This window comes from Lepidochelys kempii, chromosome 9 (genome assembly GCF_965140285.1).
Source record: "Lepidochelys kempii isolate rLepKem1 chromosome 9, rLepKem1.hap1, whole genome shotgun sequence".
Lineage (NCBI taxonomy): Eukaryota > Metazoa > Chordata > Testudines > Cheloniidae > Lepidochelys > Lepidochelys kempii.
This window is the reverse complement of record NC_136388.1, coordinates 61,431,042-61,491,989: the sequence shown is the minus strand read 5'-3', so window position 1 is coordinate 61,491,989 and position 60,948 is coordinate 61,431,042. Positions and strand designations below refer to the sequence as shown.

General features: G+C 51.4%; 3 protein-coding genes across 4 annotated transcripts; all 3 read right to left on the bottom strand.

Annotated features, from left to right (window-relative positions):
- Positions 1-4,667: 4,667 nt before the first annotated feature.
- Positions 4,668-17,804, bottom strand: SLC25A14 (solute carrier family 25 member 14). Of its 2 annotated transcripts, XM_073360661.2 has the most exons (9): positions 17,415-17,797; positions 16,079-16,226; positions 14,906-15,000; positions 13,231-13,316; positions 12,316-12,411; positions 9,692-9,816; positions 8,446-8,581; positions 7,791-7,871; positions 4,668-6,271 (listed from the first exon to the last, which is right to left on the bottom strand). In XM_073360661.2, the coding sequence occupies exons 1-9, from the start codon at positions 17,476-17,478 to the stop codon at positions 6,230-6,232; spliced, it is 873 nt and encodes a 290-aa protein (XP_073216762.1). In that variant the 5' UTR covers positions 17,479-17,797; the 3' UTR covers positions 4,668-6,229. The 2 variants fall into 2 exon arrangements, with proteins under 2 accessions (XP_073216762.1, XP_073216761.2); XM_073360660.2 differs by lacking the exons at positions 4,668-6,271; positions 7,791-7,871 and having other exon boundaries at positions 7,878-8,581; positions 17,415-17,804.
- Positions 17,805-25,618: 7,814 nt separating this feature from the next.
- Positions 25,619-37,499, bottom strand: RBMX2 (RNA binding motif protein X-linked 2). The gene is made up of 6 exons (XM_073360659.2): positions 37,380-37,499; positions 36,683-36,798; positions 32,956-33,007; positions 32,553-32,682; positions 30,102-30,282; positions 25,619-27,189 (listed from the first exon to the last, which is right to left on the bottom strand). The coding sequence occupies exons 1-6, from the start codon at positions 37,382-37,384 to the stop codon at positions 26,729-26,731; spliced, it is 945 nt and encodes a 314-aa protein (XP_073216760.2). The 5' UTR covers positions 37,385-37,499; the 3' UTR covers positions 25,619-26,728.
- A 10,733-nt stretch (positions 37,500-48,232) lies between these two features.
- On the bottom strand, positions 48,233-54,464 carry RAB33A (RAB33A, member RAS oncogene family). The gene is made up of 2 exons (XM_073360658.1): positions 54,058-54,464; positions 48,233-48,807 (listed from the first exon to the last, which is right to left on the bottom strand). The coding sequence occupies exons 1-2, from the start codon at positions 54,373-54,375 to the stop codon at positions 48,352-48,354; spliced, it is 774 nt and encodes a 257-aa protein (XP_073216759.1). The 5' UTR covers positions 54,376-54,464; the 3' UTR covers positions 48,233-48,351.
- Positions 54,465-60,948: the final 6,484 nt, after the last annotated feature.

Sequence of the window (60,948 nt, the reverse complement as noted above, 5' to 3'; positions counted from 1 at the left end):
TTACATACAGTGCAACTCCCCCACCTTTTCTGCCCTGCCTGTCCTTCCTGAACAGTTTATAACCATCCATGACAGTACTCCAGTCATGTGAGTTATCCCACCAAGTCTCTGTTATTCCAATCACGTCATAATTCCTTGACATCACCAGGACCTCCAGTTCTCCCTGCTTGTTTCCAAGGCTTTGTGCATGGGAAACATGGCAATTAGGGGGAATGCAAGGGTGGAATACTGGGGGTGAAGGTGGGGTGAGTAGCAGGGGGACTGGGAGAGAATGGGACAGAAGTACCTCTCGGCCTCAAATTCCCCCTTCCCAGGTGTGTGCCCAGAGCTGGGTGGGGAGGGATGTCTTGCCCCTGTAGAGGCCTCTCTCCCTTATGTGAGCTGGGATATACAGACCTTGATCCTCTGGGGTGTCAGAGCACCTTTTGCCACCCCATGTTTGCCAGGATCTGGGGGTCCATACCAATCTACAGGGGTTGGACGCCCCTCTCTCTTGTAAGACAGATTCGGGGCGGGAGGACTGACTCTTTTTTGAGGCCCCCTCCCTGCCCCCATGTGAGCCAGGATCTGGGCAAGTCCTGCCCCTTTGGGTGGGGAGCTGAGAACAGACACACTTCATGCATATCAGTAGGCTGTAAAGCACTCTGGAGCCAGAAGGGAACACACTGAGATCAATGGAGCAGCTCACACATCTCAGAGCTATTATTTCATCTCCCTGGGGTGTTCTCATTCAGCTGAGACCCTCACATTGAAATGGGTGGGCCACTTCCCACCCCTCAGCCTCCGATGCTGCAGATGGAAGCGTTTCCCTCCATTGTCCCTCTGTCTCAGTTTAAAGCAGAGGTGGGCAAGCTACGGCCCGAGGGCCACATTCGGATTGCGGGACCCTCCTGCCTGGCCCCTGAGCTCCTGGACGGAGAGACTTGTCCCCCGCCCCGCCCCCTCTGTTCCCCCTCCCCCACAGCCACGCCGCCATGCAGGCAACGGGGCTGTGCGCTCCTGCCGCTTTGAGCCACATGGTAAGGGGGTGGCAGCGCGCATGCGGCAGTGGGGGAGTTGGGTACAGGGTCCCAGGGAGCACTCAGGGGACAGGGAGCAGGGGGAGGTTACGGGCGGGTGGTCCCGGGGCGCAGTCATGGGACGGGGGGGTTGGATGGGGCGGAGGTTCTGGGGCGGTCAGGGGTCGGGGAGCAGGGGGGGTTGGATAGGGTGTGGGAGTCCTGGGGGCCCTGTTGGGGAGGTTGATAGGGGCCGGGGTCAGTCAGGGGACAGGGAGCAGGGAGGGTCCCAAGGGGAGAGGTTTGGGGCGGGGTGTCCTGGCAGGGGGCAGTCAGGGGACAAGGAGCAGGGGGGGTTGGATGGTTTCAGGGGCTCTGAGGGGGGCAGTCAGGGGGCAGGAAGTGGGAGAGGGCAGATAGGGGGCAGGGGCCAGGCTGTTTGGGGGGCACAGCCTTCCCTACCTGACCCTCCATACCCCATTTTGCACCCCAATGTGGCCCTCTGGACAAAAAGTTTGCCCACCCGTGATTTAAAGGATGCTTGCAAGTGCTTGAAACGCCTCCTGCTTCCACAGATTTTCTTGAATCCTGTTGTGCCTTGCAAAGAGTGCAGAGTACAGTTAGTGACTCAAATTTGGGGTCATTTGAGCCACAGGTTCCTAAGATATAAGTCCTGAAAACACAGCCATTTTTCAAAACGTTGCTAGGTGTATGTTTTGATTTCTGTGTGTGGAATGAGAGCTTAACCTATTGCTGTAATGGAAGTCAAAGGGGGCTCAATTTTCACCACAGGTGGTGCCTGGCACCTCCTAAGGCTTTGAGGGACCCAAACCCTGAAGGACATTTAACTTGTAGTCTGGAAGGATTACAGCGCATATGCACCATTAGAGAAAAAAAACATAACAGGGTTTCTATGCAGCCTGTTTAGTGACAGGGAACGTGCTGACGCCAATGCCCCAGGAAACACTAGAAGCTGCTGCTTCTAGTCGGAGCCTTTGTCCACTTGTGCAGTAAAGATACAATACCTCACGCTAGGAGTTGTGTTTAATGTCTTAATTTCATGGGGAGATTTCCTGTGGACACAGCAGAATCAGCAGCAGCTGGTCTAATATTTGGCAGAGGGAGTGAGAAGGAGCCAGAGGCCTGCGTGTTCCATATCTCAGGTGATTTATCTCACTGGCGCTGCCATAAACTCCACCCTCAAACCCTTGTGAAACTCGAGCAGCAACACCATGTCTTGCTGTAATGCAGCTGTCCTTCACAGATGAATTAGGGTGTGGGTGGCAGCAATGGCAACAGAAATGTTGGTGAACTGGGAGGTAGGGAGGTGTGGGCTGCTGTGGTCCCAGCTAATATGGGGGAGTTGGCTGTCTGGGTATGCAAATAGCTGGCTATGTGATGTACAAATGCCTAAATGACTAACTCCTATCACCAACATATATTTTCCTGATTAAAAAAAGAACCTAGGCAATTCAATGGCAAATTGCTCCATTAACTCAGAGTTATGGCAGCTCGGTGGTAGTTGTCCCCTTGCACAATGTTGAGTAAAGCAAAAAACAAACTTCTGAAACCAGAAATGCAGTTTAGGTTGCCCATGCAACCTTAATAGACATGTTGCAGCACTGCTGAAAGAGAGTTAATACACACACTTTTATTCTGCCAACCCCACAGTGACTGAAATGTACAAGCTCTTCGCCTCCTTTCCCAACCCTGTCACTCTCATGCACAGGATTCCATCTAACACTATTAAAAGACCAAAAAAAAAAGAAGAAGAAAAAAAGGCAAGGGTGTCCACACCACCTTCCCTCTATTCCCCAGGAGATGGTAGTAGCCAGTGGAAATTATTTGGATACACTGCCTATGCAATCAGAGCGTTAGGTGGACCTATACTATACGGTGGTTGGGGATGCTTCCTAAAGGTATGTTTGGGATTTGAGGACGCGTGTGGATTACTTTGAGGTTGTGGCAGAGCTGTGATTATGAGATGTGCTTTTCACTCTCTGATGTGTGTGACAAGGGGAATTGTTGTATGCGTACCTTCAGGGTGCAGCATCTACCAGATCTTTGCAGGACTGGGTACATTTTACAGTTAGCAGGGCACAACGGTTTATGGGCCGATGTGGTCTTTAACTCTATGCAGCTATGAAAGAGAAGCAAAAAAGTGATGTAGGCCCAACTTTTTCCCCTTTGAGCATCACCTTTACAATTCAGTTTAAATCTGAATGAGCCAGTAGAAGTCACAAGCTTGGGGGTCTTAGGATAGGTCTATACTGGAATCAGAAACAACAGCATTGCTGCAGCTGGCCTGCGTCAACTGACACAGGCTCATGGGGCAGAGCTAAAAATTGCTGTGTAGATTTTGGGGCTCAGGCTAGAAACTGAGCTCTGGGAGCCAGCAAGAGGTCCCAGAGGTCTGTCTCCAACCCAAGCCCAAATGTCTACACAGCAATTTTACTGCCCCACAGCCCTAGCCCCACAAGCCTGAGTCAGCTGAACGAGGCGTTTAATTGCTGTATAGACAGACAGTGAATCCCGTGCAAGTGGCCGCAGTATGCAAATAAAAGAGACAGCTTTCATGGGGAAATGCTGCAGGCTTGGCTTTCCTCCCCCACAGCATAAAGATTTGACAGCCAACTCCTACCCTCACTGATGCCTGTGCAGACCTGTTGTCCTTGAGGGGTATGCAACTGACCACGACTTATTGAACCAGGCTCTGAGGGCCTTCAAGGAATTAGAACATCTTACTTTTGACACCACGAGCAGATCCACCGATACACACACAATATCTGCTTAAGGAGGGAGAACTATTTTCAGTGATGAACCACACTTTGCAGCTACCAGAACTAGGAAGCAATGATCAAATTTGCTACAAGAATATGTACAGCTCTCCTAGATTTATCCAGGTTTACTGAACCACAGGGAGTGAAAATCCCATGTCCTTTCAATATTCCCGATCTGCCCCAGCCCGGATGTTTTGAGCATGGAGATCTTCCACATTATTCTGCTCTCCTTTGTCTCAAGTGCTTTCTTGCCAGTATTTCAGAATGACTCGGTGTTAAAGGCAGCACAATATAGCACAGTGGTGCCCAAACTTTTCCAGTTATCTCCCCCCCACACACACCCTCCTCCCCATTACTGCACAGTTGACTCAGCAGAGAAACTCAGGATGATAGCAGAACTGGGGATGGAGAGGAGCTGGGGCTAGAGGGGGAGCTGCAGCTGGGATAAGAGCTGGTCTGGGGGGCAGAGCGGCGCTCCAGCCCCATGCCCAGGGTGGGATGGCCCAGGCCCCACCACAGCCCCCCCCCCCCCCCAATGTTCCTCCATGCTCCCTTAGGGAGGCACACCTCACAATTTAGGGACCACTTATCAAGTAGGTAAAGCAGCAGACAGGGAGTCAGGAGTCTCAGGTTCCATGCCTGACATTCCTAGAGTCATACTGTATGTGTCTGGGCAAAACTCCAGGCATTCTGGGCCTGTTTCCCAAGTTAAAGGGGGGCTAGGGCCCTTCACCAGAAGGTGCTATAAAAAGTGCAACGTATATTCTAAGAAAATCGGACATTGCAGCTGCACTAAATGGTTGCTCCTTTTCCTCTCCAGGGGCAGAGACAGGCCATCTGCTGTGGGAATCACACCCACACAAAAGCAACAGACAAACCCAGACAACCCTGTCAATAAATAGTTTAATGAGGTTACAGGTCTGCAGGAAAACATGGCCGCCTCCACTCCAGCTCCATCTTCTGTCCCGCCCATCAGGCAGGGTGCAGCAATGCGCACAAGCCCAACCAACACATACCACACCTGTACTGCAAGGCCACCGCACCACACTGGTCTTCACAGAAGACACCGCTTCATGCCCAGACACTGGTACAGTCAGGGGCGGCAGGTTTGTATAATTTCTGGTGGTGCCCAGAACCCGCCCCTGCCCAAACTCCACCCCCCACCTGCCCAAGGCTCTGGGAGGGAGTTTGGGTGGGAGGAGGTCTGGGGTGCAGGCCCTAGGCTGGGGCAGGGGACTGGGATGCAGGCTCTGGGAGGGAGTGCAGAGGTAGGGGGTGCAGGGGTGAGGGCCGTGGGAGGGGCTCAGGGTGAGAGTAGGAGTGTGGGGGGTGAGGGCTCTGTCTGGGGCTGGGGGTTTGGGGTGTTAGAGAGGCTCAGGGCTGGGGCAGAGGGTTGGTGTGCAGGGGGATGAGGGCTCTGACTGGGACTGGGGATAAGGTGTTTGGGGTGTTGGAGGGGCTCAGGGCTAGGGTAGAGGGTTGAGGGTGTGTGGGGGGTTGAAAGCTCTGGCTGGGGGTTTGGGCTCTGGGGTGGGGCAGGGCTAGGGATGAGTCTGGGGTGCAGGCAGGCTGCTCCGGGACAGGGGCCAGAGAGGAGGACTCCCCCCAGCCCTTTCCCTGCCAGCAGCAGCGAGCTCTGGGGGAGGAGCCCCCCTTTCCCACCCCTCGAGCAGCACACTCACCCCCACCACTGTCACTGCACATGCTCCTAGGGCTCCTCTCAGGTCCAGAAATCTCCCTTGCCTCCCCCATGGTGGGTGCTGGGGGCTGCTGCATGTGCCTCCTCCCCTCCTGCTGCCCTTCACTGTAGCCTCACTGGGGGTGAGGGATGGGGCTGCCTCCTTGCCCAGCATGGGGCAGGAGCAGTGACTGTGAGCAGGGTGGCCCCCTGTGCTGGTGGCGGGTCCCGCCGGAAAAGGGAAGGGTCTGAGGTGGAAGGGCAAGCTGAGTCAGTCTGCCCTGGCAATCAAGATGGGGGGCACTAGGACCCTGTGGCAGCAGCTGCTGCAGGGACACAGCGCTGCTCAGAAGAGGCACCCAGGGAGGTGCATGGGGGCAGCAAGCGGGGGCCAGGGGACACTTGCGGGGAGGTGCGTGAGGGCGGCAAGTGCGCCGGGCAAGGGGGCACCCAGCCCCAAATATTGGTGGAGCTGGGCCCCTGGGCTCTGAATATTGCTGGTGCCAAGGCACTACGTGGCAATATAACTCGCTGCCCCTGGGTACAGTTAATACTTCCCCTAGAACACACAACCTCTTCCTCCGGCCTCTGCTCCGCTGCAGGCAGGACGTGCTCCAAGGACCAGACGTTCAGTGGACTGCGGGTCCCAATCCACGCATGCCAAGACATCAAGACACAGGGAGGTGAAATGAGTGAAAAAGAGGGCAGCAACTTCAGGCTGCTCATTCCCAACTGCATGTCTTGGAGGCTGTGCCCGTGGATTGGAGGCAGCCCTAGAATGGAAGTCGCTTCAACTGCTCATATGTGATAAAAAACTGGGGGGCATGTCAAGGAATGGGGTCAACGTACTCGTGCAGCCCTCCCACCCCACACAGGCTCCTGAGCGCTCCAGTTGCTGCTGACCAAAGCTCACATGCAGCAGGAAAGCCAGAGCAGCTCCACCCTCACAGCCAGCATGGAAATCATCACGGAGCTCCAGTGTCAGTCACTCCAAGGAGCTCCCTGGCACTCCACACAGGACCACGTCCTGCAGCTGTCTCAGAGAGATCCTACAGGTGGCAGCTGCAGACAACTCCCTGGGGCCAGGGCTTGCTGGGGCATTCTGAGAAGCCACTGAGGAGGAAAGTGCACTGAGACTTTCAGCTTTACTGGTCATGGTTGGTAAACAAACTGCTGTGGCTGACTCTTATTTTGGCAGCTATGTCTGAATGGAGTAGGGATACCCCCAGCAGGTAGGAGTTTGTACTCTAGAGCAGTGCTACTCAAAGTGGTGGTCCGCAGACCGGGGCCCGCTCGCGAGCCATCGGCTGCCCGTCTGCGCGCACATTGGGAAAAAAGGTTCCCGGTCCCCCACATCAGATTGCTTGAGAAGCACTGCTCTACAGTACACTTGCTGGAACAGGTTAGTCCTGTTGGCCCCATTCCTTGCCACATGCCCACAGAAGGACAGAAAATCTGCAAGAAAGTCTGGCGGAATTTCTCCTACAGTAGTGTGAGGGGTTACCACAATACAGCTAAACGCCCACACATGGCAAGGCCACACTACCACTTCCAAGAGGAAAATATCGCCAGAAGCCTTCCTTTAGGGGGCACTACAGCTAGAAGCAGCCTGCACATGGGGAGGGGGAGTGGTCAAACCCCATGGAAGCCCAGCAGAGGGAAGTCTCTAACCCTCTCAAACAGCTGGGACAGGATAGAGGGCTCACTCAGGGCTCAGCTGGCCACCTCTGCCTCTCCAGTATATGTGCTTTCCACACTGGGAGGACACATTTTTCAGAAAAGTAAAAAAGGGTCCAATACAAGGCTTGAGGTACAGGATAACTGCAAACAGTGCCTGTTCCGATCACCTGTCCTATGCATCCCAAGGCTTTCCCCAGACTTCATCCCAAAAGCAGGGGCCTGCTCAGAGACTGCCAGCCCCAAAGGGCTCAGAGCAGATATGGGGACCTCAAACCAAGCAGCTCACTGTAATGAAGGTTTCCTTACAATTATGAAGCCACAGCAGAACTCCCTGCTCTGGCGACACAAGTGGGACATAGGACTAGCCACTCAGCAGACTACATTAGAAGCTACAATGCACCCCCTGCTGGTTTCTTGGCCATGCAGTAGGCTGCAGCTGCGTTGTAATCTGCACGATCACTGTCCATGAAGGGCAGCGAGTACATCTGAGTGCGCCATTGCAGGGAAGACAGAGCCATGACTTGATTTGGTTAATGGGGCTAATGGTGCCTGACTAGAGCAAGAACCCTGTCTGCTTCGTGTAGTTCTTTCTGTCCTGGACTTTCTCCTGCTAGCCGCACCCACACTGTCACCCAGTCACTCTTTCAAGGATACAATGATATTCCAAGGGCCAAGCCGAAGCCAGTTGGGCCAGAACCCTTTATAGAGTGCAAAGAAGCCCTCACTCTTCCATGTCTGGAGAAGAGAGAGACAGAGTGACCACGAGATGCTCCCCAAGTGCACTATGAAACAGGGTTGTTTCTGCTAAAATGACTCCAGTAGCGTCCTAGTTGCTCTTGCCTATTCCTGAAGAGACAGACTTGGTCTCCCCTCCCTACATACAATGTAGCACCCTTCAGCACAGAACAACTCCAGTCTAACTGGCTGGTGCAAGGCAAGATGTTCTTCTCAAAGCTCTGCTCTTGGAATTAGTTTGGGGCAGTTCTCTGGCCTATGTTATACAGGGGGTCAGACTAGAGGACGCAATGGTCCCTTCTGGCCTTGGAATCTATGAATAAGATCTTGGGCTGTCCCTGCTCTGACTGTCTCTCCCCCAACTCCCAAAGTCCCATCTCACAGGAACAGGCCCAGGGGGCAGCTCCTCAAGTCCATGTTTAGTGCACTGCAAGACACTCCTGGAGAAGAATGCTCCATGGCTGGTGCCTTTTGCTGCGAGGATCAGAGTCACGTGTGACATCAGATCCGGCTCAGGCTCAACTGGGCCCTGATGGCTGTAACCCCACTTGCCCAACACTATCTGGCTTCTTACCTTTACTAGACCATCCAGTGTGCCTTTGTAGAGCTCCACAGTTCCCACTATTGCCCTCTGGTTCATCATCCGTGTTCGCACCACGTCCACTGGGTTGGAGGCGATGGCTCCGGCCAGCCCACATGTAAAACTGGAACTAAATGCATCAAAGCATTAGAGGCTGCTCCGGGCCCAGGCTGGTGACATGCCTCACACACATCCGAGGGCACAGGGAGAGCGCTCTCCACGAGAACATAGTGCAGCTAACTTTTTTTGCTCCATCTGTTCTCATGCTGTCTGTTGCCATTCAGAAACCCATGGTGCAGACAAGATGCACATGCCATCACTCCGGCAGGAGGAGCACATTCATCATTGCAACCATCTCCTAAATCCAAGCCCCAGAGGTTGTAATCCCCCATGGGGCTTGGGGAGATTTCAAGCCTCTCCTAAATCTGGACTCAGGGACAAGCTGCAGTTTCTTGCCATGACGCATTGAGATCCGCCAAGGGCTGTGGCACTGCAGTCATGGCAGGTGGTTTTTGGAAGCCTGCAGGGGCTGAATTCAAGGACTGGGTGCAGGGCTGGTATTGGGGATGCTTCCTCAGAGTGAGTGCTGCAAGAGCAGAAGACCAACACTGAGAATGGCAGCTGGAGTAGAGCAAGGCAAAGGCAACCGTCTTACTACTCCCCTCCCTTGTCCTTGCTCTCACTGTATCCTGCTGAATTCCTCCCTCCAGCCATGTGGTGCAAACTCAGCGGTTGCCCCACAGCACCCCCAGCTAAGAAACCCTGACAAAAGAATCATCTCACTGAACCACTCTGCAGCAACAGCCTAGAATCAGAAGCCAGGGCAGGGGAGGAATGGGGAATAAAGTAGCTAGGAATGCAGCAGCTCATGTCACATGCTCTACAGAATTCCTGTTCCCAACCTCCTTCACCTCTCCTCCTGTAAGTCCCACTGGATTCTAGCTGGGAGACCTGCACCACATGCCATCCTACTGCCCACATGCCAGGCAGCTGAACTGCTGTGGAACTGCTCTCTGTAGACCCCCAAGAAGTGGATGCCACTGCAGAGCTGCAGTCCTTGCCCCCTCAATAGGATCTAGCCAAGCTGCTGACATTGCATTCAGCATAATCAGGAACTGGTCAAGGGTTAACCCCACAGGCTGCACTGCATAATTACATCCTGCCCTTCTCCAGCATGTCTGACAGGCAACGCCTACCCCCACTGGATCCAAAGAGAGCAGAGGGGATTGCAGATACTCACATGAAGTGGGCAAAGATTGTATCCCCCATGAACCCTGAGAGGATCAGGTGCTTCTTGGTGATGTCGTAAACTGGCAGCTCCACTCCAACCACAATGGCAGCTCTCTGCGCCGTGGGGACTACACCCTACCAAACACAAGCACTCAATTTACCACTGGAGGCAGGGCCCCATTCCTCCTAGACACTCTGAAAAGCCCTCCCACGGTAGTCAGCCCTGCAGCCCATGACCATGCCTTCTGGCTGCCTCCCCTAGTTCACCAGCTGCACTTGCCCTTGGATAAGGGAAGCCCACTGTCTCTTGGTTTTACTTCCAGAGCCCTCCTCCCTTTGGGCATGACTCCCCATCCTGGTTTTAGAGAGTTATGCTCCCTCCACCCTGACATCACTTCACTAACAACATGAACTGTGTGTCCTGCCACTCTGTCCCCTGGCCTGTAGCCTGGCTGGATCAGGCTCCTCACCTGCCCCCAGAGACCCCAGCTGAAGCCCTTAAATCACTCAACTTCTCCCACTGTGCAGCACCTAACAAAACTAGAAGCCAGCATAGATTAACCAGAAACAAGATGCAGTTATGCAGGGGCCACATCCTCCCTGTCAGCATGGCAAGGAGCTGCTAGGACCCCAGTCTCTTTTGCACCACAGCCTATGATCTGGGAGTCCAACCTGGCAGAAGGTTGCTCTGGCCTGAGAACAGATTACAAAACAGCTGAAGGAAACAAGAGTAAGTTAGAAAGAGCCATCTGAACTGACTGCGAAGCAACCCTCAAGGAGGCCAAACAGGTGACCCATTTCCACAACAACAGACGAGAAATTCCTGGGTCAGAGAAAAACCATGGGCAATGGACTGGAGAAGGAGATAGGACAGTGATGGCTGCCCCTTCTGGGCACTGTAGAGAAGTGTAAGGACATTAATGTCCTGGATGCCACTCTCTCACCCGAAGGAAAACCCTTTGGCCTGCAGATGCTGGGGGAATTCTTCAGTACATCCAGCTGGCAAACAGGCCAATGAGAAGATATGGCCTTCAGACCACACCAATCCGCAGTGACCTGAGGGAGGTTGATTTAAGAATCCCATTGCCCGTCCCTCAAGAGCTGTTTCATGTCTATCCTCTTCCCTATCTTCTTCGGCTTCTGTGTAACTATTACCAAACTTGGTCAGCTCCAGCATTAATTCACCTCCACACTACCATTGCTACAATCAGTATGACAAGCTGAGGCTTCACAAGCAGGCTCACCTCAGCATGAAGGAGAGGTGGCAGGAGGGGGCCAGGGCATGCCAGCTTTTAGACCAAGAGAGTGAGCTGGGGCCAGGGCTAGCACGCACCCACTTGTGACTGACCTGACTGTGTACTGTATCCTGCCTGCAGCACGTGTCCGTGAGACAGATGTTTTCCTTTCTTTTCTATCCTCTCTTCCCCTCTCGTGTGCGTTTGTCTAGAGAGCAGGAATAATCTTAACAGTAACCGCTGAGCCAAAACCAGCAGCGGAGATACTCCTTACCCTGCCCCTCCCTTCCAGCCCAGGAGGCTCTGGAGTAAGCGAGAGATTTAGGGACAAGTATCTTCCCTCTGAAGGATTGTACTGAATACATGGCAGAGATAAAGGGGAATGCTCCATTTGGGAAAGCCATCTGACTTGGGAATCCCAGTACTGGAGCTCTCTCCAGTTTGGGTTTGCTGGTTCAAGCTCATGGAAGGATTTCTATGGCGAGGTCACTATAGTAAAAGCAGGCCAAAGCGTCTTACCACAAACCCCAAGCAGTGCGGCTAACTCCTCAATGCACTAACAGTAACAAGTGGGCTCTAAAGCATATTAGCACCTTTAAGCTCAAGATCCTGTCTTCCCAATCCACCCTTCCACCAGTCACCAGGAAGCTGCCATCCTGCTGTCATTCACACACACACACAGGGCAGATTCCAGGCAACAAGGGATAGGGGGGTCTCAGGCTGGACACAAGGCAGAGCTGAGGCTGGTGCAGAACATTAACTGTGGATTTTCTCACCTTTAAACAACTTGTGTCTTTAAGCTTAAGTGTTCTGGTGAGGACATTCAAGGGAAACACTCGCTGACATTGAGAACTCCTCCCCTGACAGCGTACTCAGCCTCAGGCTTCTGTGAGGATGCCACAAGCTATTCTGCTGAGTTCTGCAGACTCTTCCTCACTAACCTCACAAGGGTGTTCAAAACCCACTGAGAGATACCTAGGCTGAGTCACTCTTCAAGAGGTGAGCTAGGGGGAGGAACAAGGAGGATCCAACTGCTGGATCCTGCTCTGCCTGTTAACTATTCTGCAGCTGAACATTCTGGGAAAGGGGCAGGTTTTGGAAGACTGGACTCTGAGCATGAGGGGACCTGTCCCATTCACATCCTGCTTGTGTTCCAATCCAACACATACACAGAGTGACCTTAGCCACAGTTTCTCCATGGACAGCAGACAAAACAGCAAGCCTGCTCCTGTCCTTGGCCCGGTCACTCTCCAGATGCTTCACTTACACCAAGGGATAGCAGCACACCGGGATCAGAAGGTGAACTCATCACCTGGCTTTAGTCAGAAAATGGCAGTTTAGGAAGCAGTTTACTATTCTGCTGCCTGAGTAGAAAGGACTCTCAGCAGTGGGTACTTACCCTCCAGAGCCCACGCGTGCCTTCCTGCTGGTAGATATCAATGAAGCTGCCAATCATGCCCCCCTGGAATAAGCTGCCTTGAGCCTGCATTCGAATCTGAAATGAGGGGACAGATTCCATCAGGCAGCAGTGGCTGCCGAGCAGAGTTATGTTAACATACAGATTCAGCTCCCACCTAGGACGGGAGAAATAGCCAAGTATAGCGGAGTAACATCCAACTGCCCAGTGGAAGAGTTATTCAGGCGCCAGGAAAGTGCATTTGGAGGAATGGCTAGGTCGCAGCACCATGAAAGTGACAGTGGACTGGAGAGGGCAGGACCTTATAGGACTAGCTAATGGATCTCAGTGCTCAGAGGTCAGACAAAGAACAAAGCAAGGGAGGCAATTTTTTTTTTTTTTTTAAACAGAGGCTGAGCCCCATGTGAATTCAATCAAGAGAGACTCCCCCAGATGAGGCCCCCTAGACCTAGCACCAGGACAAAGAATAGGCCAGGCTGGGCTCTGCTGTCACTCTGCAGGACTGGAGTAACAGGGGGCTACAGATCAGAATGGAGGTCCATCACCAAAGCTGTGGGTAGTGGCCATGGGGAGAAGGCTTGTGGCATGCCTGACTACTGGCCAGCACTCTTAGTCCTTTGCACAGTTCACCCAGTGCTGGGGCTCCAGAGCATCTTTCACCACAGAGCTCAGCAGCTGCATTTTCCACCTCCTTCCTGCACCGGGCTGTGGCTCCCTCATATTACCTCTCTCCTTCACTCCCCCAACCAAGGTAGTGCTTTCTTTCTACACCCAAGCCAAAGCCTGGCAAGTGGCTTGGAGGGCAATCCGCTCCAGCTGGAAGAAAGGAAAGAATCAGCTTAATCATATCAGGACCTGGCCCATCAGGGACGGTCCCTCAAAACAGGCACCTCTTACCTTCAGCACATCTGTCGGGTTGGCCAGCGTGGACGAGATCACCCCTGAAACCACTCCACAGATCATGTTGATTAGCAGCGTCTCATCTGCAATTAGGCAGGGGGAAAGAAGGTCAGAGCCCAGAGATGGTGATTCAGGGAGCCTACCAGAGAAACTGAAAAGCTTTGGGAAGAAAAGGATGGAAAAGTCCAGCTACCAATGCAGAGAGCGAAGCTGTGGGGTGCAGAGACTAACCAATTACTTAAGCTGTTGGCAAACCTGTCCCCTAGCTGCCAGGGCCCAAAGGCAGTGGCAGTGATGTTGGGGCTTCAGCAGTATTCTGCAGAGGAGAAGGCAGTCTCTGAACTCAGAGCCTGGCAGAGAGAGAGAGAAGCAGATTGCCAAGCACTTCATTTCTAGACATAATTATCTGTAATTTCAACCTCCCCGATGGCACTGTGAGCTGATTTCATGGGCACTAGGTTTGCAAATGATTTTTTGGGTCATCCAGTGCTGCAGAGCTTTGAGCTGGAATCCTTAGCAGCTGAATCCGAAACACAGAGGACAGAGACTGGACAGCCCAGACAGAGTGGGTTAGGAGCAATTAGTTCAGAAGGAAAAGCCTCCACGCCCAGAGTTAGAGCAGTGGTTATGCTGGGAAAGGGCAATGGTACTGACCGCAGCACTCTCCAGAGGAGACCAGGCCACTGGCAGCCCCAGCCCTGCAGGGAAACAAACATTTAGAACACAGTACCAAGCTGGAAGTGCTGCAGCAGCAAATGGAAACAGACAACTTGTGACCCAATTCACATTCCATGGAGTCAGATGCAAGGAAGGACCATCACTTGTGAGTTAGGGCAGCACCTGGGACTGCATTCTATCCCAGGCTTGCTGCATGGCTGTGGCAAGTCCTTCCTCATCAGTAACTCAGAGGCCCACCTCTTGAGGTGGCAACTGCGAATCAAATCCATCAGGGTTTGTCAAATGCTCAGAGCTCCTTGAGAGAAACTGCACTGGATTTTTATTGCTTCAGTATGCAGGTGGGGAGAATGGAGATCCTGTGGCCTGCCCCAAAGCAGCCAGGAAAGCACATCTCAGGACTGTTCACACATGCCCAGCTCTGGAGGAAGGGAGAAGGCACGGAACTAAGGGGACGATAAGCTCTGAGCAAAAGCAATGGCACTGGGGCTCAAAGCCTCTGGAATGGAGATGGGAAAGGTTAGTTAACCAAGCCTTAAACTGCTGCTGCACAGGGCAGTCCCTGGGGTCGGGACTGTGGGAGTGGGGGCTTTGTCCTGAAGGCAGCTGGGAAACTGGAATGATAAATAAGAATCAGATACTTTGAGGAAGGCGAGGTGCTATCCAGGCCTCAATGCTGCAACGGCAAAATGGGGATAATCCTTCCTTTCCCCACCCTTTTTTCTGTTTAGATGGGAAGCACTTGGAGGCAGGGCCTGCCTCTCAAGTGAGTCCGAGCGGCAACCAGCACCATTGGGACCTCTATCAGCTATCCCCAGTGTTGGGACAGCAGGAAATGGAACGCAACTCAGCTTCTTTAGGATTCAGCAGCTGGGCCGGGTAGAGAAGGGAAAGAACTGAGAAATGGAATGGGTGAGGGGCTGGCCTCAAGATTTTATATTGTGCCATTTGTGACAGTTCCAGAGACATCTCAACATGACGCTTCACTGACACTGACCTTCTAAGCGATCTACAAACAGCCGCTTCAGGCTCTGGTAAATGCCAATCTTTATGGTGCCATAAGATGCCTGTCTCAGCAATGCAGGAGCAATCCTGCAAGGACAAACAAACACAAGATCTGGTTACACACTGCAAGGCCCACCAGCACCATTGTGCCCCTGGAGGCTCCAGCACAGCTCACGCCCCTCAGATACAAGCTCATGTAACACACACACCTGTTGTGGGCTCCCGTGCACCTGACAGGCACAGTTCAGCAAGGGAGCTCAGCATCACAATACCTCCATGGATTCTGAGAACAGGCCAAGACTGGAACAGCAGAGGATACTGTATGGTAAGGGATAAGCCCTTCAGCAGGGTGAGCTCATACAGACCCTGCCTGCACTGCGAGTGGCTCATGGCAGAATTACTAGTTCAAAGCTTATTGGGTGCCAAACTCAACCCGTCCGAACATGAAGAAAAGGAGAAGCCTGGACCTACCTTGTCCACATTCTAGTGCCTGACACATAACTGTTTTGAAGGGGCTTGTACAAGACACTCAACAAGGAGACAGAGTTACCCCCTACTTCTCCACCTTTATGTCACTGTTATACGCAGAGCAGCTCCCAAGAAGTGATCAGCTATCACACCCACATGCCTAACACCAATGAGAGAGCAAAGTGCTGTCTGAGAAGTACAACTTTGCACAATATCTTGGCATGGCATAGGGATGGACTGGCAACACATCTCCAAAGGAGCCAGACCCAAATATGTTTAGACTATAGCAGCCAAGCAGTCTTTTGGAGAAGGAGCAAAGAGGATGGCCTGCCTCCCTCCCCCTCTCCTCTGAGACTTCCTGGGTCTTTATTTGGATATTTCAGACCCATACATCATCTTGGGACACTGACCAAACATACCAGCCACTGGAGAGTCCAAGGACTAGAAAGAGTTCCACCTAAACTTGCAGCGACAGGCCGTGTTCCCAGGCTTTTTAACAAACATCAGTCGAACATTCAGTCGAAAAGATGTGGTGGTGGCTCAGTGTGAGAAAAGGGAAAGCACATGGCCACAGGTCAGACTGTAGCCCTCTCCCCAAAGGGTGCAGCAGGACAATGTGCATGGGGTAGGAGACTCTGCACACATAGGATATCAAGCAGAGAGCCTTTTGCTGGGAAAAGGAGGCATCAGACCTTACCCAGAATAGAGAGCCAGAATCCCCTCCTCCTTGTAGATTCGGAACAAGGCATGGAACATGCCCCGGTACTTGATCTCTCGGAAGCGAGCATCAATGCTTTGACCTTGTACTTGGAGGCGCGTTTTGGTGAGGTCCACAGGAAAGGTCCCTACAAATGGAGAAAGGCTCCAGTCAGGCTGCAGTCCCTGCAAGGTGATGGGGAACAGTGTCCCAGGAAACAGACTAGCACCCTCAAGAGTACAACCACCAGTCAGGTCTCCGGCACCCACAGGGCTCAAATAAGTCTCTTACGTTAAAGAGCTCAAACAGACTGAGCAGAGTAAAGTCGCACAGAGAGGCTGTCTCCCATCCCACCTCCTGTGTGTCCCTGGGACAAGGACAGGCACTTTATACTAAAAGACCACAACCAATCATTGTGATGGTCAGACTGGCTTCCTGCACAACACCAGCCAGACAATTTCACCCAGTGATTTCTATGTTGAAACTAACAATCTGTGGGTAAACTAGAGCAGATCTTTTTAGAAAGAGAGATCCAGCCTTGACTGAAAGACTGTGGTATGAAATTCATTTTTGGAAAGTTGGCCCTATGGCTAATTATGTTTACTGTAAAAATGTGCCCCTCAATTCCAGTCCAAGTTTATCTAGCTTTCAGACACTAGAGCAGGGGTAGGCAACCTATGGGATGCACACCAAAGGCAGCAGGCAAGCTGATTTTCAGTGGCAATCACACTGCCTGGGTCCTGGCCACCGGTCCAGGGGGCTCTGCATTTTAATTTAAATTTTAAATGAAGCTTCTTAAACATTTTAGAAACCTTATTTGCTTTACATACAACACTAGTTTAGTTATATATTATAAACTTATAGAGAGAGACCTTCTAAAAACATTAACATGTATTACTGGCATGCGAAACCTTAAATTAGAGTGAATAAATGAAGACTCCGCAGGCCACTTCTGAAAGGTTGCTGACCCCTGCACTAACTCTGCCTTTGCCTGCTGTGACCCAGAGCTCTCTGCTGCCAAAAATCTCCCCACACGTGGTGCCCCGATGGTCTCGGGGCGAGCTACAGAGATCCTGCTCCTGCAGGCGGCGCGGGAAGGAAGGTTTGCCAGACCAGGCTCAGGTCGGTCTTGCAGCTCCTCTCTGCGAGCCCATCGCCACGCCCCTGGTCCGCCCACACTCCCCCCGCAGCGCGGCCCGGGGAGCCCCGCTCAGCGCCTCGCCCGCCGTTACCCCGAGCCCTTCCAGCGGGGCCAGGCTGCCGGGAGGGGCGCAACTCCCCGCCCCCGGCCACAGGCCCGCGGGGTACGGCGCAGGGGCGCGGCCGCGCGCCTCACCGAACTCGGCCACCAGCGAGGCCAGCCCGCCGTAGACGAAGGGTTTCCAGTTCAGCGCGGACATCGCATGGCGGAGCGGGGCCCGGGCCGGGCCGGACACGGGACTTCACGTCACGGCGGCGCGCGCCGGAAACGGACCGGTGACCGGCTGAGGAGGACAGACTCGGCGCGGCGATGGACGCGGGGGGTGGGGCTCCCGCGAGAGAGGCTAGGGGCGGGACTACGGCGTCCCTCGGTCGCGCCTTCTTTACGCACAGCCGCGCGAGCGATGACGCCGGGCAGTGACGTGAGCGACCGCTAGCCAGAGATCGGCGGCGTCGGGCTTGTTGTCCCTTGTTGCAACGGGGGGCAGGGCCACGCGAGGGCCGCCTCTTTGGAGTGGACGGTGCCCCTCGCCCAGCGTCGTGACGCACGGACGCCCATCCTTGCCCAGCGTCGTGACGCACGGACGCCCATCCTACTCCCCTCTGTGTTGGGGCGGGTTTTACTTTTTTGGCCCAATCAGGCTTGTTACGGGCGGTTGTCCTGGCAACGCGCACGGCGCGACCATGGGCACGCTCCGTTTTCTCCTGTCCCCGGGCGGCTCGGGGGTCCCCGGGCTGGCTGCGCTGCTGCTCCGAATCCGAGGAGTCGCGGCCGCGGAGGGCGAGTGTGGCGGGAAGCCTCGTTTGCGCATGAGGGAAAGGGGAGAAATCCCGCCCCTCGCCCGCGAAGTCGGCGCCGCGGGGTCGGACCGGCCTCGGCGCAGCGGCGGCCTGGAGAAGCGCGCTGCCCGCCTGCGCAGCGGCAGGTCCGCCCGGCCCGGCCCGGCGTCTCGCCCGGCTCCTGTTGCCGGACTCTTACAGAGCACTAGCTGGTGCAGCCAGAACCCCTCCGCCCCAGACAGCAGGGCTAGGCCCGGCGTTTCCGCACCCGCTCTGATGTTCCTCGTAAAAATGGTGTTAAATGTGATTCCAGTGCCACCCCGCCATGGGGCTGAACGTGTCCCTGGGAGACAGATTGCAACTGCAGCGATGGGAGACTGGCCGTACCTTAGCACAACCAGGGCCGTCCTTACCCATGCGCAAAGCAGGTAGCTGCATGGGGCACCAGCTGCATGCTGCTCCAGCCCCTGGTCTGGCTCTTCCCTGCCCGCCCCCACTCCCCTGAGGAGTGCAGCACAGCCAGGCCGCTGCACTCACCAGCAGCGAGAGTGCAGCAACTGGGCCCCAGCCACACTGCTGGTGAGCGGTTCCCCCTAGCCCCCAAGCCAGCCCCTGCAGAGGCCTGTGGCCCAGCTCCCCCCCCCTCCCCCACAGAGGCCTGGAGGGCTGTGTAGGGCTCCAGAACAGCTATGGACCGCCCTGAGCACAAGAGTACTGTAGGAACCCATTCTGCAATGGGTACAGGGCCAAAAGAAACAGGACTTGCTGCCATTCTAGATGGTGTGGCACCCATGAGTGTGGAATACTTCAGAGGCTGCATGTGGCTTAGGACCAAAGGAGAAATGGTCTGAAGTAAATAGGATGAAATTCAGCAAGGACAAATGCAAAGTACTCCATTTAGGAAGGAACAATCAACTGCATACATACAAAATGGGAAATGACTGCCTAGGAAGGAGTACTGCAGAAAGGGATCTGGGGGTCATAGTGGATCACAAGCTAAATATGAGTCAACAGTGTAATGCTGTTGCAAAAAAAGTGATCATTCTGGGATGTATTAGCAGGAGAGTTGTAAGCAAGACACAAGTAAGTCTTCCCCTCTACTCCGCTCTGATTAGGCCTCAGTTGGAGTATCATGTTCAGTTCTGGGTGCCACATTTCAGAAAAGATGTGGACAAATTGGAGAGAGTTCAGAGAAGAGCAACCAAAATGATTAAAGGTCTGGAAAACATGACCTATGAGGGAAGATTGAAAAAATTGGGTTTGTTTAGTCTGGAAAACAGAAGACTGAGAAGGGACATGATGAACAGTTTTCAAGTGTGTAAAAGATTGTTATAAGGAGGAGAAAGAAAATTTGTTTTTCTTAAACTCTGAGGATAGGACAAGAAGCAATGGGCTAAAATTGCAGCAAGGGAGGTTTAGGTTGGACATTAGGAAAAGCTTCCTGGCAGGGTGGTTAAGCACTGGACTAAATTGCCTAGGGAGTTGTGGAATCTCCATCATTGGAGATTTTTAAGAGCAGGTTAGACAACCACCTGTCAGGAATGGTCTAGATAATACTTAGTCTTGCCATGAGCACAGGGGACTAGACTAGATGGCCTCTTGAGTTCTATGATGCTGATGTTAGTCATTGTATCACGTGTGCTCTTGGGGCCTAGATTCGCCTTCTCTCCTGCTCCCTGCATTCATCTTTCTGCCTCCTCCTCTTCCGAGTGGTGACCTGCTTCTTCAAACCATCAGTGTTCCACCCCCCTCCCCATCCATCGAGAGTTGAGAACCTTGATTTTTTTCCTCTTTTGCATTTGAAGAACAAGTGTTGCTGATGGTTTAAGGAGCCATTTTGTAAGGAGTGTTAGTGCAGAAACAGGTGGATGCTGACTGTTCTACAATGGCACCAGCTCATTGGGTGCTCATTGGGCTTTCTTCTTCCCCTGAGAAAGCCCAATTAGGGAATTTTTTATTATTATTATCTTAACAACATGAAGTGTTGATAAATGTTATAGTGAAATGCTTGACCACACTTTGGTTAAGATACAAAATATGTTTAAGAGACCAAACAACCAATGTCAGATTTATTACTATAAACCAATAAGAATATAGTACAGGAGAAAGGTTCAATATGATACCAATCTTCATTAAGGCACCTTATGCAGCGTTGTTACATTCACTTTACACAGCAGGTATGCTCCCAAAGTTACACCCTTCAAGCCATCTTTTTATACCCTACCTGTTTACAAATAAAAGGTACGTTATATGTCATCTGAAACTAGATTTAACTATTCAGCTTTCTACCTTATCTTTCTGGTACCATGGTGTACCCCTCATCTCTTTGTTCTGAACACAAGTGTGAAGGCACCTCCTAGATTTGTACTACAGTAGAACAATCATATCCATCCTGTTCCTCTGGGACGCTCCAGTATTGACCTGTGAAAATCCCTACCTGTTGCTATGGTAAAATAATCATAGGTCCTGATCCAGACAGCTTTTGTATCTATTTAACCCAAGCTTACTTCAACTCATGCAAGGTATTATGGGATACTTAACATAACTGAATTACAGTAAAGGTATAGACCTATTTAGACTACATAACTGCTATAAAATATTTCTGCTTAATGCATACTAGCATATATGGTGCAGATAATACCATATACATGCTAGCCAGCATGTATTAGTCAACATGAAGATACCAACCAACCACATCTATGGACCATTATTCACCTGAATGGACTGATAGCCCTGGTATGTTTTTCTCAATATAAGTTTTAGTTTAAAACATCTTATTCAATCTAAAGTTTATTATTTTCCATTTCAAATTGAGTGAAGATAGCAGAAACTTATTTAGCTGCCATTTGCTACAGCAAAACATCTAGATAATCTAGAAACATTTCAGACTCAGGAACAGCATTAAGACCCATAAAGGGCCTGTTAATCCTATCCTTTCTGCCCAGGTGAACAATGCTGGTGGCTCCAGCTGGCCATTGCCCATTGTGACATTAGCTTACAGAAGTCTGCAGGATCCCATAGTGCTGGAAACTGGACCACTATGCAGAGGGACTGTTCAGAATAATAACTGACAAGGTTTGAAGTGATAGGAGAACTTAGCCATTACATGCAGGGTCAGCAGAGGACCGTGCGCTGCCCAGGCCCTGGCCATATAAGCCAGAACAGTGCCTCACTCATCTTGATGGAGACTATCTAAGATACTCCTTGATAACAAATGTTGCCATTAGAGTATAAACTATTTCACTGCTTAAAGCAGGGGTCTCAAACACGCAGCCCACTGAGTTATTTCCTGTGGGCCGCCAAGCTCCCCACGCCCCCGGAGTTATTTCCTGCAAGCCGCCAAGCTCCCCGTGCCCGCCCCCCAGAATTATTTCCTGCAGGCCACCAAGCTCCCCTCCTCCCGATCCCCCTCCCCCCGGTGCGCCGTGTCCCAGCTCCTCTGCCTACCTCCAGGCACTTCCCAACACCAAACAGCTGTTTGGCAGAACTTAGCGCTTTCCAGGGGGGAGGAGTGGAGAGCCGCATCTCAGGGGAGGAGGCAGGGATTTGGGGAAGGGGTTGGAATAGGGCCAGGGAGGGGGCAGAGTTGGGGTGGGGACTTCGGGGAAGGAGTTGGAATGGGGGTGGAGAAGGGTGGGAAGAGGCGGGGCCTCATGGAAGGGGTGGAGTGGGGGCGGGTCCGGGGGTGGGTGTCAATGATCATCGAATCATAGAATATCAGGGTTGGAAGGGACCTCAGGAGGTCATCTAGTCCAACCCCCTGCTCAAAGCAGGACCAATCCCCAACTAAATCATCCCAGCCAGGGCTTTGTCAAGCCTGACCTTAAAAACTTCTAAGGAAGGAGATTCCACCACCTCCCTAGGTAACGCATTCCAGTGTTTCACCACCCTCCTAGTGAAAAAGTTTTTCCTAATATCCAACCTAAACCTCCCCCACTGCAACTTGAGACCATTACTCCTTGTCCTGTCCTCTTCTACCACTGAGAATAGTCTAGAACCATCCTCTCTGGAACCACCTCTCAGGTAGTTGAAAGCAGCTATCAAATCCCCCCTCATTCTTCTCTTCTGCAGACTAAACAATCCCAGTTCCCTCAGCCTCTCCTCATAACTCATGTGTTCCAGACCCCGAATCATTTTTGTTGCCCTTCGCTGGACTCTCTCCAATTTATCCACATCCAACTTGGCTTAATGGTGAAATCCTAGCGGATCTTAAACATAAAAAAGAAGCTTACAAGAAGTGGAAGGTTGGACATATGACCAGGGAAGAGTATAAAAATATTGCTCGGGCATGTAGGAATGTTATCAGGAGGGCCAAATCGCACCTGGAGCTGCAGCTAGCCAGAGATGTCAAGAGTAACAAGAAGGGTTTCTTCAGGTATGTTGGCAACAAGAAGAAAGCCAAGGAATGTGTGGGCCCCTTACTGAATGAGGGAGGCAACCTAGTGACAGAGGATGTGGAAAAAGCTAATGTACTCAATGCTTTTTTTGCCTCTGTTTTCACTAACAAGGTCAGCTCCCAGACTGCTGCGCTGGGCATCACAAAATGCGGAAGAGATGGCCAGCCCTCTGTGGAGATAGAGGCGGTTAGGGACTATTTAGAAAAGCTGGACGTGCACAAGTCCATGGGGCCGGACGAGTTGCATCCGAGAGTGCTGAAGGAATTGGCGGCTGTGATTGCAGAGCCACTGGCCATTATCTTTGAAAACTCGTGGCGAACCGGGGAAGTCCCGGATGACTGGAAAAAGGCTAATGTAGTGCCAATCTTTAAAAAAGGGAAGAAGGAAGATCCTGGGAACTACAGGCCAGTCAGCCTCACCTCAGTCCCTGGAAAAATCATGGAGCAGGTCCTCAAAGAATCAATCCTGAAGCACTTGCATGACAGGAAAGTGATCAGGAACAGCCAGCATGGATTCACCAAGGGAAGGTCATGCCTGACTAATCTAATCGCCTTTTATGATGAGATTACTGGTTCTGTGGATGAAGGGAAAGCAGTGGATGTATTGTTTCTTGACTTTAGCAAAGCTTTTGACACGGTCTCCCACAGTATTCTTGTCAGCAAGTTAAGGAAGTATGGGCTGGATGAATGCACTATAAGGTGGGTAGAAAGCTGGCTAAATTGTCGGGCTCAACGGGTAGTGATCAATGGCTCCATGTCTAGTTGGCAGCCGGTATCAAGTGGAGTGCCCCAAGGGTCGGTCCTGGGGCCGGTTTTATTCAATATCTTCATAAATGATCTGGAGGATGGTGTGGATTGCACTCTCAGCAAATTTGCGGATGATACTAAACTGGGAGGAGTGGTAGATACGCTGGAGGGGAGGGATAGGATACAGAAGGACCTAGACCAATTGGAAGATTGGGCCAAAAGGAATCTGATGAGGTTCAATAAGGATAAGTGCAGGGTCCTGCACTTAGGACGGAAGAACCCAATGCACAGCTACAGACTAGGGACCGAATGGCTAGGCAGCAGTTCTGCAGAAAAGGTCCTAGGGGTGACAGTGGACGAGAAGCTGGATATGAGTCAGCAGTGTGCCCTTGTTGCCAAGAAGGCCAATGGCATTTTGGGATGTATAAGTAGGGGCATAGCGAGCAGATCGAGGGACGTGATCGTTCCCCTCTATTCGACATTGGTGAGGCCTCATCTGGAGTACTGTGTGCAGTTTTGGGCCCCACACTTCAAGAAGGATGTGGATAAATTGGAGAGAGTCCAGCGAAGGGCAACAAAAATGATTAGGGGTCTGGAACACATGAGTTATGAGGAGAGGCTGAGGGAGCTGGGATTGTTTAGCCTGCAGAAGAGAAGAATGAGGGGGGATTTGATAGCTGCTTTCAACTACCTGAAAGGGGGTTCCAAAGAGGATGGCTCTAGACTGTTCTCAATGGTAGCAGATGACAGAACGAGGAGTAATGGTCTCAAGTTGCAGTGGGGGAGGTTTAGATTGGATATTAGGAAAAACTTTTTCACTAAGAGGGTGGTGAAACACTGGAATGCGTTACCTAGGGAGGTGGTAGAATCTCCTTCCTTAGAGGTTTTTAAGGTCAGGCTTGACAAAGCCCTGGCTGGGATGATTTAACTGGGAATTGGTCCTGCTTCGAGCAGGGGGTTGGACTAGATGACCTTCTGGGGTCCCTTCCAACCCTGATATTCTATGATTCTATGATCCTTCTTGTAGTGTGGGGCCCAAAACTGGACACAGTACTCCAGATGAGGCCTCACCAATATCCAATAGAGGGGGACGATCACGTCCCTCGATCTGCTCGCTATGCCCCTACTTATACATCCCAAAATGCCATTGGCCTTCTTGGCAACAAGGGCACACTGCTGACTCATATCCAGCTTCTCGTCCACTGTCACCCCTAGGTCCTTTTCCGCAGAACTGCTGCCTAGCCATTCGGTCCCTAGTCTGTAGCGGTACATTGGGTTCTTCCGTCCTAAGTGCAGGACCCTGCACTTATCCTTATTGAACCTCATCAGATTTCTTTTGGCCCAATCCTCCAATTTGTCTAGGTCCCTCTGTATCCTTTCCCTGCCCTCCAGCGTATCTACCACTCCTCCTAGTTTAGTATCATCTGCAAATTTGCTGAGAGTGATGTAGCCCTCGGGCCAATATACTAGTCCTCATGTGGCCCTCGTGGTGATTCAAGTTTGAGATCCCTGTCTTAAAGCATGTAAGAAATGAGAGGGATAATCACAATGTGCAGCTCTGCACAATCTTCTGTGAGTGACAGCTTCTTTCAGCACCACAAGTGCTGGGCTTGGGTGACATCCCCTCCCCCCACTCTAGGAGCCAAATTCCAAATTCCAGGAACCTAGCAGAGCCCAGTGGGGTATCTATTGCCTCCAAAGGGGAGTGAAGCTTAAGAAGCTCAGCAGGGTACGAGTTTGGGTGAAGGGAAACCAAGCCCACAAAAGGCAGCAGAGTCCATGAGTGAATTTGAACCCCACTGAGCGGGAGCTGAGAGAATGCACAATACACTGCAGATGGCATTGTGTGCTAGCACAGCTTGGAAAAGTAAGGACCTAGCATACAGGAACAGCTGGGTGATATTCTCTGGGCTGTGTTATACAGGTGGCCAGACTGGATGGCCATAATGGTACCCTCTGGCATCTAGACATTAGAACACTGCTCAGCAACAGGGTACGGGGACCATAGCAGGTTTTACCATGAGGCAGACTGCATTTCTCTCCCTGCTCTCCAAGGAATACAAGCTGTATTGGGCCTCTTCCCTCAACGGTTTACAGGTAGCGCTTAAGACTGCTTTCAGACCCTTAAAATAAAAACATACAAAATTAGAATAGTATCTTCCAGTGCTTCGTACAAACTGTCGTAGTGACAGGGTGAGCTACACCTCTGATCCCTCTCTGATCTCTGAAGGCACCCTCCTGAAGTCACAGGCCTTTATCTTCCTTGAGGTGGACTCTGACAGTTCCCCTAATCCTAGGCCATGCCATGTGGTTAACCACTCTCTGCATCAACTGGGCTTACCAGCAGGTCTCACTTGGCACCTGCAGTTCCTCCCTTCGGGAGCTTGTGAAAGCACAGAATACAGTGACCCAAAACATTCTCATTTAAAATCAAAAGTATTGTTTAATCTTAACCGTAGGAACAAAGCATAGCATAGTTTTAAAAACAGAAGTCTACATGCATGTCTATCTGACCTAGAGTCCTGGGCAGGCCTACTTCACACCCCGACCGTCTGTTCCCCCATCCTTGAGAGACTGTCTTTGTAAAACCAGCCAAAGTTCTTTGTTCTCAGTTCCCCAGACTCAGGCAGCCCCGCCCCTTTGACAAACTCAGCAGGGGATTGGAGGTAGTCAGCCTCTTCTTAAATAAACCCCTTGTATTCATACAGCAGATCCCCTTACTGCAATCAGACACACATATAAAACTAAGTATTGATAAGCAGCCCCAGATTGGTCACACACACTCTCTCTCAGGGATGACCTGAAGCAGGCCATTTGTTCAAAGTAGTTTTATTATTCCTAGAATAGTAAAACAGCCATAGATCTGGAGAGAGGAGGTAAACATTAAGTGACATTTAAAACAGTAAGCTATCCTGACTCCACAATGCAACACTTGGGAATTCATGGCAGTAGCAAATGGCCACGTTAGAATTCCTCAGGTGACATAAATCCAGGTTATATGGACTACTGAAGACACATTCACCACCTGTTTCAGTTTAGGCAGGGAACCCTCACCAACAGAACTGATGACACAGGTTATTTCTGAGAACTACAGGGGCCAGCATGCTCTCTTGACAACAATGAAGTGGCCAGACAAAGCTCATTATCTGGGAGGCATCTCACTGTTAACACCATAGGGCATTTACTGTAGATTGCAACTTGAGTGTGCGCCCCAGACCCCAGCCACTTCCACCAGCTAAGACAACAGCAGGAGGGTGCCTGGCTCTCTGGTCCTTGAGGAAGGACTGCAGGAACGAGGAGCAGAGATACAAAGCTGATGGAGGAAAATAGGGTGCTATTTCACTGCACTCACAGAGGCACAAATGCTTGGAGTTTAGTAGGAGAGAGGCTTCGAAGCAAGCTTAGAAATGGATTAAACAGGCGGGGTTTTCCTCCCCCCTCCAATTACTAGCTACCCACAGTATTTCTCCACAGGGAGCACCAGTGGCCTGGAGTACTGCTCAGTCTGCAGCCACAGGACAAGCAGGTCAATAGTGGCTGGAGTCCCGAGAGCTGGACAGCTCTCTTTCCCTGGCATGCTGGTCCCTGGTGCTTCTCTCCCATCGCTCTCTTGATCTAGTGCCTAGACATTCTTCTTGTCTGCTGCTGTGGCCTTCCCCCTTTCTGTTCTTGTCTTCTGCCTTTTCCTCCTTCCAGGCACTGCTCAGACCTTTCTGCTCCTGGTGCCCCTTGTCCCCTCGTCTCTCCACACCTCTCTTGCGACACTGCTCTTGCTCAGGTTCCTCTTCTAGATAAGTCCTGCTTGCATGCTTTCGCCCAGACCCATTCCGGGACTGCTGCCTTGGGTTAGCATATTGGTCATAGGCAGAGTCTTCCTTTTCCTTTTTAATCCAGGCTGTAGGAGACAGCTCTCCTGCAGGGAGGGCCCTCTTCACACTTTGCAGGTCCCTCCTCTTCTCCTTCTGCTCTCTTTTGCTCTTCGCTTTATCTGAAATACAGATTGATCCCTGTGAGAGAGAGAGACTCATGGAAGCACTGCCTCAGCCTCAACTCCGCATGTTCCATTCACCCTAGAATGTTTTTCTTCCAATATTTCCAGCTCCTGACCACAGAAGGCTCCTAGCCTCCCATGCTGCCTTCACCCATCCTTCCCACCACTCCATGCTATCAGCACCCCTAATTAGGAAGCTCTCCCCCATTCCCTGATTTCACACTGCCCGCTCCCCTCCCCCCGTTCCAGACACACACACACAAGCTTCCCAGCTAGGCTGTGCAGTCACATTTTGATTTGACTTGGTACCATCTGCTGTACCAAGTATCTGAGTGCAGGGATTACTGCAGTCCATCCTTAACACATTTGTACTGGTTTTCTTTAATAAGAATTAAGATATCCACCCAGTGGGTGTGTTTAAGACAGAGATGCTCGACTCCAAGGAGAGGGCTAGATTCCATGTTTAATTAAGTGACATGGGGCAGTGTACTATACAGCCTCCCCACCATGCATCCATAGCCAAGCTTCCTGGTGTCAGTGGGCATAGAGAGAGAGAGAGAATGTAGATCCATTAGGTAGTAACTATACTTTATGTATTTAGTTTTATTGCCACATTCAGCACCACTCAGTGGGAAAATCTGCTCTCCATTAAATCCAATACTGTGCCTGCCCTGCAGTTCTCTTCCTTTGCCATCCTTTCCCTGACTCTCTTCTGTGATCCCTATGCATTCCTTCCCACAGACCTCCCTGTTCCAGCCTCTAAAATGATTAGCAGTTAAATAGTTAATGTTCACACTGAAGCATTAGCACTGGGCTTTAAAGTTGACATTTCAAAAGAGATTAATAGAGAGCCAAAGAGCTCACATCTAAGCCATTGTTTCAGGCTCTCTGCACACTCAGGCAGGTATATCAGCTACACTCAGTAAACATTTTGAAAGTTCCCTGAAGCCATGAGGGCTTAAAAAAAAACCCTTACCTTACTTTTTCAATATAATAGATTTTAAGGCCAGAAGGGACTACTATAATCATCTAGTCTGACTTACTGTATAACACAAACCAGAGATCCTCACCCAGTTAACTGTTTCAAGCCCATAAATTGTTTGAACAAGAGCACTTTTTTTAGAAAAGCATCCGGTCTTGATTTAAAGGCTTTCATAGATTCCAAGACCAGAAGTAACTATTGTGATCATGCCATCTGACTTCCTCTATAACACATGCCATGGAAAGGATTCCTGTTTGAACCAGAACATTCAAAACAAAACAAAAAAAACACATCCAGTCTTGATTTAAAAGTTTCCAGTGATACAGAATCCATCATAATCTTTGGTAAATTGTTCCAACGGTTAATTACCCTCACTATAAAAATTTTACACCTTTATTTCCAATAGGAATTTGTCTAGCTTCAACTTCCAGCCACTGGATCTTGTTAGACCTTCATTTGCTACACTGAAGAGCCCATTAGCAAATATTTCTTCCCCATGTAGGTACTTATAGACTAATCAAGTCACCCCTTAGCCTTCTCTCTGTTAAGCTAAATAGTTTGAGTTCCTTGAGTATATCGTTATAAGGCATGCTTTCTAATTCATGGCTCTTCTCTGAACCCTCTCCAATTTATTAATATCCCTTTTGAATTGTAGGCACCAGAATTGGACACAGGATTCCAGCAATGGTCACACCAGGGCCATACAGAGGTAAAATAACCTCTCTAATCCTACCTGAGTATCCTGTTTATATATCTAATGATCACATCAGCTTTTTAGGCCACAGCATCACACTGGGAGATCAAGTTCAGCTGATTATCCATCATGCTCCCCAAATCTCTCTTGGAGTCACCGCTTTGCAGGATAGAGGCCCCTATCATGTAATTATGGCCTACATTCTTTGTTCCTAGATATATACATTTAGATATATTAAAACACATTGTTTGCTTGTGCCCAGTTTACTAATTGATCCAGATAACTCTGAATCAGTGACCTGTCCTCTTCATTATTTACTACTCCCCCAATTTGTATAATCTGCAAACATTTTGATACTTTAAGAAAGTGATAATTTGATACTTTCTTCCAGGTCATTGATAAAAAATGTTAAATACCATAGAGCCAAGAACCGATCCTTACAGGGCTTCTTAGAAACACACCTGCTCAATGATTATTCCTCATCTCCAATTATGTTTAGAGACCTATCAGTTAGCCAGCTTTTAATCTATTTAATGCGTACCATGTTAATTTTATATCTGTCTACTTTTTAAATCAAAATGTCATGGTACCAAGTCAAAAGCCTTACAGAAGTCTATATATATTACATGAACACTATTACCTTTATCAACCAAATTGATAATCTCATAAAAAACAGAGTAAAAATGATAGCTTCCTACCATTGGATATGGTTGTGCCTTCTTCTAACTTAAAGAAGTTTAGATTCTGCACAATCTGATTGTGTCAGGCAAGCCATATAAGGCCCACATGATATGTTGAAATGAGACAGGCAAGTACCTCTAAGCTTTAAAATCAGGAACCCAACCCCCTTCCCCCTAAACCCCACTGCTCTCAGGTGTAGCTCTGCAGCCAGCCAAGAGCTTCAACTGAGAACTCTGTGCATAAAGGATCCATCTGGTAAAGCAGCGCGTGCAGGTTAGCTATTACAGCCCCCAGGGTCTGGAAGGCGGGAAGGAAAGGGCGGGGGAAAGAGAGGAGAGGAGAGAGATCCACAGCCAGCAGAATGAGGACAGAATGCAGGACAATGGATTCCCCTAGCAGGATGGCAAAGGACAACCTAGACACCAAGACTATGTCTCCCCATACTGTTCCCGTTGGCAAGTGCTTGTTTGTGTTGCTCGATGCCTTGTAGGATTGAGGAGTTCTCGCATGGTGTGTTTCCAGGATTAGGATTCTGGTAGGAACATGCTTCACCTTTGTGCTTTTTCACTGGTACCTCACTGTCTTCTGAGGAAGAGTCAGATGAAGTAGGTGGAGGAGTTTTAGCCCCACAGCCTCTCTCACGTAGGACTTTTGTTACATCATCTATATCCTCAGAGTCCTTTGGAGGGCGATAGTTAGCGACATGGTCCACCCGAATTGTCCTTCCTTTTATCTATACAAAGGAAAGGCTGGATTATTAGTAAAGTTGCCAATAAACCCACAAGGCTACAAAAAGTACACAGCACACAGGCGAAAGACACAGGACTTGGGCTCCAAGCCTGAGCTCAAGACCTCCTTCTTTCACGCATGATCAGGCTCCCTCTTTGTGATTACATTGGTAGGGGTCCTGTTACAAACCCCTGCCATAGAGAACATGCCCTGCCCCAGGACTCAAAGTAGAGCCATTCAGACAGCAGAAGGCCAGATAAATCCAGCGACAGTTTGAAATATCCCCTATCCAAGCATGGGCAGCCATGAGCTCCCCCTATCCCTGCACCCCACTCTACCACAGCATCAGATGACTGTGGGAGACATGTCACCTTCCGTGGCCTTCCACACTTGATAAAATACTCCTACGTATCAAAAAAGTTATCACTAATACACTGGCAAAATAATGAGTGACCCCTCAGTGCTGTGAGCAAGAGGGCTTTGCAAAGAAGAGTAACCAGCCAGAGCCCAAAAGCCAGGGGAACACTCCTGGGACAGTCATGTCAGAGGGGTTTCCTTGTACAGAGAAATAAGATGCCACCAAGAAGCGTAAAAGGGGAGGTGGGTCCTAATCCCTGGAGTTGGATGAGAACCAATATATATGTTAGGGCAGGGGTCCCCAATGCGGTGCCTGCAGGTGCCATAGCACCTGCCAGGGCATTTTTGTGCGCCCGCAGGACACCCCGCCACCGAAATGCTGCCGAGAAGCGTTGCCGTATTTCAGCGGCAACACTTCTTCCCGCTGCCACTTTTCGGCAGCAGCATTTCGGCGGCGGGGTGTTTGGCGCCCACCACAGTCTTCTGGGAATAGCATATTGCTATTCCCACAAGAAAGGTTGGGAACCACTGTGTTAGGAAGAAACAAGAAGCAGAGAGGGAGAATCTGCATTCCTAGACCTCAAAGAGAGTCTGTAAGACTGACAAAACCACATGTCAGTTCCAAGGCCCAGGATATAGCAGTTTTTGTGAAGCAGGGTTGCAATGACACTCAGAGCAGGTGTGGTACTGATTTGGAGAATGAGTAGGTCTATGACCAGAAAGAAACCTCATGACTCTCACTGGGACTAAGGCCAACAAAGTTGTATGAGGCAGTGGGTGCCAACAGGAGTCCAATGTGTCCATTGATAGAGGGGGTGTCAGCAGCAGCTGGCTCACAAAAGCTTTAGAAACACTAGCAGACACAAGGAGAAGGTTTATCAAGGAGATTGAGATCTTATCAGATGTCAACAGCATTCTCCTTGGAGAGCAAAAATATCTTTTGCTGAAGAGCTCAAGCCTAAAAACAGGGGTTAAATATGGAAGTGCCTTCTCTGCCAGAACTCTAGCACATTCTGGGGCAAGTGAAAGGTTCAAGGGATAAGGTCACAGGTCCCGTTTTGCAGTATTGTCTGCCTGCAAAATGAGCCTCTTTAGTCAGTGAACTTCAGTGTGGCGTTTCGAGACAAACTGACTCCTCCACTCCTGTTATTTCCTATAACCACTTTGCATGACCCACATATACACTTTTTTGTGAAGAAGTCTCTTCCAGTTATATACACTGTTGAGTACTTCTCCTTCCCCACCCCCTTTGGGGCATTTCTGTCCCCACCCCCAGATCTATTCCCTGTAACTTAGAAGCTGCCACCTCCCTTGTGCATCCCAGCAGCGGCGGGGGTCACTGAAAAGAAGCCACCTCTGACCCTAGTACTGGGAGGCGTCAATGTGGTAGGGAGGAGGAAGGAGCCTGCTTTCAAAGCAGGAGCAGAGAGACTGGACAGGATCCTCCTTCCAGGTCACATTGTGGGGCACTGTGAGGCCAGCTGTACAAAAGGCTGATGCTAAGGTGGGGAGAGGGATAAGTGCCTGGGATCAAACACAAGCTCCCTTCACAATTCTACTCACTCCATCTTCTGCTCCATACCTGAGTTGCCCTAGGTGGGTAGCTGGAGAGATCCCTTTGCGAGTTATAGAGGAAGCTGCACACTGGAGGAAACAGCTCTGAAGGTTGGATCCAGCCCATGTGCCATATTGGATGTCTCTGCTCTTGTGGCACTAATATACTGCTGTAATTCCCTCTGCAGACACTATGGGAGCCACAAATGCTTCTAACTGTGCACTCTTGGACATGAAAAGAATGGTGAACTGGAGCTCTGCATGCCCTAATGTCATAGCACATAACAGCCCTATACTAGCAGCCAATCTGGGCACAGACAGGGCTTTATTTAAAGGCAGGTCTCTCTTCTTTGACATACCAACCTTGATCCCATTAAAGTTGTCAACAGCAAGTATGGTGCTTCTCTGATCTTCATAGCAAATAAAACAGAAACCTTTTGATTTTCCAGTCTTTTTATCTCGCACAAGATTAATGTTCACAATTTCTCCATATCTAGAAAGAAAAAAAGTGTAGTCACAAATGCTTAGTCTTAGCACCAAAGGCCAGGGAAATGACAATTCCATGGAAAACCTAATAGGAAAAGTGCAACAGAGAAGGAAAAGTCACCAGCCCTCAAGATTCATCCTGCAATGATGGGGGGTGAGGAGGGAGGGGCGGTCTCTGAGAGGCCACGTGTCATGCAGTATCAAGGCATAACACCAACCATTTGGCCTCATGCTGCAACCCTGCTAAACTACTGAAAATGAGAAATGAAATTCCACTTACTGTGAAAACACGCAGATGATATCACCTTCTGTCAACTCATAGGGGAGACCTCCTGCGGAGAAGGAAACAGGTGTTATGCTGCTCAACTGAATAGGACTGTAGTGCAGCCTTTCTTCCTGGCCTTGCGGATTACCATGCCAATCTCCTCAACCCAATATGCCTCTCCTCTGGCTCCCATACTCTAAGCAACAATTCTTCAAATATTCAAGTCACTTGATTTATTCAGAACAATATCATAATGCTGAAGAAGTTCTACAGAACTTTCTTAAATGCATAAAACAATCTTAATTTAGACCCAGGTCTGGAAATTAACACTAGAGACATGGAGAAATTTGGATTAACCTCATTATAGAGAAAATCAGATTTTTAGAAGTACTCAAAACCCAATGCTTTTAATTCTTTTGAAAATCTAATTCCCAGGGGTGGGGACTGAGCACTTGAAAATCTGGTCCAGTATATGCAAAATGGACAAGTTAAGGTTGATTTGACAGCTTTAACTTTGCATTTCCTGATGTGGGTGTTTGATTTTGTATCCTCAATGTTTCTGCTGATGCAAGTTTTGCATTTAGTTTGTTTTTTTAGAAAACAGTTAGGAAAAAGGGTTATCCCCTTATTGTAACACTACAGAATAGAAGAATTACATTCTGTAGATTTCTTTAGGCATTAATCTTTACCACTCTTGATACATAGTTACAGCACTATCTCTTCAAGCTTTTGTTTCTTCAACAGCACCCCAAGAAGTTAGGCAAATTATTTAGAGAGTAATGTGACATTTCATCCCCACAACCCCTCAGTAAAAGTATTCCTCACTGGGGATTTATTCACAGAGTGTGTGAACTTCAGACATTTGGTTACCTGAAGACCAAGAGAGCCCGATGTTCCTTTTGAAAAGAGACACCGTAAGCCTGAATTGCTTTGAAACTAATTTAAAATACTTCAATTTTCTGAGTGAGCCCCCTTTAATAGTACACCCAGGACTTTAGAAGTGGTTATGTGTTTCTGCTTTCCTCATCACGTTTAGGAGGATTTTATGGACCTTTCCTTCAGCCTTCCTGCAACCGTTCCTCTCTCCGCACACCCCTGCCTGTAGCTTTATTGCTGCTGTTATAGCAGAGTGAGGGGCAGAGCATGCATATGAGCAATGCCATTGTTCTAGTGTAGGAAAAAGACACTGCACTGTGTGTTTAAGTGCACTGAGAAGACAAGGATACAAAGGGAAAGAGTAGAGAACAAAACATAATAGTCAGTGGATCTGTGCTATGCCTTAACATTTAAACGTGTTTTGGGAGGTATCCCTTCAGTGTTCTAGACCCCCAAGGGGTCCCACTCTTCCTCAAGGATAGGCCACATGGCCTCAACGCCTCCAACACTCAAACCTCTGGGTTCCAGCAGTCCTGTTTCCCTTCCCCCACTCCCATGAGTGTTGCCCAGCAAATCCAACTGAACTAGACTCCTGTTCAAGAGACTTTTCCCCTGTTCAGGGATCAATGCATCTCAGCAAGTATTTGCAGAAACACTAGGCTACCTTTCAAAACAGAGTAGGGTTTATTAGTCAACTGAAACACAGCATCAGGAAGTCTGTAGGTTAGTGAAGAGAAGCAAAGGTTAAGACATAGTCCATAATGGCCAATGCCATGTTTCTCTTGAGCCACGCTGCTAGAAGTCATCTTGGTTTCCTTTCTCTGCCTGTCCCTTTGTCTTAGGTCCAGGAGAACCTGCTGTCTCTCTCTGAGCCCAGTACTTCTTACCAGTGGTACTTCTTACCACCTACTGTAACTTCCCCACATTGTCTTCCCAGCTAAGCTGGGAGCCTCCCATTGATAGCTGTCAACTGTTCAGTCACTGGGGTTTCCATTGTCTTAGTCAACTGATATGAGTTGGTCCCAGCCAGTCCTGAACAACCCATTCATGACACCCCATACAGTTACATGACAAAACACCTCAGGTCTCCTGCTCTTTCCACTCACGACATGCATCACTGAGGGTAGGTCTTCACTACCAATGTTAAAGCACTGCCGTGGCAGCACTTTAGCATGGATGTGTAGTCGCAGCACCAGTGCTGGGAGAGAGCTCTCCTAGTACTGTAAAAAAAAAAACCACCCCCACGAGGGGAGCGTGGCTCCCAGTGCTGCCAGAGCGCAGCTCCCAGTGCGGCTGCACTGTCTATACTGCCACTTTACAGCGCTGAAACTTGCATCGCCAAGGAGGATGTTTTTTCATACCCCTGAGCAAGAAAGTTTCAGCGCTATAAAGAGGCAGTGTAGACAAGGCCTGAGAAAAGAGGGAAACTAAGACGCATATTAGAATCATAAAAATATCACCAACATTCCCACACTTGTCACGGTACAAACAAATATTTTCCATTGAAAGTGTTATTTTCATTATTAATAGTAATAATATTTGTATTATGGCAGTGTGTAAGGATCCCAGTCATAGACTAGGACCCCACTGTGACAGGTACTCTACAGACACAGGACAAAAAGACAGTAACTGTCCCCAATTTAACACAAGACAAGAGACAACAGATGGACAAAATAAACAAATGGGGGAGAATTAGATAAACTTCCTTGGAAAATTATTCATAAGTGAGAACTAGGAGTTAAACTGAAAGTGACCTTACAACCTTACCCACAGAGTTAGTTACATTAATAATCCATTCAACTACAGGGCATGATGTTAGCAGAGAGATGATGGGGTGTACACTGCTAAAGAGGGTAAAATAATTTGCCAGCCAGAAGAAAGGGTACTTGGACTGGAGCAGTCAGGATATGTGTGGAGGATGCACAGGCTAGTTAAACAGCTGGAACTGTAATTGCTTAAGGGACTTGTATACTAATCTTCAGTTATGCAGGGTTCAGTTTACAGATAAGTTAGAGTTGTAGATGTTCAGTTTAAGTCAATGGGAGCCACAGGAGTGCGCACTCTGAAAAATCAGGGCCTTGGGGTATGTGTCCTCACTGTCCTAAGAGTTAGCCCTGCGTAGAGAGGTACCTGCAGGACATACAGGTAGCTGAGTGGAAGTTCCTCTTGTGGATAGCAACTACTAAGGAAGCCAAGCCGTCTGCATGACACACACAGAGAGATGTGCAGAGAGTTGGAGATTATTACACCTTCTGAGAGAGCAGAAAGAACATCCTGCAGCAGAGACTGGCTATACTGCAAAAAGGACAGAATGGGGAAATGCTATTTTATCTCAAATAGAAAAAATCCAACTGTGAATACCAGCCTTTTACCAGCCAATGCAGGCTGAACGGATGAAGAAAAACCAGTGGCAGTTGGCAACATGTGGATAAGAGAAGTGGTTCAAGATCAGGAACCCAGAGCTAGAGGAACAGAAGAGATTACACTTTCAGAGAACATGCCCATCATGACAGCACGTCCAAATATAAAGTCTATAACCTGAACCTGGGAGAGCTAAGAAAGAATCCTGAAGTCCTGGGAAAGAAAGAAATTCTAGAGCTCCTTATTCCTGAGCCTCTTTGGGCCTAAAGCATATCAAGACTGCATGATCCATCCCCTGAGCAATATACCAGAGAGGAAGACCCTGAAAGTCCTTGCACCCACAACATGTTCTCTCAGAGCCTCTCAACAGAGACTGACATTGTTACAGGACACAGCAACAGTGAAATAGACTTCACTTGGTGCTCAGCCTCCAGAGCTGACTCACAGAGGTCATGGTACAGGACCTGGGGGAACCAGCACCAAGATTGCTGTACCAAGTACATACCCACGAAGATCCAGGCACTATCACTGTACTCTGCATGCCAGGACACCTTCTCCTGTACGCCCAGCTCAGCCTCCCGTTGATTCAGCTCATTGATCAGTTTCACCTTCGTCAGGGGGCTTCAGGGCAAAGGCCAAACAGTTACCAAGGTATGGACATCTCCCTGTCCAATGCCTCCCTCCCTCCACACACAGCCCCTCCACCCCCTCATACAGTCAGCCACAAACACCCCCTGTATCCCCTATACAGCTCCCTGCCCCGCACATATCCCCATGCAGCCCCCCTCATGAACAGCCCCCACCCATATCCCCTATGCAGTCACCAGCCCCCCACATATCCCTATGTAGCCCCCACAAACAGCCTCTGCCCCCACATATCCCCTTACAGCCAACCACAAACAGGCCCCATTCCACCTATGTAGCCTCCCGGACCCTCACATATCCCCCATGCAGCCACCTCCAAACAGCCCCCATACTCCCTATGCTGTCTCGCTCCCCCCAAACAGCCCCTGTATCCCCCATGCAGCTCCCTGCCCCCCACATATCCCTACGCAGCCCCCACAAACAGCCCCCCGGAACCCCCTAGATAGCCTTCCACCCCCACATACGCCTCAAACAGCCCCTATAATCCCCTACGCAGCCCCCTGCCCACGTAGCCCCCACAAGCGGCCCCACCGGGAGAACGGGTCCCTCAAACCTACTTCATCGTGGTAACTACAAGGCCCCCAGCGCACGCGCACTTCCCGGGAAGCCCGCCCGGAACGCGAGACCGCGCGCTCCCGGCGGTAAGCCCCGCCCCTGGGCCGAGCTGCGCGCGGCCCTGTTCGTAGCCACTTGCTGGGTGGGAGAAGGGAGCTGCTGGGGCGGCAGGGGGCGGAGCGAAAAGGGGGCGGGGGCCCGGCTCGGCTCCTCTCCTCAGCGCGTTGGGAGCGCTGCGCTAGCGGGAGCTGCGTCCCCAGGGCCCGCCCAGGGCCAGTCATCGCCGACCGGAGGTCACGGCCCCGGCCCCGGCCCCGGCCCCGGCAAGGGCTGAGCGCCGCAGAAGCCTGCGCCGTAGCCACGGCTGAGCGGGGCGCAGGGGCCCAAGGGCTGCGCGCCTGGAGGGCTGCGAGCGGATTGCGGGGCTGGGTATCTAGAGGGTGTGGGGGGATGGTGGGTGTCTGGCTCAGGGAGGCAAGAGGCTCAGAGTCCCCGGGGCAGGCAGAGGGGATTGTGCGGGGGGCTCGGGGTCCCCGGGGGAGGCAGAGGGGATTGTGCGGGGGGCTCGGGGTCCCCGGGGCAGGCAGAGGGGATTGTGCGGGGGGCTCGGGGTCCCCGGGGCAGGCAGAGGGGATTGTGCGGGGGGCTCGGGGTCCCCGGGGCAGGCAGAGGGGATTGTGCGGGGGGCTCGGGGTCCCCGGGGCAGGCAGAGGGGATTGTGCGGGGGGCTCGGGGTCCCCGGGGCAGGCAGAGGGGATTGTGCGGGGGGCTCGGGGTCCCCGGGGCAGGCAGAGGGGATTGTGCGGGGGGCTCGGGGTCCCCGGGGCAGGCAGAGGGGATTGTGCGGGGGGCTCGGGGTCCCCGGGGCAGGCAGAGGGGATTGTGCGGGGGGCTCGGGGTCCCCGGGGCAGGCAGAGGGGATTGTGCGGGGGGCTCGGGGTCCCCGGGGCAGGCAGAGGGGATTGTGCGGGGGGCTCGGGGTCCCCGGGGCAGGCAGAGGGGATTGTGCGGGGGGCTCGGGGTCCCCGGGGCAGGCAGAGGGGATTGTGCGGGGGGCTCGGGGTCCCCGGGGCAGGCAGAGGGGATTGTGCGGGGGGCTCGGGGTCCCCGGGGCAGGCAGAGGGGATTGTGCGGGGGGCTCGGGGTCCCCGGGGCAGGCAGAGGGGATTGTGCGGGGGGCTCGGGGTCCCCGGGGCAGGCAGAGGGGATTGTGCGGGGGGCTCGGGGTCCCCGGGGCAGGCAGAGGGGATTGTGCGGGGGGCTCGGGGTCCCCGGGGCAGGCAGAGGGGATTGTGCGGGGGGCTCGGGGTCCCCGGGGCAGGCAGAGGGGATTGTGCGGGGGGCTCGGGGTCCCCGGGGCAGGCAGAGGGGATTGTGCGGGGGGCTCGGGGTCCCCGGGGCAGGCAGAGGGGATTGTGCGGGGGGCTCGGGGTCCCCGGGGCAGGCAGAGGGGATTGTGCGGGGGGCTCGGGGTCCCCGGGGCAGGCAGAGGGGATTGTGCGGGGGGCTCGGGGTCCCCGGGGGAGGCAGAGGGGATTGTGCGGGAGGCTCGGGGTCCCCGGGGCAGGCAGAGGGGATTGTGCGGGGGGCTCGGGGTCCCCGGGGCAGGCAGAGGGGATTGTGCGGGGGGCTCGGGGTCCCCGGGGCAGGCAGAGGGGATTGTGCGGGGGGCTCGGGGTCCCCGGGGCAGGCAGAGGGGATTGTGCGGGGGGCTCGGGGTCCCCGGGGCAGGCAGAGGGGATTGTGCGGGGGGCTCGGGGTCCCCGGGGGAGGCAGAGGGGATTGTGCGGGGGGCTCGGGGTCCCCGGGGGAGGCAGAGGGGATTGTGCGGGGGGCTCGGGGTCCCCGGGGGAGGCAGAGGGGATTGTGCGGGGGGCTCGGGGTCCCCGGGGGAGGCAGAGGGGATTGTGCGGGGGGCTCGGGGTCCCCGGGGGAGGCAGAGGGGATTGTGCGGGGGGCTCGGGGTCCCCGGGGGAGGCAGAGGGGATTGTGCGGGGGGCTCGGGGTCCCCGGGGCAGGCAGAGGGGATTGTGCGGGGGGCTCGGGGTCCCCGGGGCAGGCAGAGGGGATTGTGCGGGGGGCTCGGGGTCCCCGGGGCAGGCAGAGGGGATTGTGCGGGGGGCTCGGGGTCCCCGGGGCAGGCAGAGGGGATTGTGCGGGGGGCTCGGGGTCCCCGGGGCAGGCAGAGGGGATTGTGCGGGGGGCTCGGGGTCCCCGGGGCAGGCAGAGGGGATTGTGCGGGGGGCTCGGGGTCCCCGGGGCAGGCAGAGGGGATTGTGCGGGGGGCTCGGGGTCCCCGGGGCAGGCAGAGGGGATTGTGCGGGGGGCTCGGGGTCCCCGGGGCAGGCAGAGGGGATTGTGCGGGGGGCTCGGGGTCCCCGGGGCAGGCAGAGGGGATTGTGCGGGGGGCTCGGGGTCCCCGGGGCAGGCAGAGGGGATTGTGCGGGGGGCTCGGGGTCCCCGGGGCAGGCAGAGGGGATTGTGCGGGGGGCTCGGGGTCCCCGGGGCAGGCAGAGGGGATTGTGCGGGGGGCTCGGGGTCCCCGGGGCAGGCAGAGGGGATTGTGCGGGGGGCTCGGGGTCCCCGGGGCAGGCAGAGGGGATTGTGCGGGGGGCTCGGGGTCCCCGGGGCAGGCAGAGGGGATTGTGCGGGGGGCTCGGGGTCCCCGGGGGAGGCAGAGGGGATTGTGCGGGGGGCTCGGGGTCCCCGGGGCAGGCAGAGGGGATTGTGCGGGGGGCTCGGGGTCCCCGGGGCAGGCAGAGGGGATTGTGCGGGGGGCTCGGGGTCCCCGGGGCAGGCAGAGGGGATTGTGCGGGGGGCTCGGGGTCCCCGGGGCAGGCAGAGGGGATTGTGCGGGGGGCTCGGGGTCCCCGGGGGAGGCAGAGGGGATTGTGCGGGGGGCTCGGGGTCCCCGGGGGAGGCAGAGGGGATTGTGCGGGGGGCTCGGGGTCCCCGGGGGAGGCAGAGGGGATTGTGCGGGGGGCTCGGGGTCCCCGGGGGAGGCAGAGGGGATTGTGCGGGGGGCTCGGGGTCCCCGGGGGAGGCAGAGGGGATTGTGCGGGGGGCTCGGGGTCCCCGGGGGAGGCAGAGGGGATTGTGCAGGGAGGGTGGTTCTGGGGAGGTAGGGCGGGTGCAGTGGTACCCCTGGTTCACTCTCACTCCTACACACCCATGCGGGTACCGGGTGCCCAGCCACAGGGCACAACTAGAATTTGCCTAAGGGGGCTGAGAGGCCTGGGTTCCCCCCTTTGCATTGCAATGACCGAGCTTCCCCCTCCCCTCTCCTTCCTTCCCACCAGAGAAACCAGTATGGTGAGACCTTTTCCCCCATCCCCTATCCTCCCACCAGAGACCCAAACTAGTTGAGATCTCTCCCCTCCAATCGGAAAGACCAGGACCAGCCAGGAACTCTCTTCCTGTCCCCCTTGTATTAGTTTAGATCAGTGGTTCTCAACCAGGGATATGCATTTTCCTGGGGATCCACAGGGTTTTCTAGGGGCTACATCAACTCATCTAGATCAGTGTTTCTCAACCTGGGGGTTCGCAGGATGGGTTTAGGGATGGTGCAAGTGGAGGGCTCGCGTTAGGAGATGGCAAGCAGGGCAATTGTCCCAGGCTCCACGTGAAGCTCAATTACATGTGTCAGCCCTGGGCAGCAGGGCTCGGGTTTCAGACTCCTGAAAGGGGTACAGTAATCAGGAAAGGTTGAGAACCCCTTAGATGGAATATATAGGCCCAGAGAGTCAGAGGTGTTGACGTGACCTGTCATTGTCCAACATTAAGCAGTGTTAAAACACGGTTTGGGGTTTGGTATACAGAGACATCAGCCTGCTTAATGTCTGGGCAAACATGCCATTAAACAACCTTGTAACCTTTTATTAAAGATCCAGAAAGTGAAAAACAGTTAAAGCATTTGAAATGTAAAGTATCAAGTAAGGCTTTCATTTTAACAGCATACCTTGTTCCCGTTCCTTTTCCCTGTAGCTGGAGAGAGTTTTTAGCGGGAACCCCTTCCCCCCCACCCTTATTTGACAGTCTCTTAGGGGTTTTGAAGATGGTAATTTCCTTTTTGGGGGAAAAAAGAAGTTAGGTAGAGATGTGTTGGGGTTGTTGATATTCTTAAAGTTTGATCTCATTTCCTAGAAGAAAAAACATGCCAAACATACAAAAGAGGAGAGAAAAGAACAGCAAAGATAGAAAATGCAGCTTCTGCCTCTGGTGTTGACTCTCACTTATAACCTCATTGCTGGAAAAACACAGGCCCAGCACATGGTTTGGTCAGCTACTCCAAGACCTGGCAAATGTGTAACAGCGTTGGACTGTTTAGGGCATTGCTTTTAGCTGCCGTTTTCTGGGCACAGGCTCACAGTAGTGTTGTAACATATACAGTCTTGACTTGGCCAGACTCTCATTAGACAGAAGGAAAAAAAGGGGAATAGGAAAGAAAAGAAATTAAGGTAGGGAAGGAAAAAGACACGTTGTGGGGGAGAAAAACAAAGTCTTACAACCCTGCCAGAGCCAGTGGATGTGGTGATGTCACCTGGGTCCTGCTGGCCTGGTCTGTTCAGGACATCTTTCAGAATTGGTATAAAGGTCTGGCATCTCAGGAGATGGTGAGGGTGGCAGCTGGCTTGGTGAAGTTCACTCCAGTAGCCAATTTTTCTCCCCCAACGTTTCTTTAAGGACCCCAGAAGGGAGTGATTGATGGAATAGCCCATCCCTTCATTGTTTTGTCCATCAATTAGGCCTAATCTCTGATGCAACAGTTTTAGTGCATTGATATTTGATCTCTTGCACGTGGCTGTTTTTGTTTACCATTATCTTAACATAGTCCAAGTTATAACAGGCCTTTTTGTTTGGATTAGTTCAGTCTTGCTGTCTGTCTCTTGCATGTTTTCCTATCAACAGTTGTTGTTTTCGGTTATTGTGACATTTTATGAACTTACTCGATTCTTACATTTGGACTCACAATTAGGGTAAATTCGTAGGCCCAGTTATCACACCTCCCACTGGTGAGACCCAAACCAGCTTCTCCCTCCCCTCACCCCACCAGAGAAACCGGGACCAGCCAGGCCCTGCCCTGCCCTCCCCTCCCCTCCCCTCTCTGTCAAAGGGCCAGGAGAGGCTGGGACCCCTGGGTCTTCTGCCAAGTTGCCCCATCCCATACTTGCCAAGCCCAGCGTGACCATTGCAGCTGGAGGCTCCAACATCTGTTCTGCTGCTTCCCAATCATCAAAAGTAATAGGCTAGACTGTGGCTGCCACATGCCGCTGCCTACAGCTGTATGAGTAACCGCACCAACCATCCTCTCCCTCCCTCCAAATCCACTGCCCCCTAACTCCAAGCAAGGCTGGCTGTCGGGAACTGAAACTGGGACAAAACCAAAAGTCTCCAGAATATTGACCGATTTATTGAAAAGTTGCAGTAAAGATTGAAAAATCTTCATGAGACCTAAGAAGTTGCTAGATTTAGTGACAAATTTGCTAAATGGAGAACACTGCCCCAGGCTGGACAAAGACCTGGTTTCTGTGCATGATATTGTGTTTGCCTGCTGGGGAGACCCTCCTGTGATGAACGGACATAACAGGTACTGATCTCTTTCTGTGTACCCCACACAGGACACTAGGTGCTGAGACTCTGCACAAGAGCTTCTTGGTCCCCTTGTTCCACAGGCATCCTCTCTCTCCCTGAATAGCGAACCAGAGCATCACCATTCCAGGCCCCATCGCCCCAGATACTCTCTCACCACACAGCTACTTTGCTCTAGTTTCCTTGGCTTGTTGATTAGCAGCACTACAAAAACATGGCAGTGGCTGTTTAGTGAAGCCCTCCCTGTGAACCCACATACGGCTATTTGTCTTTTTGGTGTAGCATATCAGGATTTGGACACTCAGTTCTCATTAGATATAATGGGATTCTGGCAACTTTGAAAATCACCTTGAATATCGAAGGTTCCCCAGTTAATACTGAGCACTGGATTCTTCGTTGCTGACATGCCAGGAGAGGTTGTAAGATGGGGTGATGGTGATGCATTTAGATAATGGATGTAGATGACATCAGCAGCACTGAAAATCAGACTGAAAAAAAACCAATAGATTTTGAGGCCAGAGATTTATTCCTCAGATTCATTATTTTTAGCAGGTGATGATCTCACCATTGCTATGTTTGAGTCACCAAGCTGTGAGTAATGTGACTGACACCAAACCAGGGAGCTGTCCTTGTCTCCTAGCACTGGTAGCCATAGACACTGAGGTTCTGGTGCTACTGGATTGCTGAGTCTGCTTGACATCCCCAGAACACTCCTCCACAGCACAGCTGATTTAGCAGCAGGGGCTAGCTCCAGGCTCAACCTGAAAGCAGCAACTTCCTTTCTACAGTGTGCAGGGCTAGGGGCTTAGGCATTTTTGGTCACTAGACTGCCCTTTTCCAGGGACACAAGGTGGGTAAGGTAATGTATTTTATTGGACCAACTTCTGTTGGTGAGAGAGACAAGCTTTTGAACTACACAGAGCTCTTCCTCAGGTCCAGAGGAAGAGCTCTGTGTAATTCAAAAGTTTGTGTCTCTCTCCAACAGAATGCTCTAATAAAAGACATTCCCTGACCCACCTTGTCTCTCTAGTATCCTGGGACTGAGAGGGCTACAACACTTTTCCAGAGAAGTAGAAAATATCTTAATTCATATTATTTTGGTAACTATCAATTGGAAAGGATGTCCCCCGTATGCTTTAGAGAAAAGAATAAATCACTCACTCCTCCACAGCAACACATGGGACACCTGGAACATGGGCAGCTGTGTAGAAGCAACACTACAGGATAGGAAGTAAAGAAGACACTTGTATTTATCTAAAACTGCAAAGAGAACATTCATTAAATTCATAGATTCCAAGGCCAGAAGGAACCATTGTGATTATCTAGTCTGACCACCTGTATAACACAGGCCAGAGAACTTCCCCCACAATAAGTTTCTAGAGCAGATCTTTTAGAAAAAACATCCAGTCTGGACTTTAAAATTGTCTGTGATGGAGAATCCGCCATGGTCATTGTTAAATTGTTCCAATGGTTAATTACCACTTGGGATAAATGAAGTGGGAGGGGTAGCCTCTTTTATGGATCCAGCCAGCCAGTTAGCTATAAAATCCGTCTTAGTAGCTGTTCTCTACTTGCTTTACCTGTAAATAGTTAAAAGTCTCACTGCAATGCATAGGTAAAAGGGAGTGGGTACCTGGCCAAAAGAGCTAATGGGAAGGCTAGAACTTTTTAAAATTAAAGCAAGACTCCCCTTTTGTCTGTCTGTTTGTTTGTTCTCGGGGAGAAGCAGACAAGGAGCAGTGATGCTGTAAGAAGCTTTGGGCCAGTATGAAAAAATCTTTGGTATCATACCTAGAAACTACTCATCTAAAACCCCAGATATGTAAGTAGATTAGGAAATATCTAAAAAGACACAATTAGGTTTATCCCTTTATTTTTTATGGCTTGTGGATTCCTCTGTGCTAACCCCAGGTGCTTTTGTTTTGCTTGTAATCTTTAAGTTGGACCTCGAGAGCTATTTTTAAAGCATAATTCTTGTATTTGCTCTTTTTAAATCTAGCAATAGCCTGAGTTTTCAGGTGTATTTTCTTTCTTTTTTAATAAAATTTACCTTTTTTTAAGAACAGGATTGGAGTTCTGTGTCTTAAAAAGTTTGTGCACGTGTTTTTTGGGTTTTTTTATTAGCTGGTGGCAACAGCTGATTTTCTTTTCTTTTTTTCTTTCTCAGCTCTTCCCTGGAGGGGGTGTGAAAGGGCTTGAGGGTACCCCACAGGAAGGAATTCCCAAGTGCGCCTTTCTGGGTTCTCAAAGGGTTTTTGCACTTGGGTGGTGGCAGTATCTACCCATCCATGGTCGGAGAAAAGCTGTAATCTTGGGAGTTTAATACAAGCCTGGAGTGGCAAGTATTAATTTTTAGAGTCCTTGCAGGCTCCCATCTTCTGCATTCAAAGTGCCAGAGTGGGGAATCAGCCTTAACACCACAGTTAAAAAGTTATACCTTATTTCCAGTCTGAATGTCTAGTTTTAACTTCCAGCCATTGGATCATGTTATACCTTTCTCTGCTAGACTGAAGAGCCCATTATTAAATATTTGTTCCCCATGTAGGTATTTATAGACTGTAATCCAGGCACCCTTTGACTGTTTCTTTGTTAGATTCAAAGAGCTCAATCTATTGAGTTTATCACTATAAAGCATGTTTTATAATCCTTTAATCATTCTTGTGCCTCTTCTCTGAACCCTCTGCAATTTATCAACATCCTTCTTGAATTGTGGGTGCCAGAAATGGACACAGTATTCCAGCAGCTGTAACACTAGTTCCAAAGACAGAAGTAAAATAACTTCTCTACCCCTGCTCAAGATTATCCTGTTTATGCATCCAAGGATTGCATTAGCCCTTTTGATCACAGCATCATACTGGGAGCTCTTGATCAGATGATTATCTATTCCCCCAAAAACTCTTTTTCAGAGTCACTGCTCTCCAGGATAGAGTCCCCCATTCTGTAAATATAGCCTACATTCTTTGTTCCTACATGTGTACGTTTACATTTAGCTGTATTAAAATGCAAATTGTTTGCTTGCACCCATTTACCCAACAATCTAGATCATTCTGTATCGGTGACCTGTCATCTTCATTATTTACCACTCCCCTAATTTTTATTTCATCTTCAAACTTTATCAGTGATGATTTTATGTTTTGTTCTAGGTCACTGATTATGTCAAATAGAATAGGGCCAAGAATAGATTTCTGCAGGACCCCATTAGAAACATACCCACTGGATGATTCCCTATTTCCAGTTTAATTTTGAAACTTGTCAGAGTTAGCTAGTTTTTAATCCATTTAACATGTGCAACATTATTTTTATATCTGTGATGGTCTGGTCAGTGAGGGATTTAATCCATACCACTGAAGGGCTGTGTCACCACAGGTCCTGTAACATGGGGTTTCTCACTGCTTTGCTGCTCTAGCTCCCTGGGCTGCTCCCACCCAGCCTACTAGCATGCAGATCACACCATGAGTGTGTGTGTGTGTAGCTATAGCCCTGGTCCAGCAGCTCTGACCCTAGCAGCCTGCCAACAACACATCAATCAGTCACACTCTGGGTTCTACCAGCTTTGTTTACAACTAGCAAAATGACCCCAACACACTCCCAGTCCTGAATTTTCCCAAAACTGTGTGCACTGAAGTGCCCAGCCCTCTTCTGGACAGCTCAGAGAAATAATGAGGTTCATTGCTCCTGTAAAGAGAGAAAACCACATCACAGCTTACTATCTTAAATGGGAGTAAATACACCCTTCCCTTTAAACACAGGGCTGAATTGGTTTATGGTAAGAATGAAATAAATTTAATAAAATATGCATAGGATTAAGTGAGTTCATGTACAAGGAATTAAGATAGTTACAAGTAAAACAAAACCTAATTCTGAAAGTCCAAAACTTAATCTAGCAAGGTACAATCTTTGCCTAAGGAGGTTTCTCGTCTATATTCAATTCCCAGAGACTTCACCCTCCCCTTAAAGGATTCATCTTTCTCAGCTCACAAGAGCTCTGTTTCCATATGCCTGTTTAGTGATGAATGCCAAAGGTGGCTTCTGCCTTTGCTTATATTTTCCAAAGTTCAGTGATGTTTCAGGAGGCAGGAAGACCTCATGCTGTTCTTTCTTTTCTGTGGGCTTCCCATGCCTCTGTATGTAAATAGGGCTTCCACTGTTTGATTCCACCATGCTTGATTTACATAGACTACATATAAATAGTTGTGACATTTCCTCCTGTCTGGGCAAACTGTACAGCCTAGTATAAATGAGTATCCATAATTCCTTATAGTGTTAATATGTACAGTTCACAATATTAATCACTGGTGTGTCATTAGCTTTCAGAAAATACCACACTCTATACATGTTTATAATATAGTAATAGTGTACAATCAGTTGCTTGTCACTTGAGGTTCAGCCCTCCAGTCTTCATAGACCAGTAAGCCTTTGCAATGTAGTCTTTGAAAAGTGAAACCCAGATCAAGCATCTCTTCTCTGATGGGTGTAGATGCCAGGCTGTCTTCTCCCCTGCTTGTTATGTGTGAGGTTTGCCTCCACCCCTTGTTAGCTTGATGACTGTTTGAGATATGTAACTACATTCTCATTGTGTCTTTCAAAGTGTTTTGGAAGTAAATATCCGATGGAGAAATCACATTCCTTTGTTTAGGGTAACTCCTCTGACTGGCAAACACCTTTGAAGAACTATAATTTCAGTTTATGTCCATAATTTTGCATGAGTTGCTTGCATCTACATTACACAATATTAACCAGTGAGTTATAACAATATCAGTATCACTAAAAGGTGTCTTGTAGTAACAATAGTGAGTTGGGGTATACTGGGTTGATCAGGCCAACTGAAACTCACTGCTGGAGAGCAGAATGCCACTTTCCCTCGGTCCTAGGGCTGTTCTTAATGTCACAATATCATTCTAGGTTTGTTTGTTTTTTTAAATCAAAATGTCATGCAGAACCAGAAAGAAACTGAAGATTTTATCCTGACAGGAATCCTACGCAGAGCAATGAGTGCAAGTCAGTCCTTCCTGCACAGACCGGGCATTCAGCTGTTGTAGAACAGCTACAAGGATCCCTCTCAACACAGCATCAAAGAGTCAAGTCTCAGGGCATGACAGCAACATACCCTTTAAACTTTACCTTGGGTTAATCTCTTACATGGTGATATGAACAGCCAGCTTGAGGGTTTGCTGAGAGTTCCAGTCCTAGCCAAGACCCCATTTCTACAAGCATATAATTACTCTGAATACCCTGTTGATAGGCAAAGACAGACTCAAAGCAGACATCAGTGATACAAATTTTATTTTGTTAACATTAATTTATAGTGAAACAAGCAGGTGTCAGTCTTATACAGGCACAAAACCCCTCCCCCCACAATATTAACCTAGACTGCACAGCCTCCGTTCAGCAGGGGCAGGAATTTTTATTGTTAGCATCTTGTGTGAACTCCAGTTTCTGCACTTTTCCCTGCTGCCTCTCCATATCCCGATAGAGCAGGGACTTCTGGGCCTTCAATCGGCAGGCCAGGCACATGAAAATTGACTCCACATTCTGACTCTCTTTGGGGTCCTTGGCTGATGTTTCAAACAAAAGCATGTTGTGAGCATCAGCGAATTTCAGGGCCACGCTGGATGGCACCTGAATTTGTTCTCGTAAGTCACACTTGTTCCCAACAAGCACCTTGGGGACGAAAGGGGGCACAGCATGCCCATTGCATTCCTCAATCCACATTTTGAGATTGTGGAAGGAAGCCATCTTAGTGACATCATAGACAAAGATGACGGCATGCACATTGCGGTAATAGTGTTCTACCATGCTCTTCCGGAACCGCTCCTGGCCAGCTGTGTCCCAGACCTGCACCTAGAAAACAAAGCACAGTGTGCCTGAGGCAGCCAAGATATAGCCCACCCCCACAAAGGGCTTGGGTCCCAGGAAAAGGCAGTTTCTTGTTGGGAGAGGCTGGGGGCACAGAGACTTGGGGCATTTCCTCTTAGTCTAGATCATTCTCAATATGTACATAACCCTTGTTCAGTTTGATTAGTGAGGCTAGACAACTGCAGAGCTCCACACAGCTAATTCCCCTTCACCTCAACTGACACTGCTGAGTCCAGCACATTTTGAGAGAAGTCTCTCCCTGGGCAGCCCTTTGCTTTACCTGCAAATAGTCCCTGTATTCTGGCCCAGAAGCCTTGGATTCCTTTGTGCTTGTACTGAGCATGGTTTGCTCCAGGCAAAGTGGTTGTCTGGGATTCAATCACTCTTGCTCAGCACCTATCTGGCAGGCCCTGTGAGCTTGTTTTTAAGAGAGTGTTTCCTCTTCTAACTATATTTCATTGCCATCTTCACCATAGCAATGATGTGCACAAAACACCTGGCACTTAAAGAGGCATTTCAACACCATACCAGGCATTACTCCACCTCCACCAGCCAGAGCTGTCCCTTGGGTAGGGTGAATTGGGACAACCGCCCCAGGCCCCATGCTTTCGGGGGCCCCTGCACTTCAATAAAATCGGGACTGTCCCAATATTTAGCCCTTTGTCCCACGTCCCGACAGATCTATGCCATTTGTCCCTATATTTAGGTGAGACGAGTGGGCAAACGGGGTAAGGAGGAGAGTGGCAGGGGGGGACATGCACTGGACGGACAGTGGGGAGGCAAGTGGTGAGTGAGGAAGCGGGGGGTAGGAGTCAGGCAGATGTTCAGGAGGAGAGCGGTTTACAGGGGGCATGCTGGACAGACGGCGAGGAGACAGGCGGGCAGACAGCAAGGACGAGAGTGATAGGCAGGGGAGGTGTGAGGTGGTGGGTGGACAGTGAGGAGACTAGTAGGGAGGCTGACTTGTCCCCAGCCCCGCATCCCCCTAGGGACAGCCCTGCCGCCAGCATCCTATTCCAGAAGATGCGAAGAACCCTGTAATGCACCCAGCCAATTGTACAATGGTGAATCTGGAAGGGGAAGAAATAGTAGAACTCCTTCCCGACCCCTGCAGGTGCACCCTGAAGCCTGGGATTTTATTATTTCTTTTTTAAAGCTGCAATAACTGCAGACTGATGCTGAAACCATCCGGCTTCCTTGTCAACCCAGTGCCAGCATCTGCAGCAGGGGCGTCTCAAGCTGGGCACACGCTGGCAGAAAGCAAACATGTTTGTTCTTCATTTCCCTGCCATTCACTTCCTCCTTGCACTTGAATCAGGAGGACAGCATGAAAAGGAGGGGCTGCCCTGGGCTAATTGTCCTTCAGACCCTCTTGTCCCCACCCTCTTACACACCCTCTTTTCAGGCTACATACACCTCATTTTTCCCCTCTGGCAGGAGGTTAGCCTGGGCCACTAACCCTTCTCCCCTCACTGCTCAAGTGTAAGCAGCTATGATAGAGCAGCAGGCTGGACACTTCCAGGCTGGAGCAGTAACACTTGTTTCAGACCAACATATGGTGTAAGTTGCACTAGCATGATCACAGGACTCAGGAACAAAGCTGGCTGAAAACATTTTGACCAAGCTTCTTTCTGTCGAAAAGTGCCGTTTTATCACCACTGAAATGGCTCCCTGGGCCAGGATGGACCAGTCAAATTGAGATGGAGAGCAGCCTGGAACAGCCCACAGTCTGGAAGGCAGAGCACTTCCCCGGGGAGACGGGAGGCCCAGGTTCAAATGTCTGCTCTACCCTATTAGAAGCAGAGACCTGGGTCTCCCACATCTCAGGTGAGTGTCCTGACCCCTGGACTATAGAGTCTTGTTGGAGTGTTTCACTTTGTATAACTAATTAAATATTCATTAGGCCAGAAAGAGGGACAACAGCTCAGTGGTTATGACTCGCCTGGTTTCTGAGCCTTTCAGTCTACTTGGGTCATGTTTTCAGGCTTTTATCTGCATTCAGGAGGGCTAGAATCTGACAACTTCCCGCCCGCCTCTGCAATGAAAAAGCTGAGAGTCTCCCTTAATCACATGATCCCACAATCTGGAGATTTAAGAAAAAACACCAAATATTCTGAGACTTGTGATAAAATGGCACGGGTTGACTGCACTGTTTTTCCCCCTTCAGAAGCCCTCAGACTGCTCAGCTTCCAGGGGTCACTCCCGCTGCAGCGTGCCAAGCCTGCCAATCTTCCCTTGCTCTCTGTTACCTTACCCACCAAGTCAAAGTTTACCAGCCTCAACCATCGAGCTTGGATTACCAGAGTCAACCCACTGGGCGGGCAGGCAGCCAGATCCAGCCCATGCACTTTATGGATGTAAACTCAAGACAAGTTAATATTTTGCAGAAACTCAGCTTTCATTTAAAAAGGTGGTTTCTAGCCTGTACATTTGCAAAGGAAAGTCTGAAAACACCTGAGTGCAGCTTAAAGGCTCAGAAACCAGGACTCAAAAAAAAAAAAAAAAAAGACCCAGCATTCAAGATTTTAAACAGTCTCATGATTTGGGGGCCTGGCTTGTGATTTTGGAATATTGGGTTGTGATAGTGGAGTGGTCATCTCCTCCTATGGAGAAAGTTTGGTGCAAGCTGCAAGAAAAGGCACCCACACAGAGCCAGCTGCTCAAGGCCTGTTCCCTGCGTAGCCATTACACACAGACACAGCAAGGAGCATCCCACTGGGCTGCCAGCTGCATGCACAAGCTACTGCAACTCACCAAGCCCTAGGCCTCAAGCCACAGTCACAGCAACTGGCTGGGTGGGCCCACGGCTCTGCTCTGCAAACTGGGCCTACAGCCCAGCTCCGCAAAGCCCTGCTTTCCTCAGTGGCAGAAGTCCTGGGGTCTGGAGCAGCTACCAGCTCCTTCCTCCAAGCACTCACTTCCATTCCCCCACGCAGCTCCCTTGCTCCAAAACTGGGCACACTGGACCTTTCCACAGCATTCTCACCACCACCTCCTCCACAGATCTTGGAACCTCCCAGGGGCCTGGTACATGGCCCCCATTTTCCCAATGCCCTCATACCTCAGCACCTCCAGTGCTCTCTGCCCAATCCCATCTATCACCATGTTCCCTCCATCCCAATCCTCATACATCTCCTGCCCCGACCTCCTGTACCACTCCACCCTCTCCCCTCCCCAGCCCCCTCCATGATTTCATAGTTCCCCCTCCCTCAACCGCTCCCATCCCCTCCTACCTCCCTGCCCCCTCATATCCCCCTGCCCCCTCCCTCCTTCCCTCATGCTCCCAGCGCCTTATACCACCCTCCCCCCCACAATGTTTCACCAATGGGTTCAGACTTCCCAATCCCCTGGATGACCTCGTAGCCCCCCTCCAGTGCCCTCATACATCTCTCCCCTCCCCCTCTTCCCCTCCAGTGTCCTTGTACCTCCCCGCCCCCTCTCCTCCCCACCTGTGCCCTTGTACCTTCCCACCCCCTTCCCTCCCCACCAGTGCCATCATACTTCCCCACCAACCTCGTACCCTCTTAGCCCCCACCCCAATAACTTGCTACTCCACTCACTGCTCTCCCACACATTCTTGCCACCCCAGGGCCTTTGTACCTTACTGCCTCTGCTCTAGCTCCCCACCTCTGCCCCCCACTCCACTCATGGCCTCCTATCTCACTGCCCCCCAGTAGATGTGCCCCCATCCCCGTGACACTTTCATAGCTTGATACCCACACATATCTCATCAACCTCAACTACCTCCCTGTGACGATGTGATGCAGCAGGGAGGGGGGAGTGTTGACCTGGGAATGTGCCCTGGGGATGGGAGACCTGAGCGCCTGTAACCTGAGCCAGGAGGGGTAGGGGGAGGTAAGACCTCTGCCTGCAGAAGGGAACCTGCTGGAGGGGTTTAGTTTCAGTTTGGTGCTGGGTGGAGGAACCCAGGGAACCCCAGGGCTGGGATCTAAGCTCCCTGCTCCCCCAGAAGGACTTGACTGAGGGGTCCTGGTTGTACCCACAAGCTCTGTTTTGGACTGTGTTCCTGTTGTCCAATAAACCTTCTGTTTTACTGGCTGGCTGAGAGTCTCAGTGAATTCCAGGAAGAGGGGTGCAGGGCCTGGACTCCCCCACACTCTGTGACACCCCCTACCTCTGACCACCGACACACCCCAGGCAACCTCTAGCCCTCTCACCACACACCTCCACCCCTCTTCAGCCCCTTCCAATGCCCACACCTGCTCTTTGGCCTTTGCACACCATGGATGTCTCACACCTGGAGAACCCCCCAATCACTCTCCCTGTTCCCCTTCTCTCCTTCTGCTGCTGGTGCTGTTCCCCCATTTCCTTGTACCTCACCTGCTCTCCAGCATCCCACTCTCTCTGACCCATGCCTTCCTGACACCAACTCCCCTGCTTGTTCTCCACCTCTCCCCCCAATCCCTCACCAATCCCCTAACTCCTCATCCCTCGCCACCTCCCATTCCCTCCCCCTGCTCCTCCTTTCCCCCCCAATCCCCATCCGCCACTGCCCCCGGTCTCCCGTTCCCCCCTGCTCCCATCTGCCACTACCCTCTGCTCCCCATCCCTCTCTTACCCCATCCCGCACCCCCAGTTCCCTCCTCCCTCACTGTCCCTGCTCCTCCATTCCCCCCACTCCACATCTCCCACTCCCCTCTGCTCCCCCATCCTTCCCGCTTCCCCATTCCCCCTGCTCCCATCTACCACTGTCCCCTGCTCCCCCATCCCCGTCTGACTCCATCTCTTACTACCACCACCCCAATTCCGTCCTCCCTCACTGCCCCTGCTTTCCCCATTTCCCCTTTCCCCACTCCCCATCTGCCACCACGTCCTGCTCCCCCAACTCCCTTCCGCCGCCGTGCCCCCCCGCTCCCCCATTCCCATCCCCCACTGCCCCTTGCTCCTCCTCTCACCACCCTCACCCGCCAATTCCCTCCTCCCTCACTGCCCCTGCTCCCCATTCCCCGCCTCCCCCACTGCTCTGCTCCCCCACTGCTCTGCTCCCCCAATTCCCGCCTCCCCCACTGCTCTGCTCCCCCAATTCCCTGCTCCCCATTCCCCGCCTCCCCCACTGCTCTGCTCCCCCAATTCCCTGCTCCCCATTCCCCGCCTCCCCCACTGCTCTGCTCCCCCAATTCCCTCCTCCTTGACTGCCCCTGCTGCTCCCCCCATACCCCCTGCTTTCCCCATCGCCCTCCTCTTCCTCACCCCCCACCCCGCCTCTCCCCCCACCTTGATTTTCTCTCCCTCGATCTCCACCGTCTTCTCCCTGAAGTCCACGCCGATGGTGGCCTCGGTGCTGGCGGGGAAGGCGCCCCCGCAGAAGCGGAAGGTCAGGCAGGTTTTGCCCACATTGGAGTCGCCGATGACGATGATTTTGAAGATGCGGACCCGCAGGTACTGCTCCAGCGAGGCGTCCAGCTCGGCGGCGGCCGGCCCGGAGGGCTGCATGCCGGGCGCTACGCGGAGCCGGGCGGCGGCCCGCACACAAAGGCAGGAGGCAGCTGCCGAGCGCGGCGGCGAGCCCGTCGGATCAGGTGGCTGATACATATTCAGCGCGGCGGAGACCCTCCCCCTGGCCGGCCGGCGGGTGGGGCTGGCAGCGGGGCTCGCCCGACCCACGCGCTCCCGCGGCGCCTGCCTGCGGGCCAGCAGCCGGGGCGCAGGGGTACCTGGCCCTGGCTGCTCGCCAGCGGAGCAAGGGGCGGCCCCGGGCGCGGCCTGCCACGCCCCCTCCGGGAGCCTAGCCCAGGGCCAGGACCTCTGCCCCTGGGAGCCTAGGCCAGGAAAGGGCCGCCGCGGGCGCTCGGATGCTGTGGGCCGGGCCCTGAACACCCATATTGAAGTGAAAGGCCCAGGTGGGAGAAAAACTCTTGCTGAGCGGCCAGAAGAGCTGCCTCCCAGGGCCCGCTCTGGCTCGCCCAGCTCAGCCCATCAGCAAAGCCCAGGCGGGCCTGATTATACTGGCGGGGAAACAAGCAGCCCAAAGGGGGCACACAGGGAACCTTCCCCTCCAGATCTCTCCAAACCCGCGCGGGAAGCAGGAAAAGGCAGCACTGCCCTCCACCTTCTCTGCAGGCTGCTGTGGGGACAGCCAGGCTGGAGAGGTGAACAGAGCCACATTTGCACAGCCTGCGTGACCACAGCAGCATGACATCTAGCCAGCAGTGGGCTGGCACCATCAGCACATACCAGCTGACAGCCCTCTCACCCCTACCTGCTCTTCTAGGCCCAGTCTCTCCAGCTCAGGTGAAAGGCAGAAGCAGGGTAGGCAAGATCAGAGGCGGTCTGTGGCTGGGAGAAGGCTGACCTGGATCACAAGGCTTAGGGGGGCACTTCCCGGGTTACATGCAGGCCAGAGAGCGAAGAGAAATTTACAACAGACCAAAGTACAGACATGACTGTGTGCATCCAATACAGGAATTCATTATGGGCACTGCCAACACCTGTGACAGACACACATGCTGGGTCTCTGTTAGAGGGACCATCAGCACATGCCTGGGATAGGTCATGGATCCACAGGGTCTAGTCTGTGCCCCAGCCTGTAACCAGTCCCTTGTGAGTGACCCCTTCAGTTTGCTGGGCCCCAAGGACCCACACATTTCCACAGGGACAGGCCTATGGCCTCCAAGACTTAGAAACTAGGCCTTCAGGCACCTTCAGTCTCTGTCTCTCTCCATGACTCCAGCCAAGCCAGACTCTTGCAGAAGCCTTTTACCAGGCCCCTTCAGGGTGCAATGCTTTCTGTGAGTATTGGCAGCCACACCAGGCAGCCTTTTCAAACAAAGGCAATGAGTTCTTAGTCACCTGGCTACAGAATCTGACAATCCTGCTGTTAGCAGAGATGAAAAGGTTAAGATGAAAAGAGTTCAGCCTGGCCAATTAGGCCAGGGCTCCCTTGAGCCATGCTGCCGTTGAAGCCATCTTGGCTCTCTCTCTCTGTCGCTCTCCCTTTCTCCTCACCCCCAGGTGAGAGCTCCCACCTCTCTCCTCAATGCTAACTCTTATTGCAGCTACCTGATGTGTTTCAGGCCAACGTCCAGCTCCTGCAGAGTCATACCGAGTTCGCCTGCGAGACAGTCCCATGGATAAGTATGAATTGCTCAGTCCCATTGTTTTTGTGGACCCTTCACTGATATGGGTCAATTTCAGCCAGTCCTTTAATGACCCATTAATTCCACTCCAGACAGTTACATGACACAACATCTCATGTATCCTGTTCTGCCCCAAGAGCAGCTTTTTACCCCCTTTGCACCTACTGGGTAGCAATGCAAGTACATAGGGAAACTGAGTCACATAGGAATAAAAAATATTACAGAAAATTCCCACTTCATCACATAGGGCATCTGAGGGCTTGTACCCACTACCACTTATGTGCTCAGGGGTGTAACTTATGTCACTCCCGGTGGTGACTTATACACACACCCGAGCAACATAAGTTATACTGACCTAAGCGCCGGTGTGGACATCGCTGTCCGTGGGAGAGCTTCTCCCGCTGACATAACCACCTGTTGCTGAGTTATTAGGCTGACAGGAGAGCTCTCTCCCCTTGGCGTAGTGTCTTCACCAGATGTGATACAGTGGCACAACACTTCGAGTATAGACTAGCCCCGAGTCTGCTCCTGCCTCTTTGGCAGGTGGCTCCCCTGGACAATGCTGTGTCTGCCCTCTCTCCTTTCTCACTGTCAGCTCAAGTTTCCATCATTGCTCTTGGATCCTTTTGGATAGTTTGGGGGAAGCTTTCTCCTGCTCCCTGGTATGTGGGGAAGAGTCCCCTTCACCTCAGCCCAGCTCCTCAGCGTTTGTGCCCTGGATAGGGTCACTGTTCTGCCTTCAGCTGGATGCTCAGTCTAGCATGATTGATAACTGGAGAGGCATCGCACATTGGACACTTTGGCTCCAGCTCCCTTTGCATTGGAATGTTTCATGTCACCTGTGCCCCTTCCCTTGGCAGGACTGCTGCTTTCCCCCCAGCTACACAGTCTCTTGGCCACTCTCCCCCTCACTCTGTTTCACAGAGTTAATTTATTCTTTCTTCCCTCTCTTCCTTCCTTGGCCTTGCCTATGCTGGGGATCTACTTCACTTACAGCCAGTGCCCGTGTATTTTCACCAGTGCAAACTGCCATTGCAGACACGATGGAGCTGATTCATACGGGACTTGCTGCCTGCACCACTGGCTGGCGCTGAGACAAAGCTGAGTGCAGACAAGACCTTTGATTTCATCCTCCATGGCCCTCTCTTTTATCTTGGAGTCTTCCTTAGTGCCCAGGAGTCTCTGCAGTGCTCCTTCACCCCTCAATCTCCTGTTCCTTTCTCTTTGCCTGCCTTTCCCTCCACAGCGTCTCTGGGGGATACAACAGCTGCTCTCTATTAGCACTGGTGAAGCTGAGTGGTGACTGCTGCCACTGGGGGCCTAGCATGACTCCCTGGAGCAGTGCACGCAGGCTGCGCTGCAAACTATGCTAGCCAGATAGTGCTGCGGCCCTTCCCCCTCAACCCTGTGGCTTTGTGAATGGCTCTAACACCCTTCACTGTAGTCAAGGAAACCATGCTAGAACCTGGCTAGTAGTCATTGCTGTAGCTAAAAGGAGGATTCTCCTGGACAGGACTGTAAATGCATACAGGAGCAGTCAGTCGAAAGGCACTCAGCTGCAAAAGGGATGTACATCCCAGAAAATGCTGGTGAAAGACAGCGCAGCTAAGAAGGGGATGGGCGAAAATGCTTTGAGGCATTCTTTGTTTGCAGTAACAGTGAGGGATTTAGAACAGTTTCCAGTCCCTCCCTTGGATAATATCAGAATATTTTGGTGACCGGTGCATTAGAAACACACCCAGAGGATTCTAACCTCCCCAGGGGAGTCTGATGCAGACTTTGACTCCAGGCTGCACTGGGAGAGCTGAGGGTACATCTCCCACAGCATAGCCTCAGCTGGTCCAGGTCAGCTGACCAAGTTTGTGGGGCTCAGGTTGCAGGGCTAAAAATCACAGTGTAGATGTTTGGGCTCTGGATAGAGCGCAGGCTCTGAAACCTGGGGCGGGGTGGAGGGGGGTGAGGCGTTCACAGCCTGGGCTCCAGCCCGAGCCCAACCATCTACACACCAATTTTTAGCCCTGCAGCCTGAGCCCCGCAAGTCTAAGTCAACAGACCCAAGCTCTGAGATTCAGTGCTGTGAATTTTTATTGCAGTATAAACATACCCTGAGAGCCAAAGGAGTCACAAACCAGCAGGAACAAGAAGTGTCTAGTTATACAACGAGCCCAGATGAGGATTGGACAGGGCAGCTGCTGGAGCACTTCCATATGCTTCTGGGATGGCTTGTAGTGTGCAGTCACAACTGTGAGGTAGATGCTTCATTGGACAAGACCCCATCTTCTGCACTTTTGGGCTGCACGTGCAGAGGTCTCACATTACACTGCTACTCTGATGAGACAATATGCTATATTGGCTTCAAGAAGTAGGGTGAATCTAACAATTCTGGAAAGATGCTGACAGACTGTAAGGAAATTGAGAGAAGAGCAACATATAGGATCTTGAGGGAGCAATTTGTGAGAAGATATTAAAAGAGCTAGATCTGTAGAGCTAGGGAACAGTTCCCTAAAGGTATCAGCTATAAGCCAGATTCTGCCAACTCTCTCAATCTGATCATAAATCTCATGCTTTTTTGGTGTTTTTCTTAAATCCCCAGATCCTGGAGTCAGGTGATTACGGAATAATCTGTTCTCACTTTTACAGTCCTCATTTTGAATAAAAGTTTTTAAAACAAAACCCCCACAGGCTCAGACACCAAAAGGCAAAGAAACAGACCCCCACCTTTGGGTTTGTTTCCTGGGTAAGCACAAACTTTGGGTTGTAAGCCAACCTCACAACTGATAAGCACAGGGATAGGCAATACTGGGACTGCTTAGTGTAGGGGAAGGAAGTGGAATTAGGAGGAAAGTAGGGGCGGGGGTGTTGAAAGGGAAAATACAAGCTGAAATCAGGAGACATCTTCCTACTGGTAGGCTGGAGAGACAGAAGCCCTAGCATGGAAACAAGTTCCTGCCAGGTCACTGTCAGGAGTCATTTCAATTGGTGAATATTCTACAGGACATGGCCCTACTCTGACCTGTGGAACTGACTGGGCCCAGCACTTAATTTATGCTTAGCCCTGGCACCTCTAGACTTGTGAGTTCATAGCCCTGGCACCCCTGGGCTTGCCACATCAGTTATGAAAGTAAAAAAATTGCTTGAGCCCCAGCAACTCCTTCACTACAAATTAAGCACTGGCTGGGCTCCTCTGGATTTCTTCCCATCATGTTTTTCTGTGATTCTCTATCTCCCACGCAGCACTGCCAACCCCCAGCCCTCAAGAACCATGAATCAGGCCTCACACAGTCATAAGTTTGGCTTAACAATCATGAGATTTTGAAAACTAATAAAGCTGCAGTCCTGTTGTTTTGCCTCTGTGTTTCAGCCATTAGAGGTCACATTTTCAAACTTCCCTACATTGAGAAGGGCTAGAGATTTCCTTTTTGTTTTAAAATGAAAGATGAGAGTCAGCAAATCCAGCTACATGACCAGCCAGGGTCCCCAACACTTCTACCATAATAGTTGAGCAGCAAAACCTTTGGGGAGGATGTCCCTTCTGGCATCTTCCCACATCAGCAAGAAGCAGAACAGCATTCTTTCAGGGGGATCCCATTAGTCCCATCCCATCCCAGTGATGGTCCTAGACCAGATCCCATCCCAGTGATGGTCCTAGACCAGGTCTGGATTTAAGAGATACACAGGAATCTCCAATCATTATCAAGGGTTGACTGGCTTACCCCTGCACTGAAAGTGGAGAACAGAGTCTGCCTGTACCTCAGCAGTGCACAGGACTCAGCATAGGACAGCTGCACTCACCCTTCGCCTGTGAAAAGAGCCACAAGTGAGATGAGTCTGGAAGGTCTCATTCAAATTCCAATTTGTGCACCTCCTCAAACCACTTCATTGTGCAAGAGGCAAGCTCAGGAGCAAACTAGGGGTGGATCGTGCCCCTCATGAGTGGGGTACATTAGCAGAACTGCCTGGGGTCCCAGCCCTGGCACAGTAGGGGGCATGTGGGTCAGGACTGAGAGGCATGGGCAGTGGGGGGGAATGAGGTAGTCATATGCACACATTGATACCTCACCTGCATGGCAGCCTGCTCCCTGCCACAGGGTCCTCTTCCCTCAGACACCCTTTCCAAACTGAACTGCAACCCTGTCAACGGGGCCCCTTCCTGCTGTGGAAGAACATCCTGACCAGCAGGACTTTGCTCTTTGCTAGCTTATCCACACCTGGATTCTCAGGTTCTCACTGCCCTGTGTGGGAGGGTCCTGGCAGGACCTCTGGGAGACCTGCTTGCCAATACAAGGCTGAACCCCGAGTTGTAGCTCTTCCCCCAGCCCAGGGGGAAGAAATGCTGAGACAGTCAAAGAAGGAAAAAATGGCCCATGCTTAATATTGGTATGTAAATGGTCCCAGTTAGACACTGCACTCGCCCCTCCCTGGAATGAGAAGAGGTCTGGCTTTGCTGAGGAAGCTTCCTGCCAGGCTGGGTTAAGGGACAGCAGCACAGCGGTTTGCATGAGACAAGGCCTTTAAATGAAAGCTGGAGATGGGAAAGGCAGCAAAGGTGGAGGGCCCAGGGAGCATCCTCCCAGCCAGGATTTCCTCTTGCACTCAGGGGAAGGGGGTGGTTGTTTCTGGGGGATTTTGCTGTGTTACAAGGCAATCTTCTCAAGAGAAAGTGTGTTCTTGGCAGGCCAATGGCCCAAGGGTAGCGGTTACCACCCATTGTGGCTCTAGAGGGTAGAGTGGGACTAACTCTGCCCCTGCTCAGACTCCCCCTGTCCTGCTCAGGAGAGTAGCAGCAGGCCCCTCCCTCTTTGGGCGGCGCAGCCATATCTCCATCAGCTCCTGCCTCAGAGTGCGGCCACCAACTCTTGCTCGTGGCCGCACTGACACTTCTTCCTAAAACAATTCACTTTAGGAAAACAAATAAATATACCCCTCTAAATCATTGCAATTTATTGATGTAGGGTTTGTTTGTTTTTTGCAGACACCATAATAAAAATAATGCTGTGAAAAGTGATATTTGTATGTTCATTAATATCAC

Coding starts and splice junctions, on each gene's coding strand:
- RAB33A (XM_073360658.1), bottom strand. CDS start 54,375: ATGTATCAGCCACCTGATCCGACGGGCTCGCCGCCGCGCTCGGCAGCT. Junction 48,808..54,057: donor TCGAGGGAGAGAAAATCAAG/GTGGGGGGAGAG, acceptor TTTGTTTTCTAG/GTGCAGGTCTGGGACACAGC.
- RBMX2 (XM_073360659.2), bottom strand. Junction 33,008..36,682: donor TAGTGCCTGGATCTTCGTGG/GTATGTACTTGG, acceptor CCTTCTCCGCAG/GAGGTCTCCCCTATGAGTTG. Junction 30,283..32,552: donor ACAACTTTAATGGGATCAAG/GTTGGTATGTCA, acceptor TCCTTTGTATAG/ATAAAAGGAAGGACAATTCG.
- SLC25A14 (XM_073360660.2), bottom strand. CDS start 17,478: ATGTCCGCGCTGAACTGGAAACCCTTCGTCTACGGCGGGCTGGCCTCG. Junction 13,317..14,905: donor GTTTGTAGATCGCTTAGAAG/GTCAGTGTCAGT, acceptor GCCTAATTGCAG/ATGAGACGCTGCTAATCAAC. Junction 9,817..12,315: donor GCACGCGTGGGCTCTGGAGG/GTAAGTACCCAC, acceptor TGTGTTTGGTAG/GGTGTAGTCCCCACGGCGCA.